The 72,089-nt window shown below is 31.5% G+C and overlaps 1 protein-coding gene across 1 annotated transcript; it reads right to left on the bottom strand.

The window, feature by feature from the left end:
• Window positions 1-37,300: 37,300 nt before the first annotated feature.
• LOC147907905 (nose resistant to fluoxetine protein 6-like) lies at window positions 37,301-46,844 on the bottom strand. The gene is made up of 12 exons (XM_087411819.1): window positions 46,470-46,844; window positions 44,928-45,172; window positions 43,403-43,596; window positions 43,167-43,264; window positions 42,307-42,838; window positions 41,979-42,144; window positions 41,700-41,779; window positions 41,521-41,616; window positions 41,322-41,451; window positions 39,229-39,403; window positions 37,492-37,634; window positions 37,301-37,424 (listed from the first exon to the last, which is right to left on the bottom strand). The coding sequence occupies exons 1-12, from the start codon at window positions 46,684-46,686 to the stop codon at window positions 37,314-37,316; spliced, it is 2,187 nt and encodes a 728-aa protein (XP_087267945.1). The 5' UTR covers window positions 46,687-46,844; the 3' UTR covers window positions 37,301-37,313.
• Between the last annotated feature and the right edge of the window lie 25,245 nt (window positions 46,845-72,089).

Here is a 72,089-nt window from a genome sequence, read left to right as displayed (position 1 = left end):
AGATTAGCTTTACGTCATTTGTTGTAAGTCTGGACGTGTTGATGAACTTTGCAAAACAAGATCAACTTTTTTTTTTAACAGTTGTAGTCGGTCTGCGTGATTTTTTAATAATTGTCATTGATCTGCGTAATTTTCTAATTGATTTGTATGTTTATCAACAATTTGCATGATCTGTTGTAATTGGTTTCGTTCGTGTATTTTTTCGATTTGTATGTCATGAGCGTCGTATTCTTCATTATACGTTTGTTCAATCAATAGATTGTGATCAATATGTTCAACATTTTGCTCAATTTGTTGCAATTTATTTGGTTCTTGTATTTCTTCCACTTGCATGTTCTGAACTTCATATTCTTCTATAAATGGAATTGCTGTATCTTTCAAAATGATGAAGTTTAGAACAGGAATAATCTGTCTTGCGGAAATGTTTATGACAAACTTTGAGCTTTTGCAATTCGTTGCTATTACAATTTCTTAAGTAATTTAAATTCAAACTTTTTGTCTATTTAGCACACCTGTATGGATTTTTGAGAAATTTATGTGATGGTTCTTTAGCGGTAGAAGTGCAGAGACACAACAAGTTCGTCCCATTTTATCTTAAAATTATTGTTTTTTAGGTAATTATGTATACAATGTTTAATTCACACAGTTTAATTAACAATGTTTAATTAATTTTGGCTGCTTTCTTTCTTGACTAGAAGACACGACGACACAAACGTTGTTCTATCTTTCTTAACGTTCAACGAATGATAAAGATAGAACGATGTTTGTGTCGAGTATGTCCTCTAAAAGGAAAGCATACTATGTATAATATACAATGAATAGATGTCATATATGTACATATAAGTAAAATAAACAAATACAATTGCAAAAATATTAGTATAAAGCTCGAAAATGAAACGAAGCAAATACAGAAATCAATTACAATACATATATAGATAATTCATGCATATATAAAAATCATCTACAACAGGAATGTACAGCTTTTTTTAAGAGCACTTACCAGCTCTCAGCCAAAGATCAGTGTCTTGAACAGTCTTCAATAAAGTATATATGATGGTTGAACTGGATTAGACCAGGTCACAAAATCCTCCTTCAGCGGAGAGATCAGGAGATCCAGAGCATCCAGAGAGATCTTTCTTGTTTACGATCATTTACGATTGCACAATGTTACACAGTATTACACAGCACAGTCACGTCATATTAATTTGTCGCCATATTAAATTTTGATGTCAGATTGAATTTTAACTAAGAAGTTCACGGCACTCTTATAGATGGCAGCACTAACGCTAGGATACGTTATATGAATGGAGTTGAGGGACCCTGGTAATTACTCAGAAGGAATCAAATTCGATTCGAACACGTGGAAATAATTTCAAGAAAACATGGGACTTATGAGCACATATCTAAGCGAAAGAAGCAAAACCAAAATAAATCCTATTTCATTCGCAAACATATCATTAGCTTCACCTCCGCCTATGGAAGTTATTCTGACGCACAAGAAAAATGAAAATATTCCAAAAGAAGTTTCATCAGTTTCAAATACACAGGCAGAGTCAGCGCAACCACCGAAGAAAAAAATCTTACTCCGTTGCGATTGTAATGCAGCAAGCATTACATTTCACGGAATAGAGAGAGTAATCAAATGTGTCGATGCGCATGTAAACCAGCTAACGTTTATTATCAACAAAGTTAACGAGTGATCGATATTTGATCAAGGAGATAGAACTTTTGACTAATTCCTTCATTGATGAAATTATCAGACTCGTTTTCCGAAACAACAAAGAAGACATTGATCGCGCCGTGAGAACATAAAAAATTTATCATTTCTAGAAACATACTTTAATATCTAGTAAACACGCATGTCTTACAAACATTCCGAAAAATAATTTAAAAGAGTAAGACTTGTCCTATTCTGTAAGACTTTTTTGAAAAGACGACTTTAAGCTGACTTTCAAGTTTTAAAGACAATCTTTTTTATGTAACAGATGTCATTCAGACATCCGTTAAAATCATCTTTCAGATCATCATTTTAAGACATATTTGAGAACAAAGGATAAGACATTTTTATAAAATAATTCGTAAAATCGAACTGGCAATATGACATTTATAACATATCGCATGTAAAATACGTGATGCTTTCAATATTGTATCGTGCTTTAGTTGCTTATTGGATTCTTTCGATTACTTTCTGCTTCCGGCAATTCCGACCTGTCTAAATCGTATATGTGTACATTGCAATATCTTATAAATGTTGAATGAACAATAGCCATGTTCTGATATACATTGTTAGCACTGAAAATCTATAGTATTCTTAATGTGAACTGTAGATTTTCGAAAATCTATAGTTTACTATTTAGATATGAGATGTAGGCATTTGAGAGCAAACGCAGTTACATAGATTTACTGTTATATCTGTTCAATAAAATTGTAATAAGTTTATATAATATCTTTATTAATACGAACGGTTCGACTTTTTTTTAAGTCATCTTCAGCGTATCACTAGTTTTTTATTGAAATACTTCATTACTTGGTAGGTTGAGATGATTGTCAATTTGAGAATTGATAACAATCCTTAACTAGCTGTGTGATTGTTAAGATCCAAGTATAACATTGTAAGACCACAATAATGATATTGTAATACAAATTTAATAATTAAACACGAACGTTTCAATGTCGTTTTACAAAATTTTATTTTTATAATTTGTTTGAGATCGGTAATTCAAAAAAAAGGTAAGAACTCCTTCGATCGACCGACAGTAATTGTTATTGAACACACGCACAAGGCGAGCTCGTGATTTCATCTCGAGCCTGACATTAAGCCTCGTCAAAGTCAGGGATTCGTCGTTCTCTAGTCTTTTCAAAACAATTCGGTACACGCAAACAGGCACCGGCAACGGACAATCGAAAGTTCTAGAACAATTCAATTCGCGCACGCGAGCGCCGCGCTCCGACGAATACGTCACGCGCTGTTACCAATCCCGCGTACGGATTTTCTGTCGCGCATGACTGTTACGTTAAACGTCGTTAGAAAAGAATCCAAAGCGCCAATCAATTTTGTACAACCAAGGTCACGTGATAATTACGATTGTGACAAAATTTTATTGGATTTCTCCCAAGAAGAAAGCCCAGACCGAAAGTAATAAATGCTTCAATCTCGCCGTTCCTCCCGGGCAGATTGCTTAGATAGTTTACACCGCTTAGACCGTTTACACCGCTTAGAGTTCTTAAACTTCTTAGAGTTCTTACTTCTAAAAGTTCTTAGAGTCATAGTCTCGCTACTATATCGCTTCGTAAAACCGCCATGCTAACCGCTTAGTGAAAACCGCTATAAAACGAATCCTTTCGAGAAGTGCCGAGAAAATCGCCGAGATTTTCCATCACCGCGATTCCAACTACATTTTGGAAAAGGTGACCGCATTTGATATTCTGTTAATCTAATATTTAATTAATTATATTTTCTGACTTTGTAACTGAGCATATTAAAGAAAATTCTTTTGTTAAATTATAAAGAAACGGAGTTCTCTTTACTGTCGTGTGTCATATCAACCGTGTGCCGTTCTCTCACTCGAATCTTTCCGCGGGGTGCATTCTCGCACATTTCCTGGTCCTTCGAGCCGGATTTGAACCAGCGAGAAATATTGTTAGACAAACATCGCATCACTTTAAAAATTTCATGTCAGCGCTCTCGCTCTGATTCGCTCTCGCACATAATTAATTAATATTTATTTAATATTCGCTTTACAATAAAAAATATATTATTTATATAAATATAAATATTTTATATAAATATTTTAATATAAATAATATTTTCCTCATTACTTTTACAATTTTAATTTTGATATTTATAAATATGTATATGTATATATTTAATTTTTCAAAATATAGTTTTCAAAAAATGTCACTTTTTTATTTAATTTAAAAAGTATTGTAAAAAGTATTTTTTACATTTTTTATATATTTATTTTATATTTAATTCACACTTTTTACATTTACGTAATTAATTAGCGATAAATATAAATATAAATATAAAGTAAATGTGAAATAAATGTAAAATAAATATAAAATAAATATTTTAGAAATATTTATTTAATACATGGGTTTTTAATGTAAAATAAATATTTTTTAAACATTTAATAAATGTTTTTTTTCTATAAATCAGTGAAGAAAAAATATTTAAAGAACATTTAATTAATGTGGTCTATTGATTGAGTAAGTTTTCGTTTGAAATAATGTTTCAAAAGAAGATTTTTCAAAACATTTTTGACGTTTATTAAATGTTTGTTTTATGTTATTTATTTATTTAAAATATGATTTAAAAAACATTTATTTAACGGTTATCTGATGTTTAATATAAATATTTCAAAAATTTTATTATTTTCTAAAATTCAAATTAATAAAAAACGGGTCGGAATAAAAAAATAATCATGGGAGAAAAGTTAATATAATTGCGTTAAGTGTATCATTTAATTAAGTGTATCATTTATAGACAAGAACTGTGTCCATCGACAATTATAAGTGGCGTAACGGATAAGATATGAAACTCATAATCCTGTCAAGGTTCTAAGTTCAAAACTCGGTAAGTAAAAAAGATAAAAATATAATTAAAAAAATATAATTAATTAATGAAGTTAGTTGCTAAAGTTATAAATATTGTTGATAAAAAATAATAAATTAAAAAAAAAGATTTCTGCGTTGTACAATATTTTTTCTAACTTGTTCATATATTTTTAACATTAAAAAAACGTTTCGATAAATGTTTAAATAAATATTTTTTTAATGTAAAAAACGAGACTTTTCTTGTTATTTTAAACGTTACTTTCATTATTAAAAAACATTTTTGTCAAATTTTAAAAAAGCGTTTTTTTAACATTAAAAAAACATTTCCTTGAGAAATATTTAAAAAATATTTTTTTTTAGTATTAAACAAACATATTTTTTTTAGTATAATTTTTTTATGTTTGAATTAACGTTTTTTTAATGAAAAAACTTTTTTCATTATTTTAAACATTTTTGAAAATGTTTTTTTAACGTTTCCAAAAATGTTTAAAAAAAAACGTTTTTTCAAACATTTTTTCCCCCATTGGGTAACATCAAATCTGCGAGGTCTAATTCATGTCGATGTATTGATCATTGCAGCAAACATTTTCTGTGTAGTAGACAATTTGGTAGCAAGTACAATTTCAATAAATCATATACCTGTGGTAGAGTTTTCTTTTATACGGACATATCCGATAACTGATGACAACCAACTTCATGTTGCTAAATAAATAGACTGTAAATAGATATATTTTGCTATCATGTCCTTATAATAGCTATAGTAAATCCTTTGTATTAGCAAATTTTATAGCTATAATAGCTAATGCAATTTCAACTAATCAGAATTAATAGAAACTTTTACTATAGCCTTTTTCCCCGTACTTAATGACTCGATTTACGAGATTGACTATCGCGTTTTTTTTGTCAAATTCTTTTATTTTATGTGAATACGCGTCAAATGAGTACATTTTATTGATTTTAAGAGGAAAGGGTATTCTAGATATTTAACGGATCGAAAAATTATAAAAAGTATAGAGAAAGATACTTTCTATTTTTTAAAATACTTATTTTTTGTTCTTTTGTCCTATGTTGAGATGGGGTGTCTCCAATACATCAAATAGCTCATCCGCTTTACAGAAATAGCAGATGTTACAATTGTTTGTTTCTCCAGCACTATTTTCGATCAATCTTTCCTAATCGCCAATTTTTAAGATATCATTGTTTGATACGGCGATATTGCTTTTAGCGATTGTTGATTTTTTTCAAAGAAACTGAATTTTTTTAAAACGTATAAAAAGAAGAGCATAAGAAACCATCGCATAAGTTATAGTTTGTGATATTTAATTAATATTACATTAATTAAAACATTAAACGTTTCGGCCACAATCTGGCCATCTTCAATAAATTTACAATATTCTTAAAACGCAGAATTACATATAGGTGACATTAAATTCAACCGTCGTATGTTGTAATTATATAAACGTGTTCTTTCATACAAGGTGCGTCCCAAAATTTTCCGAACTTTTTCAATAGGGATAGGTCGGGTGGCGCCATCCGTGTGTTCGATTGCGCGTTTGAAAGGTACATCCCTAGCTGACTTCCAATAAAAATTTCATGACATTTGGTTCAGTGGAAACGAAGTTATGGCGTCTCAAGTGTCAGTATGTTGTATACATCGGTACGAGAATGAACTTCGAACAAAGAGCCAATATTAAGTTTTGTTTTAAACTTGGTAAAACATTTACCGAAACCCATAATTTGATGAAACAAGTTTATGGTGATAATTGTGATAAATGAGACGTGGTGTTTTCAATACGATCCAGAAACTAAGCGTCAAAGCGCGGAATGGAAGGCGCGAAACGACCCAAAACCCAAAAAATCGCGTTTAGAGAAGTCAAAAGTGAAGACAATGCTCATTTGTTTTTATGATTCCAAGGGTATTGTGCACAAAGAATTCGTTCCAGCAGGCCAAACAGTTAATGCTGTATTCTATGTAAGCGTTTTGAAGCGTTTGGTGCACCGCATTCGTCGTATTCTGCCAGAATATCGCGAAGGAGGAAGTTGGCGCTTGTTACACGATAATGCGCCATCTCACCGTTCGACACTTGTCACTGATTTTTTGACTAAAAATCACATTTTAACAATCAACCATTCCCCGTATTCGCCTGATATGGCACCTTGTGACTTCTACCTATTCGGCAAAATGCATTTGTCCATGAAAGGAAAGCAGTATGTGGACGTAGAAGACATCCAAAGGGCTTGTACCACTATTCTGAAGGACGTGCCTTTGAACGACATAAAACACTCATTTGAAATGCTTTTAGATCGTGCCAAACGTTGTATTGAGTCCGACGGGGACTACTTTGAATAAACAATTTGAATTTGAAAAAAAAAGTAAACCGTTGTTGTTTTATTTCAAAAGTTCGGAAAATTTTGGGACGCTCCTTGTATGTGAAGATGCTTCGTACAATAATGTTACAACGCCAATTGTCATATCACGAAAAGTGTAGAATGAGAATTTCCAGATTCTAATTTAACAAATTTGTGTATCATTAATATCTTCTAATCGGAATATGTAAGAATAGAATTGTTACCTGTTTTACAACAAAAAAATATAATGATGAATCTCAAATACATCCTTTGCACAGATAGAAATTTGTCGTGACATTGTGTGTTGTTATTTGTCATATCATATATTATATCACTATTTATATATATGAGTCAAAAGTTTAGAAAGTTCTAGAATTATTTATTAAATGAGAAAGAGATCTTTCTTAAGAAAAGGCAGATAAACATCAGGCAAACCTTCCGTGTCACTTTGCTTATTGATATCACTTGGCCTTTTATATACAGGGTGCGGCGCCAAAATCCGGACAAATTATACATTTTTTTCTAAACATGTTTTATTGCTACAATGAAAAGGTTTATAAAATTTGTTTACCTCCATTGTTTGTAAGGCCATAAAGAACATATTCACTCAATATATCCCCCGCTTGCTTGAATGACCGCCTCCATTTTCGGTCTGAAGCGTGCGCAGGCACGCTTTAATGCGTCACGGTCCATATCGGTGAATGCCGCTTCAATAGCGGCTCTCAATGATGCGACGTTTGGATGTCTGGACTTGTTCGTGACCCTTTCAACCACGCCCCATACATAGAAGTCCAAAGGATTCAAATCTGGGCTGTTGGGAGGCCAGAATTCTTTCGACCAAAACATGTCGACGTTGTCCGACAACCAATTTTGCATCAAATGACTTGTGTGGGCGGGCGCACCGTCCTGCTGGAAAACATATGGCTTTCCAGACGACACAGTTTCCATCCACGGCTTCACTACATTTGTCAGAACACGCAAATGATTTCTGTCGCCGAGCGCCCGGCGCGAATACTTTCGATAATCGCGGCTCTTCGGTTATACTCCGCACTTGGTTTCAACATGCGACTGTTTCGAGGTTATGATGCTTTAGTACATGTGTCAAGCTATTTGAATGCCAATCGCGACATCTACCAATGGTATTGAACGGAGGATTCAATTTGAAATTTGTCCGGATTTTGGCGCCGCACCCTGTATATCATTTCAGAAATTCTTCTTTTCATTAATGATTGTTCTGTGTCTAAAATTCTTATGTTATCCCAATCCAATTCATGTATCTCATTCAACTGGTGACGTGAAACCACTGATATCTCGGAAGTGGATTTTCTTATGTCAGCCTTATGTTCTTTTATATGAGTTTTTAATTTCCTTTTTGTTTGCCCAACATAAGAAAATTCACAATTTAAACAATTAATTTTGTAGACTATTCCACAATGGTCATCCTTAAGCAAAGGATCCTTTCCAGTCTTTATAAATGTATTCATTTTATTCATAGATTTATAAGCTATATTAAAACTATGAATATATGAAAGTTTTTTGAATTTTTCAAATACTTTGCTTAAGTATGGTATCGTGAAAAATTTTTTCTTTGAATCAGCATTAGAATCACATTCATTATTATTTTCTTCACGATTTTGATCTAAATTAGTACTACTTTCCAAGGTTTTTATTGCTGAAAATTTGAATTCTTTTACTTCTTAAAATAACATTTCGTACCGTCGATAAACGTCCTCTGGTCACAGTTTGTTCCTTCAACTCATTCACTTTATTATAGGAACTCTTCTTTATATCAGACATGATTCACGTAAATCAACATACATAAATCAATAGCACGTCCACATTCTAGCACTGTAATATATTTTAGGGTGCTTTTACTTTTTTATTAGGTTTACTTTTTACGCTCACGCGCTTTAGACACTCACGCTTATAAGCGTTATTTTTAATCGTTTATTTTCGTTTCTCACGCACTGTAAATGCCCTTGTGACATGAAGCAAAGTCGTTCACTTTTTGCTTTGTAAGCGATTATAAATATAATAATATTGGATAAAAAAGAATTTATTTCAATATTATTTGATCAAGTGTCAACTCTTCTGTCAATAGATGATAACGAAGAGAATTGTGATCCTCATAATGAAAATACCAAAATGTGCATTTTATATAAACACGTTCAATAGCCATTTTATTCGTATATTATAATGCGTTCATTGCGTTTACTTTGCTATAGGCGTCTGTAAGTCTCATGTTTTTGCTGCCCTACCTCGATGGACGAAGCGCTTGTGAGCAGTATCTATGACGTCACGATGACATCATAAATGTTTCTATGATCTTTCACTGAACATTTACGACTGGAAAAATGAACGGTGAAAGCGATGCTTATCGCATGTTTTACGCGTGAGCGTAAAAAATAAATGCATTCTAAATGAAATGAATATGAATCCGTAGGCATAGACAATAAATCGCAATTTACATCGCGGCATTAATAAACGACCAGAACGCGTTGTTTTAACTTAGCAATTTTAACTTAGCCAGAATGTGTATTGGTCGATTGTCAGGAGAACCACAATGGATCTTCGTCCTTCTCTCGCCCACAGGTATTCTTCCCTTTGCTTCTGGAGCGAAACGAGATCAACAATGTTGTGTTCCAAATAGTTTAAGTAGAAAGAACACGTGGCTCTGTCTCTCTCTCTGCACCTCTTTCAATCCTAACTACCTCATTTAATCCTAACTTAATCTAACCTAACTCTTATCTGATTATGAGATGGGTGTTAATTCGCATGGAAAGTCTCACAACCCTGGGTAGGATGCAAATGGGGTAAAAGTCGCTTTGCGTCGAAAGTCGTGTGCTTCTAGGCAGAGGAGAGGTGGGATGAACCTCGTTTCGCGTGGAAAGTCGTTAATTCCTGTAAGCAGGAAAGATGGGGTAAATTTTGTGTTTTATTAATAAAACTTATTTTGTTAATAATTTCTTAATAAATAACGAGAACGGGCTAAAATTCTCCGAGAATCACGCAAGGCCATATTCTTGATAAATACCAAGGTCAAAGTCATTGAAGATGAGTCCGTTGTTTTTAAAAAATTTTACCTTATTTTTTCCAATCAGAGATTGAGCTTAGGGTTAACGCCCCTATCTCATAAAAAAGTTCTAGTTATAAAAGATGCGAGTAAACCAAATGCCTATTATAGGTCGTAGAGTAATAGGAAGAAAAGAAGAGAAGGAAAGAGACGTGTGTCTGTAAAGTTAGCATTCCAGTATAAAAATTTTGAGTTTTCCATAATTTAGAGTTTCCTTCTTTTAATGGGACGAAGAGTTTTATATAGTTTATAACAAAAGTTCCGCTTAGTAACACTTTTTAAATTTTTAAAGAATGGGATGCTAACTTCTTTAGTGAAATTCAAGATCGAATAGTTTTGAGTCATAAATAGCTATATTTTGTGAATATTTAGATTTCTTGATACACAAAAAATTTTTGAGAAATTTTTGATAAGAAAAATGAAAAATTTTTCAAAAATTTTTAATCAAATCACAAAAAGGATATAAAGCTATTGTGAGCCAGACACAGATTGATCGTGTGTAAGAAATTCATATATTTGAAGTGAAACAAATTATAGACGTTTCGACCCTTCGTATTGGATCATCTTCAATGTACAAAATTCGGATTAATACGGATAACAAAATTATATTAATAATAATTTCGATTTGACCTCTCATACGTTCTCATAACGTAAGCACGTCGCAATAACTGTACCATTGTTAATATACTTGTAACGTAATTTCTTTATCTAAATATTTTAATTATAATTTGATTATTAAATCAATAGCGAATAAGTCTATCACCGACTTTAACAGTCGGTGTAGGTTATTGTTATGATTTAGAATTTATTAATTTCTATAAATTATTAATACAATTAAACCCACGTTTCAACTGACGGTTAGGGTCTTCTTTAATGATTACGTTAAAAATTAAAAAGTGAGATTTCTGCATAACTGTTGAAGTTAGCGCTCAAGCCAATATACTTATATAGTTTTTAATTTGTATCATAAGAGTACGTTCATTTAATTACGTGTAACGTTCTCTATATGTTTTATTTTTAGTTTCTTTGATTTGACTAGATTGGCTGACTTTTTTTTTGTCGCGCATTCACTGCACACTGGATCTTGCAGTCCATTCTCTATGTCTTTGATTCGAATCGGTACGTCGCGTCCATGGTGTAATAAAGAAGAGGTGTACTCGTTAAATATATGATCAGCCTTTTATTTCGTCTATCGTAACTGAAGTTAAAAATATATACGATGCAAATTATATTGTAGTTGCAGATTTAAATATAGGTAACAGTAAAACTTGGAAAAAAATGAATGTGAGAATAGACGAAGGACAAAAATCTTTTTTTACACATCCAAGTGATAATAATTTAAAAGTATTTGTTTTTGCGGATGGACCTTATTTATTGAAACTTATTAGGAATCATTATTTAGATAGAGGATTTTTAATAACAGATAAACATGTCAGTAAGACGTGCGTGGAAAGAATGTTATCAATAAATAACAGAGATTTAAAAGTTATGTTTAAAATAACTGAAGCTGATTTGACGGTTGTTGATCAGGCAAGACAAAAAGTGTTAACGGCTGCAAAACTGTTTTTCCAAACAACAGTTAAAGCTATTAGATGGTGTGGAGAGAAAGGTTTTCTTTACGATGAAGAAAAGTGCTGAGATTTTTGAATTTGTTAACGATTGATTTGATATATTCAATAGCAAATGAAAAGATGAACGGAATCCTAAAAAGAAACCTGGACTCAGTTTAAAATATCAAGACAGCATAATAAATTAAATGACGAATTTTGTACGAGATGAGAGTTAAAAATCACAAGAACTTATTACCTTTTCAAAAAGATGTAATTTTAAATAATGCCTCTCTTCAATTACTTTATTTTCAAGAAAAATATACCACTAATTGCTTCTATGTGACGTACGTTTTAACAAATAGACTTACTCAAGACTGTTTAGAAAACTTGTTTTCTTATTTGATGACAATGGGAGCAGCAAATGATCAACCCTCTGCATTTAATATCTTAAGTATAGATTCCGTTGGTATATATTACAAATAAAATATGCATTTGATGTGCTTTCTAATGCTGTAAATACAGAAATTCATGGAAACGAAAATAATTTAATTGATTTCAACAATTCTGCCTTCGACGTCGATTCGACATCGATTCCATTGTCATTTCTCAGTGAGTAGTATTGCCTAGCTTTTTTTCTGCAGGTATCAAATCCTTTCTTGTTAACCTGCTACATTTTCAATATATTTTCTTTCGCCACTCCTGTCGGAGTTCGTCATGATCCTCGCTGTACATAATTGCAATTTCTTTCTCCACAATTTCTCTAACCTCAGGAAGATTTTTAAGCCTCATATAAATCCTCAACATCAATTGGAAAGGAGATGCCGATACTTCTGCAGCATTAACCGTTTTTGTTACGTATAGCCAGACAAATTTAGAGAATATGTCTATAACTATGAAAATATGTTTGTAACTCTTCTTGATTGCAAGTAAAGGTCCCATGTGATCAATATGATAGGTTATCAGTGATGAATTTTTTTTGTCAATTGAGTGAAGCCCCTCGCTTTTACCTTGTTTCTTCTCAGTCAAAATGCACGCAATACAATTTCGAATGATCTTTTCGATTTTTGCGCTCATATTCTGAAATTAATACTCCCTTCGTAACAAAGCTTCCGTTTTGTCAATAGCAAAATGCCCGTTTTTATGCGTCTGCCTGATAATGTGTTTGCATTTGCTTTGGAATTATTAAACGTTCTTTGTTTCCATCATAAATCTTAAATAAAAGATCCTTCCTAACTACAAAACTATCGGCTATTCCATTTTTAGCAGCCTCAAAATATGCCCGCAATTGGTCATCCTCCTGCTGTGCCTGTCTTAATCTTTCTATGAGACATGCATTTCTCTTTATTTACTATATAACATGAAAACAGAGGATTCAAAGGAGGATTCAATCTACATGATGCATAGCTTTGCCCGATTGGCGCTCAATTGCGTAATCGAATTCTTGTAAGAAGAGCGCCCATCGAGCAACGCGAATACACAAATCTTTCTTATTCATTGTCTTTACAAATGCATCGCCGTCGGTAACAATTCGAAATGGTACGCCCAATAAATACACTCTAAATTTCTTTAGCGCTTTGACTATTATAAGTACTTCGAGTTTGTAATTATAACGCTTTTCTGCGGAAGTTAATCACGAGCGATCTTTCCCATCGCGTTGAAATAAAATTACCTCAAAACCATACATACAAGCGTTCATGTGCAATTCTGTCTTGGCGTTCACATCATATAACCGCAATTGGTGCATTAATGCCGTCTTTAATTCATCAGCTCGTTGCTCTTCCTTAAAATTAAAAATTACGTTCGCAACAGATTAGTCAGAGGTCTAACTATCCTAGCGTAATTCAATATGAATTTTTTAAAATGTCCGGTTAGGCCTAAAAAATTTTGAACATTGCCTAACATTGTTTGACTTTGGAAATTTTGCTACCGTTTTAGTCTTATTTATAGATGGTTTGATAAATCCATTTTCTATTATGTGTCCGAGGTATTCGACCTGCGTTCGAAAAGAACATTTTTTCCAATTTTTTAATTTGTAAGCCATGCTGATCAGCAACATTTAATACGAATATCAAATTTTCTAATCCTTTTTCACAATCAACTGATGGTACTATACTATCATCCATATAAACCAGAATGGTTTTATTTGCAATTAAATCTCTAAATATAATGTTTATAAAACGCTGAAAGACCGATGGAGAATTACAAAAACCGAAAGGCACTTTGAGAAATTCGTAATGTTCATTGGGTCACAACAAAAGTATATTTACGGCTTTCTTTACTTAACGCAACATTAAAAAATCCATTTTTTAAATCCAACGTACTAAAAACTCTAGCCCTTTGTAACCCATCCAGCTGGTTCTCCATTAGCGATAATGGATACATATTTCTAATAATTTTTTTATTTAAATTCCTATAGTCGATGCATAATCTACTCGAACTGTTCTTTTTTAACTAAAACAATCGGGCTTGCATATCCAGATAGAGGTTGGATTATCCCGTCGCGTAACCATTCATGTATTTGTTTGTCGATAATTTCTTTTTCCGCGGGTGTTAAACGCCGTTGCCAAACAGGTTTATGGTCCTTCGTGACTATCGTCATTGTAATACCTTCTCTTACTTTCGTTGGATTATACTCATCTATCTGTTTGTACATTATGCCTATGTTCCTCGTTGTCAATATTTTGATATATTTACATTATTTACATCATACATAATATCAACCGCAAATATTTCAGATCGCTCTTGCCTTGCTTCGCAGTAATTTATTAATTTCGTGAATGTTGCTGTTCTTTTCTTGACATTGAATTCAACAATATTTATAAAATCAGATTCAATAAGTAAATCATATGATATGAAGCTATTCGAAACCACATGTACTGTAAGGCAATATGATTCGTTATCTACAACAAGAATTCCGGTAAATTCACCCAACGTTTTATTATTATCTGATCCAAATCCGCAAAATTCGATTATCTCATTTCGCAATGCGCCAATCTTAATATAAATATTCGCGCGCGGATAAAACATAGATCGCTTCCTGTATTTATTAGCGACATTAATTTATGTCCGGCAAATGTGTTTCTTAAAATATTTTTTCCGGTCCATTTGTACACTACCGACGCGAAAATCACGCGATGCTTCATTAACTTCTTTATTTGTTTTTTATAGGTACTACTTACATTTAGCTGCTATATGACCAAACGCGTTACATCGAAAACATTTTAATGCCCTTTTATTTTGTAGGACATTTGGCGGACACCTTGCTCACCGCTTGTAGCACTTTCCTTCGATCTTTATTCCATTTTTTCCAAACTGTTATCGCGACGCTTCCTCTATAATATTTGGCGACTCCCTCAAGCAAAGATCTCTCGAATGCTCTTAACATGTGCCGTTATATACTCGAAATGCTAGATTCTGATCTTATATCTTGCAGCAACAGATCTGGTATTCCTTTAATGATATAATCTATTAATTCTGAATCTCTGACCGGAACGCGATTTGCCAAAATCATTTCGTGTAAATAGTCGCTGAAAATTTCTTTTTTACGCCAAATGCGCCCCTCAAAGCGCTTTCTCGCAGCAACTTTATTTATTTATCGAGCAAACTTTCTTCAGTAATAGATTATCAACATCTCGAGATACTCAGTGCTCGAATGTAACCACTCGCCCTCTCAATTATAATTCCACCAGAACACGCATCATATCATCGTTTAAGTCATCTTTAATGATCTTACCTGTTTTTTCCAGGTTTCAAATTTATCGCCGCTACCATCGAAGTAGCTCAGCAATTCTGCATGGTATTTATGACATTAGGCGATGCCTAGACGTCCTTGTCGTCTATCTCTGCTCCTTTGGACGTCTCACCTCCGCCGATCGCATAGCCATAGCCACCGCTTCCAACGCGAGGTGCAATCGGTCAATCTTCCATCGCGCCGATTCAAATTCGCGCAAAGCCAACTCTTTTTTCCGACGTTGCAGCTCCGCTTCCCGTAGCATCAAATTCTGTTCCCGATCCGCCGCTTCTCTCGGCATGCGGTTCTTGATAACCTTAACATGTGCCTCGCTCGCATCAATGCCAATGATATCCCAAACACGCCACCGGACGCCTCGTCCATCCACGCATCTGCCGGATCCTAACATTAATCGATCTATCAGCTCTGCCTTTGTTCCCGTTGTATTTTGTCTTCGTGACTTCAATTTCTCTTTTAATTCAACCACCGTAAATGATAGGCATTTTTCATCAACTCTTGATTGTCGCTTCAACGAAATCGTTCGTCGTCTTCGAATCGCCTCCGTAGCCGTTATCTCACTGTTTTATCTTTATTTCAAAATTACTTGTCGTTTTCAAATCACACTTATAGCCGTCTTTCGTCTTTTTTTTTAATCTTCTCTTCTTCTCTATTGTTCTCAGACTCGCACTTGAGGACGAGCCTCCAAAATTATAGTAAGAGAGGATATGTAATAATGGAAATCCTACGTAGAAAATTGAGAAGTATATTGTACCACGTCTCACAAGCGACTGCCTTCGTTCCAACAACAATATTGCGACAAATTGCTCGTCATCATACATCGAATAATCCGTCTTAACACATATTATATACATAAACAGTCCTAGCGTCAAGTCGTCTAAACGATAAGCGCTCTATTCTACAATATTCTTCAAATTTGTTAGCATATTGCTACTCAAATAGAACAACAAATCACGATAACATCAAAATGACATTAAAATGAATTGAAAATGATTAAAAAATAACTTTTAATGATCATTTTGGAATCATTTTAACATCATTTTAATATCATAATGACTTGTTGTTCTGCATGGATAGCATATTGCTAGTATTGCTACTGCTAGGATTATCTGTTTTATTACTGTACTGTCGTAATATATTAGGTGTTGGAATTAATTCGTAGCGTTTTTAATGAAAGAATGTTATTTATTTCACATGAGCATTAAAAAATACATTAATGAAAGTACTTCCCATCACTTGTAAAACGCTACGAATTAATTCCAACACCTAATATTTCTAAAGAAATGTACACTGACTGTCATAGTAGTTGATCCCTCGTCAAACTCTTTTTTCAATGTACGATAAGGAATCATGAAAATGCTCATAATACACGACATGCATTATATCTATCAAAAAACACCCGTGTCTAATAAATCAATAATAGTCTCAGAACTCTATGAGGTTAGAATAGCTCAATATTGTTTACTTTACAAAGATTAACATGCAGAACAGAATATCTTATCTCAATGTAGATTGGGGACCTTATGAAATTATAGAAAAAAAACGTAAGAAATAAAAAAATAATGTACCTATCCAAGGAGCGCAATGTGCATATAATGCGCTTTTAATTCGCGTATGATTGCGTTGGTTTCAAAACCGGATTAATTACGCATTTAAAATAGCGTATTCTAATGCGATATTTTTACGCATGGCATTTGTGGGTTTCAGGGTGCATCCATACTTGGCGTTATAATATTAAGTAGCAAGCTGACATTATTTCGTCAAATAATGTTAGCTAGAATTTTGAATTGAATTGCTTCATTTGATTGACCAATCAGAAGAAAGAATGTTACTATAATAGACCGATCGAAGAATTTATAACTTTAATTAGCATTTAAATTTTGTAGCATATCATAGTAGACCTAATCCATAAGCACTTGTACGATTTTTTATGCAAGTGTTCGCGTGAAAATCAATTTAACCCTGCATATTTAAATTTATTTACATTGTATGTTTAAACAAAATTTTCTATTTTTATTTTTAAAATAATTATAAAACTGATTGAGATATGTGTTGGTTCTTTATAATAATATTAGGTGTTGGAATTAATTCGTAGCGTTTTACAAGTGATGGGAAGTACTTTCATTAATGTATTTTTTAATGCTCATGTGAAATAAATAACATTCTTTCATTAAAAACGCTACGAATTAATTCCAACACCTAATACAAAATAATATCTTTTAAGCATTGCAAATTAAAAGTATTTAAAAAATATTTTAAATAATATTAAAAAAAATATTTCTTTACGTAATGTACATATTTGATAAGTAAATGTATAACGTTGACAGTGCATATTAATTGTGATGCATCATCAAACCACAAATTATTGCATGAAACGACTTTGGTTAGTTGATTCTGTTCTATATTACGTGTTATTCGCGGGAAAAAAAATGTTATATAAATGGATATATTTTATATATAATCATATATAATTGTATATAAAATATGTCAATTTTTTATATAATTATATATAATTTTATATAATTATATATGAAACATTTTTTCTTGGGTTATGCAAAGATCTGTACTTGCCGCTTAAACAAGTTGATTTAATTGGGCTTCTCAATAAGCATAGATACAGGGTGGGCCATCTATTGGTACGTTTTTAAAAATGCGATCAAATGAGCATACATTGATATTTTTTATTAATTTTTTTTTGTTGTGAAGCTAAAAGTATCCGCGTCAAGAATGAAAAACGATTTCGTTCATGTGGCTCCCTCTACTGGCCTTACAGTATGCCATTCGGTCACCCCAATTATTAATGACATTTTGGACTACCTCGGCGCCAATTTCACTCAAAACAGTCGTAATATAATGTCATCCACTAACATCCCTTTCTCACGAACTTTCCTCACCAATTTGCGTATAGCTCCTTCGGTGGGTGCTCTATCACGACCCATATTTCTTTTCAAAATTCGTACAGTTTCGGCGACACAGCACTGACTTTGAAAATAAGTTTTTAAAATTTCAAAACGCTCTTCAAGAGAAAACATGTTGTTTCGTGCCGCGGACGGTATGACTAATAAACTGTCAAAATTTCGGGTCTGTAGCTCGTTCGGTGTTGCCATACGACGAAATTCAAAAACGTACCAATAGATGGCCCACCCTGTACTTTTTAGAATGTATTGCCAAAAAGTGTATTAAATGCGGATATAATGCAGGACAAAAATATGCTTTAAAAGTGCATTTACAATCCGCTTTTAATGCGGATTTCAATATACGTGTAAAGCGCATTATATGCGCATTGATGCTCCTTGAGTACTCATTTAATATGATAAATATTCGAAATACATAAATTTAGATCAAACTTCGCAGCATATTGGAATGTCGTGAAAATAGATGTATCTTTTTACAATAATTGGTACTATTAGTATTAATCGTTATAGAAAAAAAGCAGTGCTCATAATACTCGATCCTACCCTATATGAGTAATCTTCAAGTGTCTGTTATTTCAGTGTAGGCTTACATTTAATTTTCGTTCCACGAACGCTCCAAATTTCAATTACATCATTTTATTACATTTAGCACAATTTTTATAAAAAATTTTGGATTTATTTTTATCTATATTTATTTTTAGTATTATATGTATAGAACGTTATCAATTTCAAAAATATATGAAAAGAAAGAGCATAAAGAACCACAGCACAAGATGTAGTTAGTGATATTTAATTATTCTTGCATTACGAATTACAATAAAAACATTAAACATTTCGGCCACAATCTGGCCATCTTCAGTAAAATTAATAATATTCTTAAGACGCAGAGTTACATCAAGTTGGAATCAAATTCAACCCTCGTGTGTTATAATTGTAAAGATCGTGTTTGCATCAAAGCGACGCTGCTTCATATAATAATGTTAGAACGTCAGAAGTCATGTAGTAAAAAGTGTAGAACGAGAATTTCCAGATTCTAATTTACAATAATTTATTTAATTATTAATCTCTTTTAAAACGGAGTATAAAACAAAGGAAACATTATCTGTTTTACAGCAAAATAATCGATGAATTACAAGTATATTCATTTCACAGATAGAAATTTGTCGTGACACTATGTGTTGTTATTGGTCGTATCACATATTTTTCGGCTATTTATATCCATGAGTCAAATAGTTTAGAAAGTTCTAGAATTGTTTATTAAGTGCAAGGGAGATCTTTCTTTAGAAGAGGAAGATAAACATCAGGCAAACCTTCAGTATCACTTTGTTTATTGATTCCACTTATCTGGTTTTTAATGTGTATCATTTCTGAAATTCTTCGTTTCATCAATGATTGTTCTGTATCTAAAATTTTAATGTTATCCCAATCAAAATCATGCATTTCATTCACACGGTGACGTGAAACAACTGATATCTCAGAAGTAGATTTCTTAATATCAGTCTTGTGCTCTTTAATACGAGTTTTTAATTTTCTCTTAGTTTGGCCCACATATGACGATTCGCAATTCAAACAATTAATCTTATAAATCACTCCACAATGATCATCCTTAAGCAAGGGATTCTTTCCTGTTTTAATAATTGTATTTAATTTATTCATCGGTTTATAGGCTATATTAAACCCATGAATATATGCGAGTTTTTTGAATTTCTCAGAAACCTTACTTAAGTATGGTATCGTAAAAAATTTTTTCTTGTTGGAATCATAATCATTATTATTTACTTCACGATTTTTTTCCGGATTAATTCTATTTTTCAAAGTTTTTATTCTATTGTTAATCGTCGAAAATAAGAATTTGAGAGGATAGCCATTATTGAGAAGAGTGTGAATTAAATCCGAGATGTTCTTTTCATGAAATTTGGGATGGGACAACATTAAAGTTCTGTCAAGCTGCCCAATGATTACTCCCTTTTTATGTGCTAATGGATGATTCGAAAAATAATTTAAATATCTCCCCGAATTTGTCGGTTTTTTATACATATTAAAGATGATGTTTCCTTCTTGAATCATTAATTTAACGTCTAAAAAATTGATACCGTTTTCATCGCCAAAATCAACCGTAAATTTAAGTCTGTCGTGATATGAATTACACAAATCTAGAACCTCCTCAACCTTTTCCTCATGTACAGCTAACACAATGTCATCGACATATCGCAAATAAAACAGAGAGATAATATTATTAATAGTGAAAATTTCTTGTTCTAAGTCTTGTAAGACTATATTCGCTAGTATAGGCGATAGAGGAGAGCCCATCGGCATGCCAAAAATTTGCTTAAATATTTTTTTGTCAAATCTAAAAAACGTGGAGTTAATTATGATCATCACTGCTTTAACAAATTCATGCAAAGGAATCGAAGTCTTATTTTCAATCAAGTTCCATTTACATTCAATGCTTTTTAATACTAAGTCCGTAGGTATGTTAGTGTACATGGAGACCACGTCGAATGATATGATATTAAAATTTTTTTCGATAACCTTTCCATTAAGCTTGTCAACCAAATCATAATCTATCCTTAACATAACTAAAATTATTATTATTGCTCTTGAATATCAATTGTTATGAATTTCAATATTTAACTGTAAATCAAAAAGAACAATGAAAAATAGAAATAAGACATAATGTTGGAAATACTTCATGTAATTAGATATGTTAAAAAAGACCTCGCAATTAATGTATAAAGAATATCATTAGCGACAAAGAACGCGAATAATATAAGGTTAGTATTATTTTAATTAGAAAAAGTCACTGATTTATTGAATCTAAATTTTAAACTAACTAATAGAGTTGTTATTATATCTATCCGTGAATTTATAGGTTTGTTTTTTATTACTGCACTTTTTGAACTGATACACACAGTGCAATAAGTTGAAATGAAACAAATATATGTTCGTTGCACTTCAACTTATTGTACCGATTTAGAATATAAAAGCAATTAAAAACAGATCTAATGTGACTCTACACTAAAATAAATAATGGCGGCATATATATCACTTGTCCTGTTGTATCCGTTTGTTTTTGTAACTAGAGGCGAATCTGTAACTCTCGAGGCAAGTATGCTTATATTCAAGTTAATCATAGCTGTTACCCTGAGTCTCGTACCACTTTGCACAATCGATGGTGTGCTCAATAAATATCCTGGGCGTTTAGAGCTCTACACTATTAATCTTGTGTAGGCTTGATTCATAAATTGAAAGTTCATTTACCATAGTAATTAATTAAGTTCGCGTTAAACATGTGATATATGGACACTCACATAACTCACGTATACATTGAAACACACGCATACATTGATACACCGATAGCATGAAAATTGCACTTTACAAAATTGCAGCCTAAGTATTCATCGTGAGAGATTTATTCTAACAAAAATCGAACTGTCGAGAAGCATCGATAACATAATGGATATCTTGGAGAGGAGTTCGGAAGCGTACGCAACAGCGCGCCAATCTTGAAATGAGAAAGACGGCGAGAAAACGATTGTTATTATGTGTATTACTCGTCTTGAATCTTCTTTCGAGAGTAACAGGAAGAGGATTCATCGTATAGCTTGGGTTGAATTTTTCGCTCCGATGAAAGCGCACTTAGCCGTGGGCGGTTTAGATACGAGGGAAGAAATGTAGCCGGGTAAAAAAATCAGGGACGAATACAAAATATTTCCAAGGGACTGATAAAAAGTAAGATTAATTTGCCACGAAATCAAAAATAAAAAATTCAAAAAAAAGTGGAAAAAAATATTAACACAAAATGATTATAATTTAAATTATTAAATATTTATATGTCACAATATTTAATCTTTTTATAAATGAGTGATGTTCTATTAAAATTAATAAAAATCACTAAAACAATTAAAGGTAAAAGTTGATCGAATGATTAAGAATTAATTAAATATTCAAAATGTATTGCGAGATGTATGTTGCGAGAATATCAGCAACATTTTAAATTTTAACATTGAAAATGACCCGATGGGGGGATAGAAATGTCTATTTGAGGTTGTTGTATATAATTTGATTGTTTATTAAAAAGTTTTTTTCACTTAACATCTAAAATAGTTCGTAGCCTTTTACTATATTAGTTTGTTTCCAAAATGATTTCTATGATTTCTATGATTTCTCAAACTCTAATCAACAAAAAAAGGTCCATGAAAGTTAAAAATTGGGAAATCTTTAATACTGTCCACAATTCAAAACAAGTGACAATTGCTATATTTTCAATCGAAAAGTTGAACGAAACGATATTTTTACACAAAAAAAAACAATTTTACTGAAGCATTTAAAAATTTAGCAATTTTATTAAATTATCAAAATGATTATACAGGATGTTCAAAATGCAGATTGCTAAAATATAAATTTTTTGTATTACTTATCTCTCATTATGCTTGACTTTTCTAAGTATTTTGATAGTCCAAAAAATCATTTACTGATCTGTATCTAGCAAAATTTTTAGATATCTCAGCAAAATCATCCTTTAGTGTATAAACTTATTTTCAGATAATTGCTTCTAATGTCAAACATCTCAATATTATTAGTAATAAAATCCTATTGAAGAAAATTAACTATAAATGTAAAAGTATTTAATTAACTATAAATATAAAAATGTCTACACTATACATATCAACAGTAAATATCTCGAGAGAACCGCTTTCCAAATTACATGTACCTTGAACTATACTATAATTACACCGTGCTTTGTCTCATAACTGTTGATATATACACAATGTCTTCAGTCTTCATTTCGTTTCTCAAAGAGAGAACAAATTTCTGGAAATGCAACATATCCCTGGGTCCTCAAATAGGCGCGACAAGGAAATGACTTCAAAATAGCGGTTGATTTGAATCTTATTTACGCCGAGCGCGATTATATGCTTAACAATGACAAACTTCCGTCGCGCGTCGGTTTTTACTTCTATAGGAAGAACTGTAAAATGAAGATATATAATCGCGCCGCGATAAAGTGCAACATTAAGTTTTGATGCTTGTGATAGTAAATAGGTCGGATGATTGGTGATTCAAGTCGAGATCGTGGCGTGAATAGCAATTTAACATTATCTGGACATTGCGCAGAATTTATGTCATATAATTTTGTTACATATAATTTTGACCGACAATTCTGCCGTAATGTAAATGTTTCTATGATTAACAATTTATTGAAGCGATTTTATTAAGAATTGATTTATGAACAATATTCTACGTAGCACATGGATGTCTTTTGAATGTTTATAGGACGTTCGGATGTCGACGTCCAGATGACGTACTAAAGATGTTCCTCCCCGATAATGTCTTTTGGACATACAATGTATCGTCTTTAATCCAGTGGACATTGTTACGACGTCTCGAAAGGACATAAAATGGATTTTTTATGGACATTGTTTGGACATATCCCATGAGAAATGATAATGAAATCGACATCGAATTGGTAATTACGTCCGAAGACGTCGATTCCATTATCATTCTCTGGGTATTATGCACTGTGCAATTATGAACATGTTTAGCAAAAAATACTTGCCAATAAAAAATAGTGTTGATATTCGTAAATAATGTTTTGTAATATAAGAATCGCATTGAAATAGAAATATTAATTTACAATTTTTACATAGAATATCATTTTTTTACTAAACAAGTTTTGAATCGCGCATGTAAAAAAATTACACAGATATTTTTTTTACAAGCAGTAGCTTTTATTATTATAATTGTTTAAATTAAGAAATTGTATTTTAGAAAAATGTAATTGTGTTAATTGATTATTATTTAGTATTAATGTAATTGACCGTGATTATGTAATTATTATAAAATTAATTACTTGAATTACTTGAATTAATTTTACATACATATCTTATTCTGTTATTATGATGGTATGTCAACATATCATATTAACGATTTAATAATGACAATAATAATAATAATAATAATAATGATATCAATGATTATGATACCAATAATATTCAATGCTTATATGGACATGGTATCCCATTTTAATCGATCATCTCAAATATTTCTTGAACAGTGCATTTATGGAAAAATGTTTTGCGATTTCAAGGGGAACATAAGATAGTGCCATTGGTTTGATTTTGGGTGGCGTCAATGTCACTTTAAATTTTTTAAACAAATTCCATTTTTCATTATATATTCTTACAGCTTACCTCGAGTATTTTTCAAAACACTATAATAATATATTTTTTAATTAAGTATTTTGCTAGTCATAAGGCTTGAAAGTTATAGTACCGTCGACATTAGCATTATCCAAGGTGTCCGACTGATGGGTAAAACCTCTTGAATGTTGTTCAGGACCTGGATAACATTTGTCAAGATCACGACCTGGATAACATTTGTCAAGATCAAAATCATTGCAAAAATTTATTTCTACGTAAAAATGAAAATAAGAGGTACACTCATTACCTCCAATGCAAATGCCAGACGTACTGTGACTTGCAAGACTTATAACTCGAAAATTATTTAATAAAAATGAATTTATTTGCAATGTTTTGGAAAGCTTCCAAGGTAAGTTATATAAAATGTAATAAAAAATGGTTGTATTTAAAAACTTTAAATTGATCTTGCCTTTACCTTGATAACGCCAGCCAAGATCAAACCAAGTATCATCTTATGTCTCCCTCGAAATCCCAAAACTTTTGTCTAAAACGTTTTTTCTCTAAAATGCACTGTTTAAGAGTTATTTGAGGTGATATATTAAAATGGGACACCCTGTATAGCGGACATTCCCGGGATATACAACAGACGTCCTCTAGATGTCCTTAAGACTTCAAAATGTCTTATTTAATGTAAAACATCAAAACTCGAATTTCAAATATATGTTCATAATGTATATTAGAAATATGGATATTAAATATACGTAATATTGATTTTTGTGATCCAGTAGTTCCAAATATGTCTTTCAGATATTTTATAGATATTCTACGCTATAAGCAGAACGCCCTTCGAACAGCCATAGGCGTTCAAGATATCAGGACATAATTAGGATTTTTGAGAACATACAGCGGATGTCCAAAAGATATCCATGTATTATGTGGAATGTGTATACTGTATGAATATGTAATATTGTGCGCGAAGTAGCGGCTAAGAATTTAATAATAAGTGTAAAGGTATACAGGTATATATACATGATATATAAACAAGAGCTAATGAAAATTTTTTGATGCGGTAATTAGTGCATAGCAAATTTTCAAATTTAATAAATAATAAATAGTTACAGACATTTCGGTATCACTTCAAGCCATCTTTAGTAAATTAATAAAATTGCCTATTACGGGATAGATTTCTACTATGAGATAGCGGGATTTCTGATAAACTTATAAGCGCATATATAGTTGGTTCTATGATGAACTTGTTACTCTTAGAAACCTATTTAGTAGAAAATTCATTATTATATCATGCATGTAGTTATTGCAAAAAAGATTTGTGAAATTGGATATTGTCAAATTTTATTGAGATTAATTTTTAAACTTTATTTACTATATAAAAAATAAATATTTGATAATAAGGTCTGCAGTGATAGAGGTCGTATAATAGAAAAATACAGGAAATAATGATTTGTTTCATTGTAAAGATTAAATTTGGTAATCATAGTTGCCAGGCGTGAAGTTCATAATATGAGAAGTTCAGGATATTCCTAATATGAGATAACCTATGCCCATCACTTTGCCGAGAACGGCATAACATCTGCGACAGAGTCGTGTATGAGCGGGGAAGAATAAGTATTATTTAAAAATATTTAACATTTTTGTCATAGCTACTTTATTATCATTTCAATTCACTTTAGTACACACATGCAGTATAAGTAATTTATCGTTCTATTTTATAAATTTATTGCATATTTCGTCAGTTTAATCTCAAATTTTGCTATTTTTATATTATATTTTTGTGCAATAAAAATGTGCATAAAAAGTATTTTTTTTACTTTTTTCCTTGATTTCCTATTATGAAAGTATCATCTCATATAAAAAAACTCTTGTGGTTCAGATTAGGAACTCTTTATCTCAAAATTGTCACTTTTATAACAAATTTTATATAAAACAAAGTGTAGTCATTATCGATCGCTAACTTTTAGAGATAAAACTTGAATATTTTTCCAATAAATTTAACATTAAAATAGAAGTTAAGGCTATAAATTAAGTAAATTACAAACTTTTAGAGAAAGGTATGAGTATCTTATAATAAGACTTTGACTTTACCCGTCATAGGAGATAAAGAATAAATACGTCACTAAGATAAAGAATAAATTATAGATGGCATAAAAATGAAACAGTATTTCCAACAAATATGACTCAAACAAGATCTGTGTATAAAGAAAATGATAAACGCGCGCAATTGAAATCATTGTTGCAGATTATTGAGAATCGAAATGTATGCATGCTGCAGAAATTCAGTGTCGGATTGTAGGTTCAATCTATTTTTTTGTATCTCTCTCTCTCTCTAAATATGTAATATTTCAGAAATCGTTGTTTATAAAGTTAAGGTTCATTATCCAGGATTTTTCCGTACCTTCCTATTCAAAATAATGGTTATGATCCAATCTATATTTGATTATAACAGCGTGGTTTCGAATATTTCTTCGAACGTCATTGCGTATTCTGAGATTCTAGTTTTTAAAATTCCCTCTCCCCGTCTGTCCAACATAGGAGACATCGTAATTCATACAATGTGTTTTATATACAACATTCTTTTTAGCAAATATCTTGAAACTAATGTGATTCTAATATTAACACATATAAAAAAATAAGAGCATAAAAAACCACAGCACAAGTTATAGTTTGTGATATATAATTATTATTACATTAATTAAAACATTAAACGTTTCGGCCACAATCTGGCCATCTTCAGTAATTCAATAATATTCTTAAAACGCAGAGTTACATCTAGTTGATATTAAATTCAACAGTCGAGAGTTGTAATTAAATAAACATGTTCTTTTGTATGTGAAGATGCTTCATGCAGTAATGTTACACCGTCAATTGTCATATCGAGAAAAGTGTAGAACAAGAATTTCCAGATTCTAAATAAAATTGTATATATTAAAATCTTCTAATCGGAATATAAAGAAATAGAATCATTACCTGTTTTACAGCAAAAAAACCAAACGATGAATCTCGAATATTTCTTTTACACAGTTAGAATTTTGTCGTGACATTATGTGTTGTTATTTGTCCTATCATATATTTTACCACTATTTATATATCTGAGTCAAAATTTTTAGAAAGTTCTAGAATTGTTTATTAACAGAAAGAGACATCCTTTTTTAGAAGAGGAAAATAAACCTCAGGCAAACCTTCCGTGTCACTTTGCTTATTGATACCACTTGTTTGTCTTTTTATATGTATCATTTCCGAAATTCTTCTTTTCGCTAAAGATTGTTCTCTTTCTAAAATTCTTATATTATCCCAATCTAATTCATGCATCTCATTCATACGGTGACGTGAAACCACAGAGATTTCGGAAGAAGGTTTTCTTATATCAGCCTTATGTTCTTTAATCCGAGTTTTTAATTTCCTTTTGATTTGGCCAACATAAGACGATTCACAATTTAAGCAATTAATTTTATAAACTACTCCGCATTGGTCATCCTTAGGCAAAGAATCCTTTCCTGTCTTAATAAATGTATTCAATTTATTCATAGGTTTATAAGCTATATTAAAACCGTACATATGTGAAAGTTTTTTAAATTTTTCCGAAACTTTGCCCAAATATGGTATCGTGAAAAATTTTTTTGAAGTAACATTAGAGTCACATTCATTATTAATTTCTTTACGATTTTGATCTAAATTAGTTCTGTTTTCCAACGTTTTAATTCTATTATTTATTGTAGAAAATATAAACTTTAAAGGATAACCATTACTTAGAAACGTGTGAATTAATTCAGAGATGTTTTTTTCATGAAATTTAGGATGGGATAAGAATAGAATTCTATCAAATTGCCCAATAATAACTCCCCTTTTGTGTTCTAACGGATGATTCGAAAAATAATTAAGATATCTCCCAGAATTGGTAGGTTTTTTATAAATATCGAAGATGATATTTCCTTCCTGTCTCATTAATTTAACATCTAGGAAATGTATGCCGTTATCATCGCCAAAATCCACAATAAATTTGAGCCTTTCATGATATGAGTTAAACAATTCTAGAACTCCTTCCACTTTTTCTTTGTGTATAGCTAATACAATATCGTCCACATAACGAAAATAAAACGATGAATTAATGTTATTCTTGGTAATGATTTCTTGTTCAAAATCTTGTAAAACAATGTTCGCCAGTATGGGGGACAAAGGAGAACCCATTGGCATGCCAAAAATCTGTTTAAATATTTTATTATCAAACCTAAAAAATGTAGAATTAATTATAATCATAATTGCTTTGATAAATTCATGTAAAGGAATCGAAGTCTTATTCTCCATAAGATTCCACCTGCGTTCAATGCTTTTTGATACTAATTCGGACGGAATATTCGTGTACATGGAGACCACGTCAAATGATATAATACTAAAATTTGTATCAATTGCTTTACCATTGAGTTTATTTACTAAATCAAAGCTATTTTTAACGAAACTGAAATTTTTTATATTATTATTGTCAATGATTTCCTTTAAGAAAGTCGCCAGTGGATAAAAAGCACTATTAATACAACTGACAATCAATTTTAAAGGGTGACCTTCTTTGTGAATTTTTGGCAAACCGTAAGATCTCGGAAGTTCGCCGTCCGAAACGTACAATTTTTTATATAAATTAGAATCAATGTACCCCTTATTTTTCCAATTTTTTAATAATTTACCAATTTCAACAGTTATTTTCTTCGTGGGATCTTTTTTGATTGAATCGTATGTAGTATGATCATTAAGAATCTCATACATTTTTTCTTTATAGCTACGACTCATAATTACGGTGGTATTCCCTTTATCCGCTCTAGTAATTAAAATATCAGGATTCTCTGAGATGAATCGCTTAACCTCTCTTACACCTTCGTATAAAATTGTATTTTCAGAAGATTTACTATTACAATTCTTAATCGCTTTAAAAATTTGGACAGTTTCATTCCTAACATTTTTACGCGTTTCATCATCCGCCCTGAAAAGATTATATTCCACGTGTTTGATGAACTCACGTGTAATACCATCCTTACTAACCACGTTATTCGGCAAATTAAACTGTTGTTCTTCTTCTTTCTAGCCTTATTAAATTCTTTTTAGCCTTATTTGGTACAGGGTTGTTAAGTGTGATAACATATCGAGTTTATTAAGGTTACTAAAGTTGCAAGTTTCCCAAATAACAAAATGTTAGCAAGTCGACAGACTGGTAGCAGATTTGATCAGAAGATATTAACAGACTGACTACAACTGATGTCGATCTGCTCCTGTTCTGTTGATATTCCTGTTAAATACATTCTGTGCGAACAGACTGGCAGCAGAAAACAGAATCTGCTGACAGAATCTGATAGCAGATTGCGAGCATAAATCTAGTAGAGTCTGCTGATTGGGTGGATCCATGTATTCGTTCGGTTTTTGTTAGTAGTGCAAATTTTTTCCGAATATTTCCGGTTCTGATTGCCTAATCGGGCAATCCAAATATGTTTTGGAAAGGTGACAGTCCGCTCTTTTTATCTGTCAAATTTGGTTTCATTGGCATTAATTTTGTTTGTGCTACAGGCCTGTGAACATGTCGGAGACTAAGGTGCATTTTCGGCATATTTTATTTTATTACTTCAAGAAAGGCAAGCGAGCTGCGGAGAGATATGCGGCGTATACGGAGACGATGCTTTAACAGAACGTGTCGCTCAGAAATGGTTTGCCAAATTTCATTCCGGAGATACGAGTCTTGAAGATGGACCCCGCAGCGGTCGACCCACCGAGGTTGATTCGAATGATATCAAGGCACTGGTTAGCAAGACCGGACGCTAAAGGTGCGAGAGATTGCGGAGACACTTAAAATAGGTTATGGAACTGTTCAAAGGCATTTGCGACAGCTTGGCTACGTGTCCCGCCTCGATGTTTGAGTGCTGCACAAGCTGACCGAGGAGAACCTGGCCGCATGTCCATTTGCAATTCACTTCTGAAACGGCACGAAAGCGACCCCAGTTTCTCAAACGAATAGTGACTGGCGACGAAAAGTGGATCATTTACGACAATATAATATGCGCAAGAGATCATGGGGAACCGCTGGCGAGCCGCCGAATGCCATCCCAAAGGCCGGCCTGCATCCGAAGAAGATTTTGCTATCCATATGGTGGGATCATCGTAGTGTGCTGTTTTACGAGCTGCTTCCTCAGGGAAAAACGATCGATTCGAAGGCCTACTGCACGCAGCTAACGAAATTGAATCAAGCATTGCGACAGAAACGTCCAGAATTGGTCAATCGCAAAGGTGTCATATTCCACCATGACAACGCCAGACATACCACACCGCAATAATCACTCAGCAAAAATTAGTGCAACTTGGCTGGGATGTTTTGCCCCACTCACCGTATTCACCAGACCTTGCGCCATCCGACTACCACTTGTTCCGGTCCCTGCAAAACTCCCCCAACGGGAAATCGTTCGCTAATCAGACAGCTGTGAAAACGTACCTCAACCGTTTTCGCCTCTAAGCTCCAGACCTTCTATGAGAGCGGAGTAATGAAATTGTTGGAAAAATGGCAAGAGGTCATCAAGAAAAACGGAGAATATATCATTGATTAAATTCATCCTTTGTATGAAAAAAACTTATTTCATTTTAGCCTTCAAAAATCGAACGAATATATGAATCCACCCAATAACTTGACAGCAAATAGGCAGCAAAATCCGAGTTAGATCTGATTTTCATTTAGCTCGACCTGGTTTCTTATAAGAAATTTTACATAAATATATAAATGGTTATACATAATTATAATATATATTTATATATACTGGTGTGAAAACTGGAAACAATTAATACAGTTTTATTGCTAAAAATATTATTGATTAGCTTCATATTTCAAAATACACATGAGAAAGTTGTAAAATAGTCAAAAAAAATATTCGGAGATTTAGAAAGCACACTCCGAAAGAGCTTAGGAGATTTGCCTATTCGATTTACATACGCAAAATTTTATAGAACTTACGTAGATGTTTTCTTCTTTTCTAGCAAGTCTATCTCGTGGCAAAGCCGTATATGGAAGTAGCAGATCTTGTTTGGTTCCTACTGCCAATCTGTCATCATGTTGTATCAGCAAACTCTGTTAGGTTTCTGTCACCAGTTTGCTATATACTTAAATTATTAACTCTTCTCTTAATAACTCTTTCTAGATATCCAAAAATTCAAAAATTCTATTACTTATAAACCGTCTATTATTGTTTCATTCTGTGGAGATTGTAATTTAGCTTCGACTCTCGGTAAGAAAGTATTAAATATAGAACCAAAATCATTGTTTATTTGATAAAATACAAAATTGTTATACTTCGGACATTGTGGATTTATATTTGCAGTTGTAATATTTTTACCTAAGTATGAATGAATTTGTTTATATATTATATTAAAATACTATAATATAATAGATTAAAATACTATAATTTAAATATGTTTGAGATCGGTAATTCGAAAAAAAAGGTAAGAATTCTTTCGGTCGACCGACAGTAATTGTTATTGAACGCACGCACTAGGCGAGCTCGTGATTTCATCTCGAGCCTGACATTAAGCCTCGTCAAAGTCAGGGATTCATTGTTCTTTAGTCTTTTCAAAACAATTCGGTTCACGCAAACAGGCACCGGCCACGGACCATCGAAAGTTCTAAAACAATTCAATTCGCGCACGCGAGCGCCGCGCTCCGACGAATACGTCACGCGCTGTCACCAATCCCGCGTACGGATTTTCTGTCGCGCATGACTGTTACGTTGAACGTCGCTAGAAAAGAAACGAAAGCGCCAATCAATTTTGTACAACCAATGCCACGTGATAATTACGATTGTGGCAAAATTTAATTGGATTTCTCCCAAGAAGAAAGCCCGGACCGGAAGCAATAAATGCTTCGATCTCGCCGGTCCTCAGAGCAGATTGAGCAGATTGCTTAGATAGTCTACATCGCTTAAACCGTTTATATCGCTTAGAATTTTCTGACTCCTTAGAGTTCTCACTTCTAAAAGTTCTTAGAGTTCTTAGAGTCATAGTCTTGCTACTATATCGCTTCGTAAAATCGCCGCGCTAACCGCTTAGTGAAATTGCGATAAAACGAATCTTTCGAGAAGTGCCGAGAAAATCGCCGAGATTTTCCATCACCGCGATTCCAAAATATCATTTGGAAAAGGTGACCGCATTTAATATTTTGTTAATCTAATATTTAATTAATTATATTTTTTGACTCTGTAACTGATCATATTAAAGAAAATTCTTTGTTAAATTAAAAGGAACGAAGTTCTCTTTACTGTTGTGCATCAAAACCGTGTGCCGTTCTCTCACTCGAATCCTTCCGCGCGGTGCATTCTCGCACATTTTCTGGTCCTTCGAGCCGGATTTGAACTAGCGAGAAAGACAGTAAGACAAACGCCGCATCACTTTAAAAATTTCACGTTAGCGCTCTCGCTCTGGTTCGCTCTCGCACAAAATATATAATTTACCATAAAAAATAAACATGTACAAAACTTAGTAAGTTTAAAAAAAATATTATATTTTTAGAATATATAATTTGATTATATAATAAAAAATTCCTTATAGAAGAATTATACAGTTTCCAAGTTTTAAATAAGAATTGTTTCATGAAGGTTTGTTTCAACGTTTCATCTATTAGCAGGTTTCTGCTGACAGATTAAATTGCAACAGATTAAATCTTTTTTTTGGCACATTTGACTGTATTGACTATTATGTTTATAGTCTTATATTCATAAGGTGCTTTTCATTTGATGACACAAGTCGATACAAGTGTTATTCTATCTTTGTCTCTGAATGTCAAGGAAAGAACGACGCTTGTGTCGGCTTGCGTCATTAAATGGAAAGCACCCATAGTCTAGTGTCTTATCAAAAACGAGACCTGATTAGTGTTCGTAGGAGACCGGTAGTGGCAGCGATAGTGGCAAATGGTAGCGATAGATAAACAAAATGTGCACCAAAGATATTTCGGATGGCTTTTACATTGTGCTTCATTCAAGATTCCTTTTCATTCATTAATTAATTCATTCATTTATTTCATTCATTAATGAGAGTTATTCACAATCATTCAATATCAAATATCATCTATACATATATTCATATATTATTAGGTGTTGGAATTAATTCGTAGCGTTTTACAAGTGATGGGAAGTACTTTCATTAATGTATTTTTTAATGCTCATGTGAAATAAATAACATTCTTTCATTAAAAAACGCTACGAATTAATTCCAACACCTAATAACTATGAAAGATCATATAAGGTTAATATCGTGTGATACTTCCATGGTTCTCTATCACAGTATTTAATCTGTGGGGCATAGATGTAACACTAAGTTTTGGAATAACGCGGGCCTCACGCGGAAATCCTCCCATACATTAAGTGTGCCTCGAGTGCCTCGCGTGTTCTCACAATTTGCGAATTTCACTTTTGTATTATAAATCTGAGGATTTGGCTGGCCAATCCAACGTCTCAAGATTGAGTTACATAGCCAGCCAATCCTGAACAACTCTCGCTCGATGTACTCCTGAATTATTTTGAACGAAAGAAACGGACGATAGATCAGGAAATGTCAACATATGGTAGCATCACATCGGACAAGATATGGATGTATTCCTCACTGTTCATATGCGGTGTGGTACGCATTAATGACCCAGGATTATGTGAAGACATATATCTCCAAAATATCAACGTGACGCGGCCAGATCGTTGGCGAAAACGAACGATTCTTATCTAAGTATCTCATTCCTCTCGTTCTCCACATGATACACGGCCTGATTCATCCGTAGAAAATACTTTTCATCAGAAAAAAATGGTATTTCTCCATTCGTACCTCCATTCTTTCTCTCATACTGAATGTTCCAAGGCAAAAACTATCCATTGCTCTTTGTGACTTTCTGTTAATCGCTCATGTTGAGCCAGCAAATGATAGTGATATCCACTTTCCTTCTACCTGCGTCTCATGGTTTTTAGACTACAATTAATATTAACTTCCACTGTTGTTTACCGCGCTGTGCGAAATCTAGCCTCCTGCACTAAGGTGACCAGATGTTGGTCTTCCTCAACCGTAGTACAACATGGCCGCCCTGTAACCGAGGATTTATATGGCCTTCTCTTTCTCTTTGTCGCAATAATCTACATATCGTGCTCTTCTATAATATAATAAATAGACATTTTACAAATTAACCCAGTAAACATGAACTATTAACATAAACAGTAACATATTTTAATCAACAACATATAATATATATAATATATATAATACACATAATATACATATATACACACACACACATACACACATTATACACATTATACATATACATACATACAGTAAGTCAAGTAAGATCGTGGTTGGCCTTATTCAAAGTTAATAAAAGATATCACCCTAAATCTATCATGAATCCATAGAAGGCATCTTTGTTCTTGATGCACTATCAAAGAAAATTCAGTTGTCATTGAACTTTCTTAAGAGAATCACATTAAGCGCCATGAGTACCAAATACGCATCACGCCATGAAGTTGTGTTCCTCTGCACTCACTTAAAAATGTCACAATTAGTGGCTGCTAAATATATGAAAAAGTCGAAATCATTCGTACAGAAGTGGGTGCAGCGATATAATGTGGCGAAAAATCGATGATTTATCGGAACGTGGCTCGATATGCTGCAAAGTGAACAAAAAAGACGATAAAAAAATAGTGAATCTATTTTCGCGGAATCCTGGCTTAACACTGCGTCAAGGACAAGCAAATTGAAGCAAAAAGGTTTAGATATATCGTATCTATCGATATTCGAACCTATCTCAAGGCTAATAACATGAAATGATGCAATACCACGCTGGTCGACCACGCTCTTACTTGACTTACTGTATATGTATATATTGTATACATATATTGTTTACTGGGAAATTATAATAATTATGCTACTATTATTTGCTGGTAAATTAAATATGATGTTATATATACATTCTTTTACATTATACCTCTGCATGAATATCTTATATTAACGTTACACAATCTCAAAACTTCTGTAGGTGTTAATCTTACATGTATAATCCTGCAAGTATTGCACCTCTAACATGCTGTGGAGTCGGCCCAGGCATTTTTATACCATTTATTATTATATATGGAACAAATGATAAAGATAATAAACAAAACAATTGACTGAAATGCTGCGAAGTAGATGATTTCACGTCATATATTAGAAACGAAATGCACACGTAATGCAAAATTAACACCTACACAAGTTTCGAGATTGTATAATGTTAATGTAAGATATTCGTATATACATACATATAATGTGAAATAGAACATATATATGTATAACATAATATTTAATTTCCCAACAAACACGAACTAATAATAACATATAGCTATTACAATTTGTTAGTCAACAATATAATTCATATATTTATTAATAATTTATTCCTTTATAATTCATTTTTCATTGTGATTCATTTTTTGTTGTAATTTTGTTATTGAACAATATAAACATAAGTCTAGATGCAGAAATTTCTGTGCTTTTAGGACAAAAAACATTTGCCTCAACTGTTATAAATCAAAATTATGTTAGCAATTTCAATAAAACATTAGCAAAATTTAACATGAAAGTAGACTGAAAGTAGACTTCTAAAACTTCAAAATGCCTTTTGAAAAAAATTTATACGATAATTTATCGCAAAAATATCGGTTTTTTTTATTATGTTAAGTCTTATTGTGTACAGGATGTTTTCGTAATCTACACATCAGTAAGTCGGGTTGGCTATCTGCCTATCGGTAGGAGTACGCTCTACTGGTAATGCAGAATAAGATCGCAAGAGAGTCCAGAGGAGAATGAGACAAGAGAAATTGAATTTCATTTTGGTATAGTGTAAAATTCAGTAATATAAAATGTGTATTTAACATTTACAAATACTGACTGATCTAACTAAATGCATTTAACTCCATTTTTATTGAAAAAAAAAATATAGTAAAATATTGTAATTATAAGCAACTATTCTTATATAGACATTTCAAGACAAAAACATTTGCTTTATAATTATAAATATTTATAATTATATATTTTTAAATATTTATGCTCATGGAGAATGCTCAGACAGGCAACCCGACTTTACTGATGTGTAAGTTACGCAAGTAACCACTATAAATGTTTTTAAAATTGACGAAATAAAATTTTTTAAAAATTTTTAAAAATTTTTAAAAAAATTTGAAATAATTTATACGAATTATGCATATTATAAAAAATTTTTTTTTCTTTTTGTTTTCTTTTCGTATATTATTCAATTCCGAAATTGAAAAAACTTGTTAGAAAAAATAAGTTTTTACACAATAATTTCACATAATAAAAAATACTATTTACTTTACGAAAAATTATCGTACAAATTTTTTTAAAAGATATTTTAAAGCTTAAGAAGCCTACTTTTATATTAAATTTTGTTTGCTAATGTTTTATCGAACTGTAGCGCTTTAAAGTAAAACAAAATATTGCAACAATATAATTTTTAAAGTTTATATAACTTAGAAACGAAATATCCTAGACAAAAGATTTAAATGCAGATTTGAAGCCCTTTCTTTACACTTTAAAATGCGTAGTCGAAAACCTCTTTGAGATTTCTTTTCTTCGAGACATTTAACTTTTCATAAAATGCGAGAAAATTGTTAGTGCCTAATACTTTTGCACATAGCTCTAAAATTGAAATCTATTCTACGCAATAATTGACTTTAAAAATATCATTCAATTTATTAAATTTATGCTTATTTTAAATATTGTTCCTTCGAAATAGTTCATACGAATTGAACCTAGTTTATTTCTTAATTCCATCATAGTCGAATATGATTTCACACAAATCTATAGAGGGACAAACATTTAAAATTGATTTTATTTTATTGTTTTTTATTTACAATTATTATTACAGTATTTCCATTGCAATCAGGTATGCGAAATTATAATCTCATCTCTTTCCTTTTTCTGTTACGAGATTCTGAGCATTCGCATTAATAGGATGTACGGTGACTCTGCCATTAAATACAATGCATATGCACAGAAATAACTAATCACCAAGCATGCTATGATCATAACGCTCTGAAAATTATGACAATAAATATATTTAATTTGTCGAGGTTGGAGTTTTAATTGTTCGTGTACTTACTATGGATAGGAACTCAAAATGAACAGATGTTTCACTATGTAAATGAATCGAATATATAATAAAAGGATTTAAAAGATAAGCACAGTATGTAAGTCTGCTAAGAGGAATCCAGATTTTGAATGATAAGAGCTTCTTAACAATGTCTGTAATAAAACATTTGATAAGAATAAATTTTTTTCTCTAAATTATAACGTTGCATTGTTATGATTTATAATATATATAATTTTCCATTACAAAAATGCTTATTAAGCATCCTTGTATCCATCGACGCTAAAAATCACTCCGAGACCTCGGAATTTAAATTGTCGTTTTATAAATTATTTATCTCACAAATGTAATATGTCATTGTTTCGCATTACGTTTGAAATAACTAATTTATCAGACAACAATTTAAAAAGAATGTATCACAAGGAAAATTGTGAACCGACTGCAATTATGTGGATAGAGAAACTTGTAGAGTGTACATAATGCAAAAGTCAGGATGGATTTATTGAACAAGTCCATACATTAAAGGATTTTTGTTAGATGTTATTCCAAATGAAGATTGCAGTGGAAAATAAGATCTATTACCATTTACAATTTATGCTACATATGTAACGTCAATTTTTAATTTTAATGATCTCGTTCAATATTTTCTTAATTCTTCCATCGAAAGAGAACACGAATTTACGAACATTTAATATTAATGATATCATGTTACGCTTAAATTATCTAATATATGTAACCGATTTATATTGCGACCGGAGGCGTGACGAGGCACTGAGCAGGTACGTTCCAGAGTAGAGCGTAAAATTTGGAGGGGAACAAAATTTTAATAGCTACTTTTGTAGCCAGTGCTACTTTTGTAAATACAAAGCTCTATCTTAATTGGTAAGGTAAGATTTTTAAATGAATTAGTTAACAGTGACTTTCTGGAAATCATTTCAAATTTAGTAATAGCGTTACAGATTTTATTAATTGCTTCAATGTCTGTGGCAACTGCAAAGGCATCTTTTTTAAAATTGAAAATAATAAAGTATTATCTGAGAAATGACGCGAAACGTGATCATGCGATTTATCATAGCTATGATATCAATTGAAAAAGAATTGGCGAGTTTAGCAGTTTTGATTATACTATAATCAGTTTTGATTGCGTAACTATTGAAATTACGTAAACATACTGATAACGTAATCAGAATATTTTCAAAAACCAAGCCAGAAAAAATAATAGTATAGTAGTATAATATAGTTCGTTGCATTAATATAGTTCGTTGCGTCAAAATATTAATATAAAAAAAAATAAAATTTATTGTATTCGTATCTCTATGTTATGCAAATTGATGGAAATTCCTTTTTTTTTTAGTTGTTAGTTAATTGTCGTTAGTGGATCAGAGACTCAGTTGGTGATTCAGAGACTCAGAAAACCTTATGATGGGAAGTAAAAGCAAATTCCAGCGTAGGACATCAAAAGCGGTCGTAACGCATCCGATTGCAACTCTTTTATATTTAATTTTATTGTTACTTTCAATTAGCTTAATTATTATGTTTTACACCAAGGATCTGATGAAGAAGTTGACACATTTGTATGATTTAATGTTTATATCAACTGATAAATATTAAATATAGTTTAATCATTAGCACTTAACATGTTTTGCCTCGTAGCATTTCCTTTCTAGCAATCTTTACTTTTAAAAGTTCTTAAATCAGAATATTTTGCTTATTTTGTATCTATTTAATACTATTATTAAATCAACTAACCTCCATGCTCAGTAAAACACATTATTACAATCCATGCTATGCCTATGGCCCAAACTGTTCTACTTAATGCAACATAGATAGCAGCAGACAGAACGGATATTTGTTTTTTGTAAAGGCCAAATAACACCAAAATATTGCAAGCAGCACCAAGAATCCAACATAAAATTACAATATTCTGAAATTTATATATTTTATTTAAAATATTGTATATTGTATATATATATTATATATCCGGAAACTTTTTGATCAAGCTGATATATATATATATATATATATATATATATATATATATATATACCATATATATATAAAATATAAATATATTAGGTGTACAACTTTATTTCCGCCGTTTTCCTATAGATGGCTTTAGCGTAAGTGGTGGTCGAAATAAATAGATCATAGCCGTCATACAACAAACTTAGGCATTTGTCAACATAATCCCATAGAAACATTAGTCGATTTGTGTCTGCATCATAAAGTTATTCTCGATTGAAAATGTCAGTTTACGAGCCAAATTCTCGTTATTTGCGGGAGATTTTAATTTTATGCTTCAATGTGAAGAAATCTGCGGCTGAGGCTCATCGAATGCTCTCAAATGCTTATGGTAAGGCCGCTATTAGTGAAAGAACGTGTCGTGAGTGGTTTTAACGCTTCAAGAACGGTGATTTTGACGTCGAAGACCGGCATAGAGACCGGTGGAAGAGAGAAGGTTTTCGAAGATGCAGAATTGGAGGTATTGCTTGATCAAGACTCGTGTCAAAATCAAGAAGAATTAGCACGATCATTGGGAGTGACACAACAAGCCATTTTAAAACGCCTCAAAGTTATGAATGATTCAGAAGCAAGGAAATTGGGTGCCGTACGAGTTGAAGCCGAGAGATGTTGGACGGCGTTTGTTTGCTTGTGAACAGCTGCTTGAAAGGCAAAAACGGAAGAGATTTCTGCATCGCATTGACTGGGGACGAAAAATGGGTTCATTACGGGATAACCCCAAGCGCAGAAAATCATGGGGAGTTCCCGGCCATGTTTCCACGTCGACAGCCAAACCGAATATTGACGGCTCCAAGGTCATGTTCTATATTTGGTGGGACCAGCTCGACGTAGTGTATTATGAGCAGTTAAATCCGACTGAAACAATCACAGGTGATTAGTATTGAACGCAATTGATGCGTTTGAGTCGAACATTGAAAGACAAACGGCCGCAATACAACGAGAGACACGATGAAGTGATTTTGCAGCATGACAATGCTCGATCCCATGTTGCGAAAGTGGTCAAGACATACTTTGAAATGTTGAAATGGGAAGTCCTACCCCACCGTATTCTTCAGACGTTGCTCCCTCTAACTATCACTTGTTTCGATCAATGGCACACGGCTTGGCTGACCAGCACTTCCGGTCTTATGAAGAAGTAAAAAATTGAATCGATTCGTGGATCGCCTCAAAAGATGACCAGTTTTTTCGACATGGGATTCGTACGCTGCCCGAAAGATGGGAGAGTGGCCAGCGATGGACAATACTTTGAATCATAATCAGTGTAACCAGTACAACCAGTTTTTTACAATAAAGCCTCGAATTTCGGAAAAAAAACTGGAAGCAAAGTTGTACCTAATATATATATATATATATATATATATATATATATATATATATATATATATACTCTGATATATATATATATATATTAGGTGTTGGAATTAATTCGTAGCGTTTTACAAGTGATGGGAAGTACTTTCATTAATGTATTTTTTAATGCTCATGTGAAATAAATAACATTCTTTCATTAAAAACGCTACGAATTAATTCCAACACCTAATATATATACACATATATGCATAACACACCACGCGCGCGCGCGTGTTTGTGTGTGTATAACTGCAAATATAATTTAAATTTAGTTACGTTTAAAATTTTTGTAAAATCTGATATTAGTCCATTTATAGACATAGATACTTGAAATTGACGCGATCTGCATAATTAGAAATAATTATTTCTAATTATTATCTGAATTTTATTAATCGGTAGCTTACATATTCTGTAATTCCAACAATTGGTTGCATCAAATTCTCTTATAAAATAAATATTGTATATTTTACCTTTTTCAAGATTATTTTTTTGTTAAATCTTCTTATAATGTAACCTGTAATCATTCCAATAATATATGGACCAATTCGAATCCATGGAGGGAAGTAGAGGACATCTTTAAGTCTGTACTGTTCGTCCAACCTGTAATAATAAAAAAAGTATTTATTTACTAAATTAGTTTCACAATTAATAAGATGCTCTGTAACTTACGTCGGAACATATTCATAAATGTATGAGATATAACCGCTTAAGATAATCGAGGCTATCAAAATTGTACATAGTATGACAACAGCCACATAAAAATATCTGAAATTTATAGCTTTCATTTATTCAGATGCATGTGTTGAAAATGTAACTTTCCACGATCAATCAACGATCGTTTAACTTACACAGTTGATAGAATTAAAAGCGCCAGACCAATTATAAAGAATTGCATATCGCTGGATAGATACCAACTCCAAACCAAGCACTACAAAAAAATTTCTCTCAATATAACTCGGAATAACGAGTCTCTCTGGAGTGTGTGATATCAGAATGATATTATAATTAAAGCTGCTAATTCCAAAATTTACTATCGATACTAAAAATCTATAGTTTACGTAATGGACACTATAGATTTTCAGTCCTGGCAATAAATTTTGGAACATAACCTAAATTGGCGTTTGTACCATCTTTTTATAACCAAATAGATTATTTATGTACAAGATATTTCTCCACCAGTATTTTGCGCAAATTTCGTGTGGTCTCTCCTCAACGTAGAATGGCGAATTCTTGTCGTACCAAGCTGAGCTCAATTGCGCTACTCCTATCATCATTATGTGAGCCGGTGTCAATCTTAAAAGAAATATCTACACTTAGAAACTATAGAGAAAGCTATTATTATTTGGTTCATTGTTAAATTATATTTATAAATATATTTTCTGTTATTTGATACTGTCATGCTTATAGCATCTTTGTTTATGTTCACGTAAATTTAAGATAACATTAGAAATGTACCGAATATATCTCTTCATTATGTTGACAAAGTATTTGTTTATCTCTTCTTTGTAATTAATCGGATTAATTCGTTCCTTGTCTATTTTATTCTTTAAATACGTGTAAGCCAATAAAAATCCGCTTAAAAAGAAATAAGTGTCAACCGATACGGATCCGTTGCTGATCATTTGAAAGGGGAGACTTTTGATCAATCTCAATATCTGTATTTTATTATCTACATAAATGAAACAACATTTATTATACATGGAAAATGACACATCAGGAGATGTAAATAATCTCAGTTCTGCAATTTTTGTGTCAGTACACTTACCTACATATTCTGTCGAGAACATTATGCTATGCATTATTATCATCCAAGCCATGGTCAAAAATCTTATACCGTGAATGACGGTTATTTCTTCGGTGCCCAATTTTGTGTTAAATATCATCTTCGTATTTGTATAAACGGAGAAACACATTAATACATTCCCGATTCTACTTTTCTCACGTGAAGACAAATCTGTCATATGCATCTCGACCGCGTTTTCTACATCTAAATCACAATTCGGAACGTGTATTCATTAAAAATTGCGAACGATGTTTGCCGACAAATACATGAAAACTATTAACAAGCAAATATTTATTATAGAAAAAAAGATATTGCACTATAGGAATAAATAATATTGTACGAGAGAAAAAATATCTTCTTTGTATTTCGGAATTTTATTAAAATAATTTCCAATTTAGTAAAACTGTTCAGTGTGTAAAACGAGAGCGTGATTTTTTTTTTTTAGTACGAGGAATATAATAAAAGCAATATTGCGAATACTCCGAAAAGTTATACAATACTTAAAAAGTTTTACAATTAGATATATACTTACTAACAGTTTTATTCGTTGCCTTTAAATATGTTTGATATATAAATATATCATATATTGTACCGCTTATCATCAAAGCAAAGGTAAGCACTAAACCAACACTGAAATGATAAAATTAATATTTGCAGCTATCTCTTCCATCGCTTTCTCAAACTCTTGGAAGAGACATAAAAATTTAACGTATATTATTATTTTATTGGTAAAATTAATTTTTTTTGTCTTTATGTTTTTCGACATACCATATGAAAGGTATTGCACCATTTAACAGCCATTGGTGATTATCCTTTAAGTTTTTTATCTGGATCAGATTGAAGTCCACGAAATAGAGATCATTGATTAAAAGAATTCTATCTCGAAATATTCCTTCTAGAATGAAACTTATATTATTCATGGAACAAGATGCGGGCAAACAGAGACCGAGCGTAATCAGCTCCTAAAATATATATGAAATTTTTGGTATACAATGTATATAAAAAGTACCGAAACTCCTGAAGAATATAAGTTTTATAAAAAAAATAATTCAGGTAAAAGTTATAAAATTTATTTATAGAAAGATTTATTTATACTAAAAATAAAAATAAAAGTAACAACTTTCAAAAGCTACGGCCTTGAAAAAGGTCATGTTAAAGTCACGTTAAGGTCATGAACAACATTTAAAAGATGCTTCGGTGGGCTAATGGCTTAGGACACTCGTATGGAATATAACAGGGTTCAAGTCTGGGCCAAGGTAATATTTTTCACAATAAATTTATTAATATTTTCAACATATTAACTTCTTTATATTATGATGCTTAATAGTAACATCAAATTATTAAATTGCTTATCAATTTAATTCGCGATTACTAAAGTAGTTTTAATTGCGTTTATAGTCCGGAAAAACAATTCGGCGCGCAGTTTTAAAAAAAGACTACAATGTAGTACATATATAGTGTACATTAGTTATTCAAGATTGAATTATTTAAAGCAATAAAGATCCAGGTTCGTAATAGGCATTTTTTTAGTATTGATGACATTTAAAAGGTTTTACATCAGTTAGCCATATAATTAATATTTATTTATTTTTGTATATGGATTACGTAACATAGAACATATTGAATGCGTATTTGCATTATTGGATATCAAATATATAATATTTAATATGTAAATTGTTTCATAGTCGTTAATTTTTTGTTTCTTAATTGTGATTTATGACTAATGGCTTATTGGCCAGTTATGGATTTATATTGACCATTAAAAGGCTCATAACTTTTTTCTCTTTTTACGATTTATGTCACATGACTTAAAAATTAAATTTAACGTGTTTAAATCCGTTTGCAATAAATATTAGTGACAACATTATTTTAATTTATTCACATTGGTTTTAAAGTGCACTGAGAAAAAATGTACTAAGTTTTAATAAATGTCTGTTTGAACAGTACTAATTATTTAATAAATAATAAACGTATATTTTTTTAAAACAAGAATCATTAATTTGATTTATCATTTTTCTATTAGTATATTTAAGTATTTATTTAAGTATTTATTTATCATAAATAAAAGTTAAGTATTATTCAAATAATTAATTAATGAAATTTAATACATTTTTTCTTATATAAATAAGATTTATTAGATTTATTTACATCGTAATATAGAAAGATGCGTGAAATGTATATTGTAAAAAAATTGGACTTGAAATCAAAATTTAAAATCTATAATAAGAAACCGTTGATTAAAAATGTGATATACTCTAGACAGTCTAGATAATCGCAAGAAGAAAGAACTTACTTCATCTAACATATTGATGTGATACTGAAGAGTACTGTTGTGTCTGATGTAAGCAACGAAATAATTCAGTTGAAAAGGTGGAAACTCATTCTGCGGATCGCGATATCGCGTGTTATTTAACATATATTGTCTTGCGAACTCGAAGGGAGTCTTGTTCATTATATCGAGGCATTGATTACGACTGCCCAGCCAAAAATTATTTCCATAAAGGAAACCTGATTTGAGTTCGCCACTAGAATCCAATGCTGGAAGACAAAAATACACAATTGTTATTATAATTATGTAACAATGTTCTAGTAAATAGTGTTTCTTATTCAATGCTACTTAATCAGTAGGTACTTTTATTAATTGCTAAAAGCAAGATCACTATTACAAAAGACAAGCCTTATAGCGTATTCGGCCGGGTGTGCACCAACCTGGGTTGGATTAATGATATTGTTATGCAAAGAAATTAATTATATTTATATGTGATAATTATATGTTATGTTTTTTATGTATTGTATTATTCATCCTCATTATCCACAGATTCGTTATTCCAAATGTAGGAAGTCTATTTGTACATTATAAATATTTATAAACATGTATAATTATGTAAAGTGATGCATAATTATGTATGAGCAATCATTTTAAATTTTTTCAAACTTGTTTTTTTTAAACAAACAATGCGAAAATTGTTACTTCAATTATTTTTTATGTTTTCACATTACTATTATTATTTCTATTTCATTAAAAAGTAATTTTATAGAAGAAAGAGGAATATATGAATATATATGGACATAATTCGTATACGATTATATGTGTTTATAAATATTTTTCTTTATATGTATTTATACATATTCATAACAAACTTTTTAGTGGGTTATACGGATATTCAAAACATTTAATAGACGTCCATATTTAGATTTTACTTTTACAATGTTTTTCTATTAAAATACACATATGTAACAACATATGCAATGCATTAGTTTGCACAATATGCTATATCACGCTTGGCTATCTGGACTCTTACTGCAATACTGGGCCAATTCACATTTGATGAAAGCGGAATAAATTAATAAGATACTGTCAGAGGATATATTGGATGATAGCATATTCCAATAAACACTTCTTATCATACAGTAATTACTATTGCAACAAGCTCTTCAAAAACAAAAGATATCCAAAATCAATACATAACACATTTATAATAGGTTTCGAAATTAAATATGTTTTGGATATTCTATAGACGTACAAAGTTGTAGACGTACAAATGTACATCCTATGAACATCCAAAATGTCCAGAAAGTCCAGTGAATGTACAATGGACGTTCATGTGTTATTTGGGTATATGATTACTGACAATCTTTTGATTTATTTATTTTATAAACAAAGGTAAAATTATACAACAAATCGATTTAGTTTCGGAGTTTAGTTAATTCTCTAAAACTCAACATGAAGTAAATGCGAGATTGTTCATGTGATTGACTTTCTTGATTTTGCATTTATTTTATCGATCCGATAGGTATCAAAAATTAATCATGATTAAGAACGAATTGTATTTACTTTTTAAACCCCACAGTATCCGTTGATCGACAGCGTCTAGGAAAGCTCGTAATTCCGTTGCACATGTTGCCGAACCAAGAAGACTAGCTCTCGAGGCAATGGCGTAGGCGGGTAATAAATGAATAATATTGTTGTCGTTAGAACTGCGAAATTGTGCAGAAACGTAGAATAAAGTGGCGAAATGGCAGATATACGAAATAAACGTGACATAATGCATACTTTGAATCCAAAAATTAGAATCACTTTTACTTCCCCGTTAATGCAAACTGTGGTCTATATCGATATCGACCATGAAGTGATCAATTTCAGAAATATAATAGGATGAAGTGTAAAGAATTTTTTGCTCATGTAAAGAATTTCATTAATGCGCAGGTCTAGAATGAAGACACGTTTATCCCAATGAATAATATATTAAAAATGGATTGTTTATTAACTTTGTCCGTGCAAACGTTAGTGTAATGTTTTAGAGTTTTATTAGAGAATATTCCCCATTTGATTTGTATAATTCAGATTAATTTTGATCAGCGAGATTCGACGACTGCGACAAGACTAGTTTATATAAAGAAGTTAGAGGATTTATATAGTGTAAAACGAAACATCCTCCCCGCGACTTCTTCGTCCTGGCGGAGTCCCTTCACTTTACGTGCACTGCATCATTCGAACATAACATCTTGAATAAAGAGCAATCTAATAAAAAATATTTTTGTCAATAATAAACCAATATCTTATGACTTTGTAATATGCCAATTTTAAATGTAGAAGAAAGAATGAAGAGAAACTGATACTGACACAAGTCTTCTAAAGCGATAATCCCTTATTTTTCATAAACTAACTGTACGTGTTTTAGTGTAACTACTGTACTTTATGAATGCTAAGAAAATAATGATCTTTTTAGCTAATTAAAGAGGTACAAACTCATAATTCGTATATTTGTTTCTATATCAAATCAACTTAAAATGAATTCTACGAATACAAAAATAAAATTTTTACGATTTTAATTTAAATAAGCAAAACTAATACAAAACAATTAAAATAAAATAAAATAAAACAAATGTTTCAACTCCAATCGAGTTATTTTCAATGCAATCTTACAATAATATAAATATCGTTCTAAATTCACTATACAATAAATAAATATCTTTAAAAATTCATATATAATCTTACGATATTCTTACAATTCCTTAACATAAAATTTCTTCTTTCTGTGTAATACGCTGCGAGTCATTTTTATCAAGAAATAATAAAATCATAAGAAAATTCTGGAAAAGTAACCGTAAACAAAGAAATTAAAAAGAACTAATATTAATCACATAAAAATTGATAATATGATAATATACCTTAATAAATCTGTTAAGAGAATAATACACAACGAGAAAAAAATGTAAAATGTGGTCCATTTCGTGGTACAATAAAATAATCTTTTTAATTTAATAGGTTATTATAAGCAAATTCGCATAGGTAACGAGCATCTGACGTACACGATGTCAAAAAACGAAATGTCAAGCAGAAAAACATTATCGAGAACGGAAAACGGAAAAATAAGGGGAAAAGGAAAGAAGATGTTAGAAAGGAGAAAGAGAATGTATAATGTCAAAATACAAATCCGGTCCAAAGACTCCGTGTCATTTCGTCTATTAATCCCATGCTTCTGTTTTTTAATATGGACCATTTCAGATATCAACCTTTTATTGTATGAAGGTTCTACATCTAATATTTCCACTTTATCCCATTTAAAGTTATGATTCTCCTCAATACGATGGAAATCACTGATGGAGATTTTGAACTTATATTGATATCAGAAACATGTTCATGCAATCTTTAATTGTCTTTTAGTTTGGCCAACGTAACTGGCATCACAATCCTCACAAGATATTCCGTAGACCACATTTTGATTCTGATCGTGTTCCAAATCATCCTTTCCTCTCCTTACAAAACTTCTCAATGTGTTAGGAATAGTAAAAGCCAATTTACAATTAAACATATTAACAATAGGTATAAATCTTTCAGATATCGTATTAACATATGGAATCCTAAAAAACCTCTTCTCAGTGTCATCCTTATTCTTATTCAAATTATTAATCTTATTAATGTGTTATTTTATTCTATTATGAATAGTCGAAAAAATAAAACGTAACGGATACCCATTCTGTAAAAAAATCTTAATAGCGTCAATCAAATTATTTTGTTGGAATTTCGGATGACACAAAAAAAATCTTATTCATGACTCCATAAATTACACTTCTTTTATGACAAAGTAGATGGTGTGAATGGAAATTAAGAAATCTGCTGGAAAAGGTTGCTTTACGGTATGTATCAAAAATGAGATTCCGTTTTTCAATAATCAACATCATATCTAAAAAACTTATTTTTCCATCAAAGCCAATTATGTAACGAATTAAAAATATCCAAACTATCATAAATTCTCTCAGAAGGAGCGGCTAAGATAATATCAACGTATCGAGGAAAATAATCAACAAGGCAGCATTTCAATAGCCATTTTTTCAGAGTCTGCATAATAATATTTGCAACAGGTAACAAAGGCGAATGGGAATCCCAAATATCTGCATGTATATTTTTTTATTAAAAATAAAAACCATCGAACCATACGAAGGCTATCAAAAACTCGTTCAAAGGAATTTTAGTCTTCTTAGATATAACATCCTTACAACTACACTATCAGATGCCAAATCTATAGGTGGATTAGTAAATAGGGATACCACAAGTAAATCGAAAGAGAATCTAATTCCAGCTTAACATTCTTAAGTTTATTAATCAAGTCAAACCTGTTTTTTATGAAACTAGGAATTTCTGATATAGAATCTGTAATAATGTTATGCAAAAACAATGACAAATTATACAGTGGGCTATTTAACGATGAGACAATAATTCTCTTCGTCAAATCATAAGCTATTTAAATTATAATTCTTTTATACGTTATTGACTTTTTGCCCTTCTTTTATACTACCTTTTGTTTATAAGTACAGACCCTTTTTTGTTATTTTTAATTTTACGATTTTCTTTTGCAAATTACGTAGTTTAAATAATAGTACTGTATTATTGATAATATTACGTCATTTTAATGTTAGTAATTTCCTAAATCAGTTTTATTTATATTGTTTTTTTAATTTTTTTATGATGCGATTTTAAATTTAAAATTAGTGTACAGCGTAAACTGCCACACCTGTCTATAAAACAGATCATGAACTAACTTAATCTTTATAATGTTGCTTTAGAGTGTTAAATGGCTTTATTGGAATTGAAAATAATAGTGCATATATGAAAAAATTCTTAAAAAAACTATCGCGTTATATATTTGCAATTTGTAGAACAGCGTAATCTCTACTGAAAAAAATCACGTCACACAGTAGCATAATGAAATCATGTAGCAACAGATTGTTCCAAATCAGTACGTTAGTCTTTAAAATTATGTAATTTAAAAAGTCACATGATATTAAAAATAATTTTATCCATTATATGATTTTATAGTTGCCAAATTTTAAAGAATTGAATGATAGAAATGGAAGAAAAAAAGAATATTTACGTGTTTTAATTTCATGATTTCATAATATAATGTTGTGATATGATTTTTTTTAGTAGGGGAGTAAATATGCACATAATTCAATGAAAATATTTTATAATGAAGTGAAAAGATTCTAGAATATCTTATATACATTCACTTGGTACTTTATTCAGATAATTCCTGTAAAAGAAAAAAAAATAGGAATACGTACTGTGTCAGTTTTGAACCCGATTTTATTCAGACTCATTTTTGCTTATGAAAAAATTAATTATTGCAAAATTGTAAAAAGTATTATAAAAATTGCTTATACTGTCAAAAAACATTGATGGCTTAATATCAAACTTCAATATATTTTATGTACTTAACGGGCGGTCGAAAGTCTGTCCACATAGTTTAAGATATAGATTAATTACACGAGAATGGATTGTTGGTACAATTGGCATTTTCCTCGTACATAGATATATTCTGTAAAACATAAAATTGGGAAGTGATTGGAAGCATAAAAAAACATCAGATTTCAGAATAAAAGGGGCGCAGCAGGAAAAAGAAGTTGGCAATGTTGGATAACATCTGTATTGAGAGATGATTATTCTTAGTTTCTCGACTGAATTTAAATGAGACTAAAGAGCCAAGGATGAAAAGATCTCAACGAAATACTCAAAAATGTTTCAAAATTAAAAAAAAAGACGTAAAACGTAAGTCAAAATACGACACATGGTATTGAAAAATAAAATTTTCAGAAATGATTTCAACCGTTATATGTAAGTGTGCAACATTGGAAAGGATCTCATATGTATCTGAAAGTTGGAACATACCTCAATGACGATTCACGATCAATTTATGGCTCGTTTAAGAGCGAGCAAGTAGAGCAGTCTTAGTTATAATATATAATAGTACAAAAAAAAGATAGAATGAAATTACCGGTTTAGCATAGCTAAAAGAGGTTGAGCGGCCAAGGAACGATCATAGATACGCGTAGTACCGCGGAAAAAAGAGCGCTTTCAAAACGGTCATTTAGAATCCACGATTGTAAAGTCAGATACAATTACATATCCGACACTTCAATCGATTCCGCTCGCTTTATTTTTGGTCTGAAGGCTTATAAAAGTTCTTCGTATTTTTCTATAATTTTCGAATCGTAATTTTGTGTAGTTTACAAATTTAAGAAAGAAAACGTGAAAAACTACTTGGGGGGACGTCGTCCATTTTGTTTTAAATTCAAATTTAAAAAATGGATCACCAGAGTAAAATTTAATAACCATAAGATGCTATTGGATTACAGAGGAGTGGCCAAGGACCGATTACTTAGACCGAGGGGTCACACGTCGAACGACGAACAAACGTGCGAAATGGACAGTAGAATAATAAGGGGGGCATATTTAATTAAAATAATAAAATTAAAAAGTCTTTAACATAAAAAAAAAACTCGATTAATGGATTTCGAAAGAAAAAAAAAGAAGTTGTTTCGAGGCGAGGAAAGGGGGTACATGCACCGCTAATAATTTAAGGATTAAATAACAATATAATAATATTAAAGGATAGTTAATGATAGTACATCGTTTGAAATTATGTATTGCAACATACCATTATTAAGTACAGTCCAAAATCCTCTGGCTATAGAAGTGTCCCGGCTGTTTCTATGAAATCTGCACACGGATTGGTTATACTGCCGAGGAAAAACTAAAAATGCACTGAAGAACATAAGGGTAGACTCGGTATCAGCATTAAGGAAATTTAATTAATAATGGAGTACTGAAGGGGCCTTAAAGGCCGCACCACCCACAAGACTAGCTCACAATTCCATTAATGGGAGAATACTAAGAATCTACCTTCATGATCTTATTAATTACAAAAAGTACTGACTGAAAAAGTTACAATCAAGTAATTCAATACATTTTAGTACAGAAATAGTGAAATCCTTCTAATATTCAAAAGAGAGATGCAGATTTTTAACATCATTCACTTTCAACACTTGTAATGTCTAAATTGCTGATCTCTTAGAACTTTCTCATAAATGGCAGAAATCCCATTTACAATGTTTCACTTTGCATAAGAAAATCAGTGTAATTAAACGTGGTAAATCGTGCAACAGATTGTTCCAAATCAGTACTTTAGTCTTTTAAAATTATGTAATTTAAAATCCCTGATCTTAAAATAATTTTATCCACTTATATGTTTTATAGTTGCCAATTTTAAAGAATTGAATGATCGACAAAGTGGAAGCCAAAAGAATATTAACGTGGTTTTAATGGGGGGGTGGTGTCATGATTGGCAATACTATACTGTTTGATAAGAGGAATGGGGATTTTTTTTAGTAGGGGGTAAAGGTCTTAGTCACTATTGACGAATAAGGGAGGGGACATTTTTATAATGAAGTGAAAAGATTCTAGAATATCTTATATACATTCACTTGTAGGTACTTTATTCAGATAATTCCTGTAAAAGAAAAAAAATAGGTATACGTAGTATTACTGTGTCAGTTTTGAACCCCATTTTATTCAGACTTATTTTTGCTTATGAAAAAATTAATTATTGCAAAATTGTAAAGAGTATTATAAAAATTGTTTATACTGTCAAAAAACATTGATGAGTTAATACCAAACTTCATTATATTTTATGTACTGAGGAAGATTCAATACTGGGGTCGAAACGTCTGTACCATATTTTTAATATATGCATTGAATTACACGAAGAATTGATGTTGGCTTACATTGGCATTTCCTCTTACATCTACGTATATATTCTGTAAAACATAAAAAATTTGAAAGTGATTGGATAGCATAAAAAACATCAGTTCAGAAATTTAACTGTGGCTCAGCAGAAAAAGCAATTTTGCAATTGTTGTAAAATTCTGTAATATGATAGACACTGAATTTAAATATATTAAATACAGCCAATGTATGAAAAGATGAACGAAATATACTCAAAAATTTTTCTAAAATTAATAAAAAATACAGTAATAACTGTAAGTCCATACAGCACTGGTTATTGAAAAATTAAAATTTTCAGAAATGTTTCAACCTTTCACATGTCAGGTGCAACAATTTTGAAAGGATTCTGCAATATGTCATATGAAATGTTTTAACATACCTCAATACGATTCTCGATCAATTTATGGCTCGTATAAGATCGAGCACGTAGCTTCATTCTTAGTTATAATATATAATATACGAAAAAAAAGATAGAATGAAATTTACAGCGTTTTAGGCACATAGCCTAAAAGATGAGCGGCCAAGGACCGATTCATACTACCGCGTGTTCCGTCGAACATCACGGTTTCAAAATCGGTCATTTCGAAATCACGATTTTAAAGTCGATAACCATAAATATCTCGATAACTATTCAATCGATTCCCTCTCTTTTTTTTTTGTCTGAAAGCTTATAAAATTCTCTAGTATTTGATCTATAATTTTTTGATATCTTAATTTTTTGTATTCTTTTTACACATTTAAGAAATGAAATACGTGAAAAATGATACTTTGAGTTGGAACGTCCGTCATTTTGTTTTAAATTCAAAATTTAAAAAAATATGGATCAAATATGAGTAAATTTAATAAACTTCAAGATGCTATTTGGATTTTTTATTTCAGATGAGTGGCCAAGGACCGATTCATACTACCGCGTGTCCCGTCGAACACGACCAACTTCGGAACTGCAGAGGAATAAAGGGGGGCTTATTTTATCTTAATAAAATTTAATTTATAAATCTAAAATATGTTCTTTAACATAAAAAAAACTCGATCTTAATGTGCCTTTTCTTTCTTGAAAGAAAAAAAAATGAACTATTTTTCGAGCCGAGAAAGGTACATGCCCCCTTAATAATTTTTAAGTACTTAAAAAAAATATATTAATATATTTAAATATATGTTTAATTGATACTCTTGAACATCGTTTAAATTTATTATGTCAACATAAATATTATTTAAGTATTCAGTCCAAAATCCTCTGAGCTATAGCAGATGTACCCTGGCTTGTTTCTAATGAAATCTTCCACACGGATTTTGGTATACTTACTGTCGAGGAAAAAATTAAAAATGCAACTGCATAACATAAGGTTAGACTACAGGATCATCTTAATCATATAGCAACTCTAATTAATAATCCGGATTACGAAGGCTTAAGCGCACAATCCCACAAGACTTAGAGTAACTCCCTTACACTTAATGGGAGAATTACTAAGAACTCTTACCCTTCAGGATCTTTATTTCAAATTTTACATAAAAATACTGAATTGAAAAATTTATGTATCAATCAAGTATATTTAAATATCATTTTTGTAGTACTAGAAATAGCTGAAATCTTTTCCGTAATATTTCAAAAAGAGAGATTGCAGATTTTTTTTGTAACATTTCATCAATCTTTCAACAAGGTTTCATATGTAAGAATTGCGGACATTTTTCTATTCCAGAACTGTCTCAGAAATGTTGCAGACATATATTTCACAATTTTTATCAAATGTTTCACTTTTCAGTTAAAATATTTTGAGATATTTCTGAAAACTTTCGGTGCGTTATGGGTATTGAGTAACTCCACAGTCAAAAAATTTTTACCGATTATGTTATAAAAAAGAATTTTTATAACATAATCGGTAAAAATTTTTTATACCATACAATTGTATTAATATTTTAATATTAATAAAATCTTTGCTATGAGCCTGAAACAAATAATGCGAGCATTGTTCTTTACTAATTCACATACCATTGTGGAGAGGATTCGTCAATAAATGATACAAGAGTAGTTTTCAGAATGTTATTATCAGCACATGGAAGTTTCGTATTCGTCTCACAAAGTAAAGTTTAAGTAGACGCGAAATGTCAACAATTGCGAATCAAAAGAAAGGCGACCTCGCACGCAACTCGCAGACTTGAGTGATGCTGCCTTCCAAAATAAAAATAACGTATTGTTTACAATACACATTTCGATCATAATAATATAGATAATAACGGCATTTATCATTATGCTATATCGTAAAATATCACAACATTAATATCTGCCGAATGAAGCATGATACATGATTTCACGTTGTGATTTTTTGTTTAGTAGGGAAATAAATATTCACATAATTTAATGAAAATGTTTTATAATGAAGTGAAAAGATTCTGGAACATCTTATATACATTCACTTGTAAGTACTTTATTCAAATTGTTCCTGTAAAAGAAAAAAAAGACTAGGAATACGTAGTATTACTGTCTCAGTACTGTATCAATTTTAAAGCCCATTTTGTCAAACGCTCATTTTTGCTTACATTATGAAAAAATTAATCATTGCAAAAATTGCAACCAGTATAAAAAAATTGCTTATACTGTCTTATGGAAAACATTTTTTAGTTTGTACTTGTTTTTAAAGTTTTATTTTTACCTTTTTGTTCCAGAAATATTGTCTAAAAACAAGGTTATCTAAAAACAAGGTATGTCGTTATCGATGATATTTCTCTAATAATTGATTACCTTCCTGTAATAATTGATTACACTATCCTTATATTAATAAAAATGCTTTTGATATCAGAATCTGAAACGAAGGGAAAAATAGTTTTCATAATTCAAAATTTAAAACAACCCGAGTCTCTACACTATTTTGATATAGGGCGGGATCCTAAATATTGCTCGAAATCTGTTTTAAAATAGCCTTTGTCAAGAATGACCAGATTGATTGTGTATAAAAAATAAAATAATAAGAAAAAGACTCTCTAAATAAATTACAGAATAAATATGTAGATGTAGGTGGAAATGGCATTGTGAGCCAACACCAGATCTTCGTGTGTAAACCAAAAAAAATTAATGGATTAATAAAAAAAAAAAAAAAAATTTAAATAAAAAATTTTTATATTTTTTTACATGAGGAAGACCCAATACTGGGATTGAAAGCGGGGCCCATATTTTTTTTAAAACAAAAAATTTGCACTTTGATTTTTTATGTTCCTGTTTTTCTTTTACCCCCACTTGAAAAAAAACCCCCCCAAAAAGTAGGGTTTTTTATAAAAAATACCAAGGCTTTGGGTCGTCTTTAAAAAAATTAAGAAAAAGAAAAAAATCAAAATTATACTTAAAAAAATTTTCCAAAATTTTTTTTTCAATTTTTTTTATTTTTCCCCGCGAAAAAAATTTTTTTAAAAAAAAAAAAAGAACTTTTAAAAATATTTGTGGCAAAAAACTACGATTTTTTTTTTTAAATAAAATAATGTAAAAATTTATAAAAAAATTAGAAAAATCTTAAAAATTTGGGAAAAAAAATGGGATGATGGGAAAGAAAGAGTTTTTTCTAAAAAAGAAGAGAAAAAGAGAGAAAGAGAGGGGGGAGAGAAGGAAAAAGGAGAGAGAGAGAGATTTTTTTAAAAAAATTTTTAAAATTTAAAAAATTTTTTCCTTTTTTAAACCCCCAAAAAACGGCAAAGTACGCTTTTGTCACTTTTAAATTGTTTTCAGTGAGGAAAAAAGGCCTTTATTCGTGTAGGGGGGTACGTTTTTTTAGGGCGTATGGGGATGTCGTTTAAAAATTTTTTTTCTCTTCAGAGAATACGCAAAAAGAGGCATTTTGAGTTTTCCCGCGTTTAAAAATTTTCTAGCGCGTTTTGAAGCCGAAAAACCCCCTTTTAAGCCCCGCCCTTTTCGTCGAAAAGAATCTTTTTGGTTTTGGGGGTGACGTAAAAGGGAAAAAAATTATCCCTGCAGAAACCCCCCTTTTTTTTCTATGCTTTTTTCCCCCCAAAACCCTTAGCACATCGAATTCATTTTTGCTGAGCCCTAAAGGGGGAAAAATTTTTTTGCAAATAATATAAAATTTTAAAATTTTTCATTTTACATTTATTGTCCCCTTTTCAATGTTTTAAACGATTTTGGGAAAAAAAAGATAAAAAAGTACCAATACTAAAAATCAAAAAAAACAAAAGGCAAAAAAAGTTTGTTTTTTTGGGGTTTAAAAAGGTAAAAAAAAACCCCCGATACACTGTTTTAAAAAATTTAAATTTTTTTTCGTTTCATCCCCCAAAATAGATAAAAAAAATTGAGTTAATTCGAAGAAATCAAAAATCGGTTTATGGTGCTAATTTTTTTTTAAACACTAAATTTTTTTAAAATAATTAAAAACCCCGTTTTAAAAATCACAGCATAATTTTACTTTGCTTAAAAAATTTCATTATAATCAACCATGTGCAAAAAATTAGGCACTTAAATTTTCTCGGGTTTATGAATGTTAATTTCGACAAAAAGGAAAACAAAAGGTTTTTCGACCACACTTAAAAGATAAAGGGGGGGCCTTTTAAAGTGCCGGGTTGCATCTTTGTCTCAAAATTTTTTTTCCAAAATTACATAAATTGGGAAAAAAATTTTTCTTTGAAATTTTTTTTTCTTATTTTTAAGGGGGGTGCTTGGGGGGAAAGGGCCCAATTTTATCCCAAAGGGCGATTTACAGGTTTTCATTTCCAATGTATAAGCTGTAGCCCTTGAATTTTAAAATGATCTGCAGGAAATTCGATTTTTTAATTATCGAATTTTTTTTTTTCCGTTTTCCCACATCCCCTTTTTTCGGGGGCGTTATTAGGATCGGCCCCCCAAAAAGAAAATTTTTTTTTGGGAAATTTTTCCCAAATTTTTGAATTGAAAAAAAAAAAAACCCCAAAAAGAAAAATTTTTTATTTTTAGAACGGGGGCCTTAAAAATTTTTGTTCAATATACTTTTAGTTTTTTAATACACATGCAATTGGGGCCCCTTTCAAATATTACCCGTAAAAAGTCTGTAAAATTAAATACAGAAAATTTTTTAAATAGTAATCAAAACCCCTAATGCACTTTTTCACACCCCAAAGCCTTTTTGGTTACGAAATATATTATCAAAAAGAATATCCCTTTTATAAAATCAGGATATTCCCCAGCCCCTTTTTTAAAAAATTTTAAAAAATTTTTAAATTTAAAGGTATAGAATTAAAAATGAAATTAAAAGTTTTTTAAAAAAAAAACATCATGATCAAATTTTAAAAATTTCATTTTATGTGTTTTTAAAAATGTTTTTTAAAAAAAAAAAACAAAAAATTTTATTGGGAAAATTTTTAAAAACAAAAAAAATGTTAGTAAATTTTAAAAGATATTTCCCAATTTTTAAAAAATTTTTTTGGGAATTTTTGGGTTTTTAGACATTAAATACATATAAAAATAATTTTAATTTTTACTATAATTTTTTTTATATTTTTCAACCAAATTTGAATTATCATAAAAAAGGGACTCAATTTTTTAAAAAATATATATCGACTTTAGTAATGTTTTAATACATTTCTAATTTTTTTTTTTAGACGAAAAAAAAAACATTTGTATGGAAAGTGTTTTCATTTTAAAATATTAAAAAAAATTAATATATATATATATATATATGAAACACGTGTCCATATATTGACAGTAATATATGTTACATTTTGACTAAACTCTAAATGATAGGAAAAATCATAGGAAAAAGTGATACTACAACTGTATTTCGATATTCACTGCGAGTACTAAAAATACGTAACTATAGATTTTCAGTATTGACAGTATACATTGACACATGAGCCTATATAATAGCATTTTTCCTGTCGTACAATGTCATTTTAGGTCAGGATGTGATATGTATTAGCTATATATAGATATATTACACATATAATATACATAGCTATACCATTTTTTGTTATGTTTAATAAAAATATGTAGAAGTTAATCATGTTAAAATATTAGTGATGTACTTAAATATAATACACACATAGGCAATATTGTACAATATTGCATATATGTACTATAATGTGTGAATATACATACGTTGCAGATAGAAGTTATCAATGCTAAGCTGTTTATGCATTCTCTGTGTTTAAATGTGCAATATTAAAATTGTATACATATATAAAATATATATATATATAATGCACAGTGCATATATATATATATACACACGCATAAAATGAGGATTTATCAGAGGATTCGTAATTTGATTATTTTTTTTTAAATGTTACGTCTGATCATCTGCGTTTGATTATCGTTAGCTTTGATTTATGTTCGTTGTATATTCTGATATTGAAATATAAAAGTATATATCACTAATATTTGATCATAAAAAAATATATCTCTTTTTATTAAACGTAGAAAAAAGAAAACATCAGTACACCTTTTTGTTATACGTAACAAAAAGAGATGAAGTAGCTACACACATATGTGAATATGAATTAGAAATATATTTTATAATGTGTGTACACATCATAATGCACATAAAATATAATTCTAATATTCACTAATAGACTGTGTCTATATTATATCTGCATGAAAAGCTAAGTATGAGTAACTTCTATCTCTTTTTATTATGGGCCTTCTACAATAACACATTAGTTAAATCAGAAGTCAGAAGCTAAAAATTGATCAATCACTGCCAATTTTTAGCGTTTGACTTCTTATTTATGGCTGATTTATGGCTTATAATTGTAAAAGGTCCTTTAAACATAATAAAAAGTGATGGAATAGTTACATATGTATGTGCAATGTATTTACGTACTGACATGTTACATCCTAAGTTAAAATGACATTGGGAATAAAGGAAAAAGTGCTATTACATTACACGTGTATACATGTATTTCAAATCATGGTTGCATCCGAAAATATATCTAAGTCACAGTTAGAGTGTTCATTTAGTAAAAATATACTTATTGTAACTTGCTGTTAGTCAACGTACATTGACCTGTAAGTGTATATATTTGCTAAAACACTTTGAATATGATATACTTACATACATTTCATAAACGTACAGCATCGTACAAAAATTATGCATTAAAATTATGCAAAATTATGTGACTATTGACTGTGTAATGTATGTTGTATATATTAGGTGTTGGAATTAATTCGTAGCGTTTTTTAATGAAAGAATGTTATTTATTTCACATGAGCATTAAAAAATACATTAATGAAAGTACTTCCCATCACTTGTAAAACGCTACGAATTAATTCCAACACCTAATATATATATATATATATACATATATATATATACATACATATATGTATAACATATATATTATATAGGGTGTCCAAAAAGTCTCCGGATTTAGGAGCTGAATATAAAGGTGACTATAACTAATCGTAAAGGAATGTGAACGTGTATCGGCATGCATAGTACGCCAAAATATAATGCGTTGCCCTATGATTCACGTTCTACGATTCAATTACGACCATCCTTGTGCTAAGACTATTACATAACGTTTTTAGAAAAAACGTTTCAGACAAAAGTTGTAAGGTTTCAAAGAAACTATTTACTTATATTCAGTTTTTTTTCTTCATTAGTTTCTTTGTTTCGATTATGTCAAGCAATTAGTTTTTGATTCCATCATGACAATGCATCTATTTGCATTTCTTTAATTGCAGACGCAAAATTCTATAAATTGGTTTCGTAATTGTATTTCACCAAATTTAATAATCGAAATTCTTCTTCCAATAAATTAACTATAGTCAGTCCACGATAAATGCCTCTGACATTTATCTGTAACTAGCCAAAGCACGATTTACGGCTGTGGCATTTTATTATAGCTAGCCAGCTCACAATTAACGCCTCTGACAGTGAATTAAATATAGTCAGCCCACGATGAACGCCTCTGACATTTGTCTATAACTAGCCAAACCACGATTTACGGCTGTGGCATTTTGTTATAACTAGCCAGCTCACGATTAACGCCTCTGGCAGTAAATTAAAAATAGTCAGCCCACGATGAACGCCTCTGACATTGGATCATAATTAGGCAAAGCGCAATTTATTGTTATAACAATAAATTTAATCATTTCACTTGTATGATAAATAAAAGTGATATTTCTACGAATAACATAAAGATGCTAACCTTTCTCATTCTGGCTTTATAGGGTGCCAAAAAGAAACACACATCACAATAACCAATTTTGGCCTTCTAGAGTGCTTTCCAACAAGATACATAGTGTGACACGGTGCATTATTACAATCTTGTTCAATAATACAAGGATGAGATATTGTACTGAGTCGCTTGTTATAAAGTACCCATAACCTTCTCTTATCAAAGGCAGACAATATTCTGCTACTATTTTTTCTATTTTGTGAACGAAAAACACTATATAAATATATATATATATATATATATATATATATATATATATACATACATATACACACATATATACATACATATACACACACACACACACACACATATATATATATGGTGTGTGTAGAACACTACTACACTACACTACATTGACAGTACTGTTGTGCGGCAATGATACTGTGAACGCGGGTCATACTGGTTACAGCTGATTGACTCGTATAATGCCGTTGTTTTCTACACATACAGCGTCACGCAAAATGATATATGTATGCATATATATATATATATATATATATATATATATATATATAATACACATACATACAAAAAATTGTTATTTATCACTCTAAGAAAAAAGATACATAATCGATATCATGATCACATTATCTTTTCCTTAGCGACTAATTAAGAAAAGGCGTTCACCGTATCTAAATTCACGTTATTGTAAAAAGACTCTCTATTATCTTTGAAGTTCTATTATTGATACGTCATTTAAGTGTTCTCCAGATTTATTCCACTAAAAAAAAATACAAATAGATGACCAGATGTATGATGCGGTAAAGTAAAATTTTATATTACATTCTATGGCACAAAAACGTGATCAGTAACTCTTTGAAACTGAATTATCATAAAAATAATGTTAAAGTAATATTTTAAAAGTACATTATATTTAGTAAAATTTATTAAGTTATTAATATGATGTTCAATCACCATTAAGAAAATATAATATTAGGAAGGAAAATATTTTCATGACAATTTGCTGGAAGGTATGGTCGCAGCATGTTTCTTATACTATGACACTCTTGAGATACACGTCCAAGCGTCGAGCGGTTGTGAAGGAAAAGTAGGCAGCATTTCAGAAATCGGCTCGAAATGTGCAACTAATTTCGAGTACATTGAAGTACACATATAATTTCTATAATTTTATAAAAATATATTTGAAGTAATATGTTTATTAATAACGCTATTTATTTTAAAAAAAAATTATGAAAAAAAGGAAAAAGCAGGATCGAGCATAGGATCCTCAACATTCTGATTTTGCAACATCCGAGACCACGCTGAGTTTTTGTGGATCACCTTTACGAACGCGATATAAAATACACGGAAAATCGTAAACTATATCTCGTCAATTATTACGTTTTGAAATCATTTTTGCTATTATACGTTAATGAGAAAGATATATGATTAATATAATTTAATAAAAAAAAATGAAAGAATTTTAATTCACAAATACAGTTGTCAGTTCTCCGTTTTTTCAAAACGTAAACATTGATGAGATATATAATAGTTTACTTTCCGTGCACTGTATGTATCGCGTTCGTCGAGATGATCTGCAAGAACTCAACGCGTCTCGGGCGTTGGATGCAAGATCAGAATATTGAAAATCTTATGTTCGATCTTGCTTTTTCCTTTTTTCATAATTTTTATTTAGTAAATAACGTTATTAATAAACATATTATTCCAAACATACTTTTTATAAAATTTCAGAAATTATATACATGTACTTCAATGTGCTTGAAATGAGCGCATTTCGGGTCGATTTCTGAAATGCTGTCTACTTACTTTTCCTTCACAACCGCCCGACGCTTGACCGCTCACGCGCGGACGTGTATCTCAAGAGCGTCATAGTATAAGAAACATGCTGTGACCATACTTTCCAGCAAATTGTCATGAAAATATTTTCCTTCCTACATAATATTGTATTTTCTTAATAATGGTGATTGAACATCATATTAATAACTTAATGTATTTTACTAAATGTAATGTACTTTTAAAATATCACTTTATTATTTTTGTGATGCATTCAGTTTCAAAGAGCTACTGATCACGTTTTTGTGCCACAGAATGTAATATAGAATTTTACATTACCGCGTCATATATCTGGTCATCTATTTGTATTTTATTTTAGTGAAATAAACCTGGAGAATGCACTTAAATGAGATGTATCAATAATAGAACTTCAAAGATAATAGAGAGTCTTTTTACAATAACGTGAATTTAGATACGGTGAACGCCTTTTCTTAATTAGTCGCTAAGGAAAAGATAATGTGACCATGATATCGATTATGTATTTTTTTTCTTAGAGTAAAAAATAAAAATTTTTTGTATGTATGTATATATATATATATATATATATATATATACATGCATATATATATCGTTTTGCGTGACGCTGTATGTGTAGAAAACAACGGCGTTATTCAAGTCAATCAGCTGTAACCAGTATGACCCGCGTTCACAGTATCGTTGCCGCGCAACTGTACTGTCAATTCAATGTAGTGTATTAGTGTTCTACACACAACCATATATGTGTGTGTGTGTGTGTGTGTGTGCGTGCGTGTGCGTGTGTGTGCGTGTGCGTGTGCGTGCGTGTGCGTGTGTGTGCGTGTGTGTGCGTGTGTATGCGTGTGTGTGTGTGTAATATTTATATAGTGTTTTGAGTCTACAAAATAGAAAAAATGTAGTAGCAGAATATTGTCTGCCTTTGGTAAAAGAAGGTTATGGCTCTAACAAGCGATTCACTAAGTACAATACAGTATATCATCCTTGTATTAGCGAACAAGATTGTAATGATGCACTGTGTCACACTGTGTCTCTTGTTGGAAGGCACTCTAGAAGGCCAAAATTGGTTATTGTGATGTGTGTTTCTTGTTGGCACCCTATAAAGCCAGAATGGAAAAGATTAGTATCTTTATGTTATTCGCGAAAAATATCACTTTTATTTATCATACAAGTGATATGATTAAATGATGTTCGTGATCGAAAGTTCTAGAACAATTCAACTCGCGCACGCGAGCGCCGCGCTCCGACGAATACGTCACGCGCTATCACCAATCCCGCGTACGGATTTTCTGTCGCGCATGACTGTTACGTTGAACGTCGCTAGATGAGAATCGAATGCGCCAATCAATTTCGTACAACCAATGCCACGTGATAATTACGATTGTGGCAAAATTTAATTGGATTTCTCTCAAGAAGAAAGCCCGGACCGGAAGTAATAAATGCTTCGATCTCGCCGGTTCTCGGGGCAGATTGCGCAGATTGCTAAAATAGTCTACACCGCTTTACCGTCTACACCGCTTAGAGTTCTTAGCCTTCTTAGAGTTCTTACTTCTAAAAGTTCTTCGAGTTCTTAGAATCATAGTCTCGCTACTATACCGCTTCGTTAAATCGCCGTGCTAACCGCTTAGTAAAATCGCGATAAAACGACTCTTTCCGAGAAAATCGCCGAGATTTTCCATCACCGCGATTCCAAATACAATTTTGGAAAGGGTGACCGCATTTGAAGTTTGTTAATCTAATTTTTAATTAATTATATTTTTTGACTCTGTAACTGATTATATTAAAGAAAATTCTTTTGTTAAATTAAACGAAACGGAGTTCTCTTCACTGTCGTGCATCACATCACCTTGTGCCGTTCTCTCACTCGAATCTTTCCGCGCGGTGCGCTCTCGCACAATGTTATAACAATAAATTGCGCTTTGCTTAATTATGATCCAATGTCAGAGGCGTTAATTGTGAGCTGACTATTTTTATTTTATTGCCAGAGGCGTTAATTGTGAGATGGCTAGCTATAACAAAATGTCACAGCCGTAAATCGTGCTTTGGCTAGTTATAGACAAATGTCAGAGGCGTTCATCATGGGCTGACTATATTTAATTTACTGTCAGAGGCGTTAATTGTGAGCTGGCTAGCTACAACAAAATGCCATAGTCGTAAATCGTGCTTTGGCTAGTTATAGATAAATGTCAGAGGCGTTATTCGTGTACTGACTATTTTTAATTTATTGGCAGAGGCATTCGATTATCAAATTTGGTGAAATACAATTACGGAACCAATTTGTAGAATTTTGCGTCCGCAATTAGGAAATTCCGCATTAAGGAAATGTGAATAGATGCATTGTCATGATGGAATCAAAAGCTGATTGCTTGACATGATCGAAACAAAGAAACTAATGAAGAAAAAAAATTGAATATCAGTAGACAGTTTCTTTGAAACCTTACAACTTTTGCCTGAAACGTTTTTTCTAAAAACGTTATGTAATGACCTTATAGCACAAGAATGGCCGTAATTCAATCGTAGAACGTGAATCATAGTTATAGGTCAACGCATTATATTTTGGCATACTATGCATGTCGATACAAGTACAATTCACATTCCTTTACGATTATAATTATAGTCACCTTTATATTCAGCTTCTAAATCCGGAGTCTTTTTGGCCAATCTATATAATATTAGGTGTTGGAATTAATTCGTAGCGTTTTACAAGTGATGGGAAGTACTTTCATTAATGTATTTTTTAATGCTCATGTGAAATAAATAACATTCTTTCATTAAAAAACGCTACGAATTAATTCCAACACCTAATATATATGTATACACACACACACACACACACACACACACACATATATATAAATATATATATATATATATATATATTATATATGCTATACATATATATATATATATAAAACATACATTACACAGTCAATAGTCACATGCATAATTTTCATACGATGCTGTACGTTTATGAAATGTATATAAGTCATAGTAAATGTATATAAGTATCATATTCAAAGTGTTTTAGCAAATGTATACACTTATGGATCAATGTGTACATTAACTAATAGCAAGTTACAATAGTTTATTTTTACTAAATACACTCTGACTGTAACTTAGATATATCTTCGGATGCAACCATGTATTTGAAATACATGTATACACGTGTAATGTAATAACACTTTTTCCTTTATTCCCAATGCCATTTTAACTTAGGATGTAACATGTATTGTCAGTACGAAAATACATTGCATATACATATGTAGCTATTCCATCTCTTGTTATTATGTTTAATGGGCCTTTTACAATTATAAGCCATAAATCTGCCATAAATAAGAAGTCAGACGCTAAAAATTGACTGTAATTGATCAATTTTTAGCTTCTGACTTCTGATTTGTAACTAATGGCTTATTGTAGAAGGCCCATAAAAGAGAGATAGAAGTTACTCATACTTAGCTTTTCATGCAGATATCATATAGAAACATTAATGAATATTAGAATTATATTTTATGTGCATTATGATGTATACACATTACATAAAATATTTCTAATTCATATTTACATACGTGTGTAGTTACTTCATCTCTTTTTACGTGTAACAAAAAAGTGTACTGATGTCCTCTTTTTTTAATAAAAAGAAATATGTTTTTTATGATCAAATATGCAGATATTATTGATATATGCTTTTATATTTTCAATATCAGAATATACATACAACTAACATAAATCAAAGCTAACGAGAGTCAAACGCAGATCAGACGTAACATCTTAAAAAAAATAATCAAATTACGAATTCTCTGATAAATCCTCATTTTATGTGTACATATATACGCATTATATGTATACATACATATATATATATATATATATATATATATATATATATATATATATGTATAGGTGTATGACTTTGCTTATACCTTTTTCGTATAGATGGCTTTAGCGGTAAGTGGTGATCGAAATAAATAGATCATAGACGTCACACAATAAACTTGGGCATCTATCAACATAATCCCATAGAAACATTAGTCGATTTGTGTCTGCATCATAAAGTTATTCTCGATTGAAAATGTCAGTTTACGAACCAAATTCTTGTCATTTGCGGGAAGTTTTAATTTTCTGCTTCAATATGAAGAAATCTGTGGCTGAGGCTCATCGAATGCTCTCAAATATTTATGGTGAAGCCGCTATTAGTGAAAGAAAGTGTCGTAAATGGTTTCAACACTTTAAGAAGGGTGATTTTTACGTCGAAGACCAGCATAGCGGTGGAAGAGAGAAGGTTTTCGAAGATGCAGAATTGAAGGCATTACTTGATCAAGACTCTTGTCAAATTCAAAAAGAATTGGCACGATCATTAGGAGTGAGTCAATCAGCCATTTCAAAACGTCTCAAAGCCATGGGAATGATTCAGAAGCAAGGAAATTGGGTGCCGTACGAGTTGAAGCCGAGAGATGTTGAACGGCGTTTGTTTGCTTGTGAACAGCTGCTTGAAAGGCAAAGACGGAAGGAATTTCTGCATCGCATTGTGATTGGGGGCGAAAAATGGGTTCATTATGATAACCCCAAGCGCAGAAAATCATGGGGAGTTCCCGGCCATGCTTCCACATCGACGGCCAAACCAAATATTCACGGCTCCAAAATGCTCTGTATTTGGTGAGACCAGCTCGGCGTAGTATATTATGAGCTGTTAAAACCGACTGAAACAATCATAGGCGATCAGTATCGAACGTAATTGATGCGTTTGAGCCGAGCATTGAAACATAAACGGCCGCAATACAACGAGAGACACGATAAAGTGATTTTGCAGCATGACAATGCTCGATCCCATGTTGCGAAAGTGGTCAAAACATACTTGGAAACGTTGAAATGGGAAGTCCTACCCCACCCGCCGTATTCTCCAGACGTTGCTCCCTCTGACTATCACTTGTTTCAATCAATGGCACACGACCTGGCTGACCAGCACTTCCGGTCTTATGAAGAAGTAAAAAATTGGATCGATTCGTGGATCGCCTCAAAAGATGATCAGTTTTTTCGACGCGGGATTCGCTGCCCGAAAGATGGGAGAAAGTAGTGGCCAGCGATGGACAATACTTTGAATCATAAATGTATAACCAGTTTTTTACAATAAAGCCTCGAATTTTGGAAAAAAATGGTATAAGCAAAGTCATACGCCTTAAGTGAAAAAAACAAAAATGATCGTCTTGAGAAGTGTTTGAATCTGTACAATAAACAGCATAGAAAATTTTTCTTGTGGAAAATCGTGACTGGTGATGAAAAGTGGATTTTTTACGATAATCCTAAAAAGAAAAAACATTATGTGGATCCAGGACAACCCACTACATCAACGCCAAAACGCAACAACCACAGCAGCAAAGTTATGCTATGCATCTGGTGGAACATGAAGGGTGTGCTATATTAGAACTGCTCCATCCGAATGAAACGGTTAATAGTGATCGCTAGTCAACAATTGATCCATTTAAATCAAGAAATCGAATGAAATCGTCCATTTACTGGCAAAGGAAAACGTCCTGTGAAATTGTTTCATGACAACGCTAGGCCTCATGTTTTGTAAACCTGTAAAGGAAACGTTGCTAGTTCTTGGTTGGGAAGTTCTGCCGCACCTGGCGTATAGCCCAGACATAGCCCCTTCTGATTATCATTTATTCCGGTCAATGCAAAACGCCTTGTCCGGTGTACACTTTCGAGCATTTGAAGAAGTGCGAAAATGGGTGGATAATTTTATCGTATCGAAAGACGGAAACCTTTTTCGCTTCTGGAATTCGCAAGCTGCCCGAAAGATGGCTAAAGGTCATAGATAATGATGGAGATTATTTTGATAATTAAGTGTGTTTTCGTTTCTAAATAAATAAATATTAAATTTCATTAAAAACGCTTTAAAACTTATTAGTACATCTAATATATCTATGTATAGCTACATATCACGTCCTGATCTAAAATGACATTGTACAACAGGAAAAATGCTATTAGGGCCATGTGTCAATGTACATTAATGTGTCAATACTGAAAATCTATAGTTACGTATTTTCAGTACTCGCAATTAATATCGGTACACAGTCGTAGTATCACTTCTTCGTATAATCAATACCATTTAGTCAAGATGTAACATATATTATTGTGAATATATAGACACGTGTTTCATATATGTATATATATATATATATATATGGATATTCATGAAAAAGAATTATATTATGTATTATATGTGCAATGTCGTATTCATTTATTGATACTAGATTATTATTACCTAAAATGGCATTGGACATAAGGAAAAAATGCTACTACGGCTTCGTATCGATATAACTATTAAAGTTAAAAATCTGTACTTTATGTATATTACAGATTTTTAATACTGGTGATATATATTGGAACACGGCCTACACTGCATGTGTACATAATACAACTGTATTTCTAAAGTCCGATTTTACAAATATAATATAGATTAATTTCAATCACGTTTTATTTTTTTCTCAATTTTAAAATTGGAAAATTTTCCAAAATAAATTTTACATTTGTAGAACCGACTCTAATACACGTCTCTGCTAAGATGGTAATGTAGGAAACGGAATAAAAATATCGATAATTAATCGATCGAATTTCCTGCATGATCATATTAACTCAGAGGGCGTAAGCATCTTATACATTGGAAATAAAAACCTATAATATCGACTTTGATTAACTTCAGCCTTCGCTCCAGCATCCCCTTAAGTCAAATGACTAATAAATACTAATAAATACTAATAAGTATCATTTTAACGAGAAGCTCTAAAGTTAAAGTAAAATTTTTTCGTTTGTTTTGCTTGAAAAATAAGATCTAATTGTTGAATCTTATCAATTGGAATCATAGTATTGTAACTTTATCCACTGATTGTTATCAATGCATTAGGAAATTCAATAATGTTAAGGTAAGAATTTTTGCAGAGTTAGAAATAAAATTATATTTAATAACTTTTATAACATAAATTAATATTTTAATAAACTCAGTGTTTCGACATTATTGTATATAATTATTGTATTTAAATAAAACTATTTTTATATTGAGATATTTCTTTACAAAATCAGTTTGTATTTCCGTTACATAATAAATATTTATATAATTATTATGACAAGTATACAATTTATGAATTTGCTAGTAAAGATTAATTTAAGTTTAAATTTAAGTTTAAGTTTAAGTTTAATGAGCCTTCGGCACATTGTTATAAATTTTAACATTATTATACGAGGGCAAGTCAATAAGTTCTTAGAAAATCTGTCAGAGGGCACTCGCAATGTCATGTAACATTACTTTTTGACAAGTAGCATCTTTTAGCTGATTACTGTCAAATTTTAAGCGGAATTCATCGCGTGGTTTGATTTCTGTAGACGATTAAAGTGAACAGCCTTTGTATTTTTTGCAAAATGAAAAAAAAGTTTCGTGCAGTGATCAAACATCTACATATGAAAAGTTTAACGCTGAAAGAAATCAAAGTCGAATCGGATATTCATAGCACATCTGCACCAGCGTTTGCTACTGTATACAATTAGGTGAATGAATTTAAACGTCGTACATCCACATGTGATGCACTTCGTTCGGGACGTCCAATTGAGGCTGTTACGCCAGAAATCATCGATAAAGTCCACGATATTGTTTTGACTGATCGATGAGTGAAAGTGCGCGAGCTTTTGAGGCATATTACATGGCACAGTGATTTCAATTTTGCACGAACAATTGGATATGAAAAAGCTATCGGCAAGATGGGTACTTGCTCACTGTAGACCATAAGCGCGACCGTGACGATTTCAAAACAATGTTTGGAGATGTTTCAACATAATCCAGATGAATTTCTGCGTCGATTCACTGTGGACGAAACATGGATCCATTACTTCACACCCGAGAAGGAACAGTCAAAACAATGGACTTCACCAAGTGAACCAGCTCCAAAGAAGGCGAAGACCGTGAAATCGGCCGGAAAGGTGATGGCCACAGTTTTTTGGGATGCACACGATATAATTCATATCGATTATCTTCTGTCGAAGCAAACGATCAATGGCGATTACTACGCAGCCTTATTGGACCGTTTCAACAACATTTTAAAGAAAAAACGTCCCCATTTGATCAAGAAGAAAGTGTTCTTTCATCAAGACAATGCACGGGTTCACACGTGCCCGGCATCGATGACCAAATTCCGCTACGAATTGCTTCCCCATCCAGCATATTTGCCAGATTTAGCCTCCTGCGACTATTTCCTGTTTCCAAACCTGAAGAAATGGTTCGGAGGAAAGAGATTCACCACCAGAGAGCAGCTCATCGCCGAAACAGAGGCTTATTTTGAAGGGTTGGACAAATCATATTATTCGGACGGCTTGAAAAAGTTGGAGAATCGTTGGATCAAGTGTATCGAGCTGAAAGGAGACTAAGAAATAAAAATAAATTAATAAAAAAAAATGTTTTACTATGTTTTTCTAAAAACTTATTGACTTACCCTCGTAAATAAGCTTGCCGTTCCTCTGAGAAAGAACTTTGCCATGATCTCGAGCATTAAAGTATTCTTCTGCTATTTGCACGACTGTAAAAAAAAAGAAAAGAAATTTTATTATTTATGAGTATAAAATGTATCATCTAATTTATTCTTATTATGGATTTAACTTATTCTTTTATATTTATCCTAATTTTATGGTATCCATTTGGAATCTTAAACTTTCGCGGCGCACAGAATGCACTTCTTCATTAGGTTTTGACTTTGTTATTACGTTGACAGCTATGCTAACCGCTATGTCAGTGGCTCGCATTCTGACAATTTGCGTTCCGAAAAGCATTTATAAAAAAGCGTTGCAATTTTTTAGACCCCGACTATACATGTTCTCGCCGTGCATGCCAAGAGTGAATGAGATAGGGAATACTTTCTCGCTTGTTTCAAATGCCTTCTCGGCAATCTCGGTCGCTCGGCGGGTTACGGCGTCTATAAGGGACGAGAATCATTCTAAATAACATATAAGTTAATATTTTAATAAATTAGAGTAATAGTGTACGCCTCCCATTAATTTAGAATAGTATAAATCAGGGCTCGGCAAGAGCACTTCTTGGCCGAATTTCGACTCGGCCTCCCGCTATTTTTCTCATCTCTCGCCCCGCGCGCAGTCCAAATGCCGCTCGGCGCTTAGGAACGTATAATGTACGTATAGATATGATTGCACTCGCTTTGCGCTCACGATTCAAACTTCATTCTATCTTTTTTGTTGCTCATTATATAATTAAAACAGAATGAAGAAACGTGTAAGCGCTCAAAGCGAATATATTCAATGAATTTTCTACGTTAGCCTTGAAGTACTATTGTTCGGTAGAGGACCTTGGTGTCCCCGTTGCGCTATGTGGAGCGCTATTTTCTCTTTGTCCGAGATCTGTGTCTCCTGCCTTGTGGCTTATCCGTGTCGATATTGGCAGCGTGTGATAAAAGATGAAATGAACTTTGC

Source organism: Acromyrmex echinatior, chromosome 12 (genome assembly GCF_024713525.1).
Source record: "Acromyrmex echinatior isolate Ae372 chromosome 12, ASM2471352v2, whole genome shotgun sequence".
Classification (NCBI taxonomy): Eukaryota; Metazoa; Arthropoda; class Insecta; order Hymenoptera; family Formicidae; genus Acromyrmex; species Acromyrmex echinatior.
The sequence above is the reverse complement of the archived record's forward strand: the minus strand, read 5'-3'. Positions and strand labels throughout refer to the sequence as shown.

Coding starts and splice junctions, on each gene's coding strand:
- LOC147907905 (XM_087411819.1), bottom strand. CDS start 46,686: ATGCATTATGTCACGTTTATTTCGTATATCTGCCATTTCGCCACTTTA. Junction 45,173..46,469: donor GATACTGTGGGGTTTAAAAA/GTAAATACAATT, acceptor TTTGTCTTCCAG/CATTGGATTCTAGTGGCGAA. Junction 39,404..41,321: donor AAAAAATAATCTTGAAAAAG/GTAAAATATACA, acceptor TATAAATTTCAG/AATATTGTAATTTTATGTTG.